We start from the raw sequence: 72089 nt of genomic DNA, 5'->3' as shown, positions 1-72089 counted from the left end.
CTGCCAACAGGTTGCCCTGAGACCATAAGCAGATTGCTCCCTTCTGAGGATCTCCAGTAGTCCCCTAATTGTAAAGGAGAAAGCTGAACTCAATAGAACCTCCATGAGTTCTGGAACTTAATTCACTGCTGTCTCTCTAGGGCCTAGAACCATACACATAGTAAAGACTGACCACATACTTCTTTAATATGAAACGTCTTCAAAGTCACTAGTGTTCAGTAAACAGGGGTCCACAAAATCATTTCCAAAAATCTGTTTCTGTTTTTCCTCTCCCTTTCATTTGAGGCACGAACACCTCTCTACCTCCCTGTCTCTTAGCAACAATGTGGAAGAGTTGACTGTTCTGAAGCAATTCTCAAGTTGCATGACCTGGCAGCTGTGAATTATTCTGTGTACTCTAATATTATCATTTCAGCATCACTCCCCCTCTGCTGTCACTCCCTGGGCCTCCTGCTCAAAACCACCTGCTCAGCTCCCCTCCACACTTGTTGCTGAAAACACACCCTGGTTCCACCTACCTTCATGAGCTTGCTTGTGCAATTGTTCAGCAAACTAGAAGACTGGACAGAGTCATGTATTTCATCAGGAGCACAAGGGTGCAGTGAGGTGAGGTAGATACTTTGCAATACTTGTAAATCCCAAATCTGAAATTTGTAAATATTTCCTAGGGTCTTCCGTGGATTGTGCAATGGATTAAACAAATTAAAAAAACACACAACAAATAATAATAATACAACCATTTATTAAGCATCTACTGTGTGTCAAGCAGCTTCACATACTCTGCTTAATCTTCTCAACAATCCTGGGAACACTGCTTTTATAGATGAGAGAACTGAGGCTCAGGAATATTGATGAATCTCTCAAGGTCATACAACTAGTATATGCTGTAACCATGACTGGATCTGAGTCTTCTATCTGATTCTAACATCCTAAGTTTTAAAATTTAGAAGAATCTGGGAAGTGCTCTAAAAGGCACAAACTCAACGTAATGAAAAGGGAACAGAATGGCAATTACGGACCATCCAGTTTTTTCTCCATTCACTTTATTTCCACTTCTAAAACTGAAATAACTTATTTTCTGTTGCTTCAAAATACAGAGCTGACACTAGCATTTGAAAGTTATAAGGGATTAGACCAGAGACAGATGAGTTCGGAATTGACTTTTTATCCCATTCAGTCTAGCCCTAATGTTTTACAGAGAACTTAAGAAGGTTACCCAAGGTTGATACTATTACTAGCTTGATTTTGGAGATGAAAAACTAAGACACTGGAAGATTAGGTTATTTGCCCACGGTCAAACAACTTAAAAATGGAGCTAGCACTCGAATCCAGGCCATCTATCTTCCAGATGAGTATTCTTAACCATCATACCACATCCTTTCTGTTGTAGGAAGCAAAGTAATAAAGATTAAATTCAAATCCTCATTTGTCTGACTTCAAAGGCCATACTTTGCTCATTATGCCAAGGGAGGAGGCTGTGTAAAGGCAAATCAATCTTTAGAGTTCAATATTTTGTACCAAGATCCAGTTTAAATGCCTGAAGACAAGAAACAAAAACCTGAGTACCCCACAAACTTCCTCCAATTTCTCATTGACTAAAACTGAGTGACAAACACCGTAACAACTGAGAGACTTCTATAGTGGGAGCAGGCAGGTTGGGAAGATTAAAAATGTTATATAACTTTATTTAACCACTCAACAGTGTCTGCCACATCTATGCAGGGCGACAGGTGCTGTACCTAAGTCTTCATTTGTTCATTCATTCATCCATAAATAATTTATTGACTATCGATTCTGCCCAGCACTGTGCCAGCACAAGGCATACAGAAGTGAAAGCCCACGGTTCTTGCTCTTTAAGGAGCTTACAGATTCATAAGCAGAGAAGTCCATTGCAATGTATGGCAACATCCTATAGTGAGGCACAAAGGAATGCTGTGTCTGTCTAAAGGAGGAACTGAGGGGAAGGCTTCACGGAGGAGAAGTTACCTTTAAGAAAAGAAGCTTGTCGGATAGAAAAAAAAAAAAGGGGGGGAAGCTGTGTGATTCAGGCAGAGGGGACACGTGTGCAAGGTCAGGGACGCATGGAGAAGTATGGCAAGTTCTGGGGAACTGATAGTAAGTAGTTCAAATGGCCACAGCAGAGATGCCAGCTTTGGGGGTGGGAGATGAAGCTGGAGAGGTAGGTAGGGGCCAGATCATCCTGCGTACGCCACATGTAAGAATTTAGTCTCGAATCCTTACTACTACCCTGGAAAGCTGTTCGATTACTATTTCCAATTTACAGGTAAGAAAATGGAGGGTCAGAAGAATTAACAAGCCCTCTATCCTCAGCTGATAAGAAGCACCGCCAGGGTTTGAACCCAGACTGGCCTGAATCCAAAACCCTACAGAATTTCTGCTATATTATAATGATTGCCTTGGCTAGGCCTCTAAAGCTATAGCACCCCATTATGTAATCCAAAAAAAAAAAAGTCTTCTTTTTTTCCTATGGTGGCAGTGGAGATGCCATTCCAGAAACTAAGATTTGTTGTTCCATTTACAAATAAAGGGCCAGTGCGTTTTTTGCCCTGCTCATTATAAAGGCCTGCTTCCTACCAGAATGAATAATGAGGCTGAAGCTGTCTGCATTCAGCCATAGGAAGACGGATAATTGTATTTCTTCTGTGATGGAAGAACCAGCTGTGGCACTAATAAAAATGACTGCTTTTCAATTCTTTCAACAGAGTAAATAAAACTCCCTGTGATTAGCAGCAAATTGGTTTCCTACAGAGTTGTCAGATCCGAAGGGGTGCAATGAAGGGGTGAGGGAGAAGATGGGGATGAGAGCGTGGTCATGGTTCTATTCTAGTGGTGTACTTTCTCCAAGTGTGCGTTCCAAAGGCACTTTGGGTAGCAAAGATATTTTTAACTCCTTTCAGGAAATTCCCCAGTCTGGCAAAATAACACTCCAGTATCCTGGCATGGAGACAAAAGAAAAAGAGGGGCTCACTTGCTAACAACTGCAGTCCCTGAGGCTTTCAAACCTGGGGCACTGACTCTTTCTCCATTCTTTTATTCTATGAATATTTATCAAGTGCTTACTGGCGACTTATTCATTAATTGAATATGTGCTGAGTGTCTTCGTATTCCAGGCACTGTGCTATGCTTTGGGGAAGAATGGTGAAAAAGACCCAATTCTGCCCTCAAGGAGTTCTCAGTCTAACAGAGATAGACACATAAATCATTTGTTAAATTCTTGTGATGAGATCTATGAACTGGAATTAAAAGTAGTGAATTTTTGTTTTTATTTTTTCATTCTCTTGACAAATAAGATGAAAGCTGTTTCACTTCCAGCTTTAAGTTAGAGTTACAAACCAAAGCCAATGGAAAGATCAATCAGGAATGAAGGTGACCTAGCTTTGAAATGGTAATATGAGGAAATGATTGTATTTGCAAAATATTGGTGGATCTGAGGGGGTCCTGGTAAGGAGCAAATAGGACATCCAAATTACGATAACTTGAGGAGAATTTATTTGCAAAGGGATTCTTTGTTTAAAAGTAGCAGTGGTGCTTTGACCACTCCAGTTCCAAAAGAATAAGGGAGGGAATTGGCTACAAAAACCTGGAAGGAAGAGTTGTGTTGAGAAATCACCTTGAAAGTAGTAGTGACTGACAGTTGAGGGTCATAGCCAGACCAAGGTGGCCATGAAGGAAGGTGTCAGGAAAATAAGCACCTAATCTCACTCTCCTCCATTCCAAGATCTTTTTTTTTTCTCATCTGAGGGGTCAGGGAAGGCTTCCTGTAGTAGCGATGGCACCTGAGCTGGACCTTGACAGATGAATGGGAGTCTGTTAGGAAGTCGAACATCTCCAGGCATAAAAAATAAAGCAAATGTAAGAAGGTGGGAGGTGGACTGAAAATAAATCTGAGGGACCTTTATGCTATGGATAGAAGTTTGTTCTTTGTACTCAAGGCACTGGGGAGTCATTGAATAATTTTAAACCAGGTAAATAGCATAATCATATTTGCATTTGTAAAAAATCCTATTGGCTGTAGTTTGGACAGGAGAGGTAGATATTAGGGGAGAAGAGACAGGCTAATGCAGTAAGCAGCAAATAAAAGGTGAGAGCCTGGACCAGAACCATACTAGGGAAGATACAAAGAAGGGGACAGTTTTGAAATAAATGTAGGAAGTAAAAATGATGACTGATTGAATGGGAGAAAGGTATGCCGGGAAGGGAGGCATCCAGGCTGGTTCTCGGGATTCTGGCTAAGGTATCAGTGGGTAGCACTGTTTCCTGGGATTAGAAACAAGAGTCAAGATAGGTTTGGAGGAGTAGAGGAGATGGTTCTTGTCTAAGGTATTCTGAGTTTCACATGCCTTCAGGACATCTCGGTGGAGATGCCCAGTGACGTGGCTGTGACTCTCAAGTTCAGGAGAGGGAGAGAAAGCTGTGCCAAGAGAGAGACACAGGACACAAGACCACTGTGGTGATTAGGCCATGGTAGTACACAAGAAGAACCAGGAAGAGCATGGAGATAAAGAAGGGAGAGCTGGGTGACCTTCATACTCTTATCTATCAGATGGAAATGAAAGCGCCTCCTTTGCTGGGTTGCTGTGAGCATTAAGAAAGGAGATATATGTGAAAGTGCCTTGTGCACTGCAGACACTAAAACTATTTGCAGAGATATAGAAAAGGTACAAATGCTAAAAACTTTGTATTTATGCTGTGTTCACAGAATGAACCAGCAGCTGCTTTACGCATAACGAACATCACAATATTATCTCTGTGCTGATTTCCTTACATATTTGTCTCTCCTTGCTGCTTGGACTGTAAGGGGATGGGAGCTCAACCCCAGAGTTGTTTGTATTTCACATTCTCCTAAATACTCGTAAAATAATTAGCACATAATAGATACCCATTAAATATATAAATATGGCTTATCGATTGTCCAATGTCGGGGGTGGATTAGAAAGACTCCAAACTGGACATAGTCGCAATAACCCTAGCATTTCTCTGTAACCAACAAACCACTCACTCTCTCTGGGTCCTGTCCTTCCCCCACTGGAGAGACATGATTGATGTTCTTTCTCTGAGAGTGGTGGTTCAAAGATTAATGAAGTCAGAATTCCTTGGAGATGTTAGAGTAAAAAATGCACTGTATTGTTGTCCTGTTTTAATTAATTTGAAAATTATCCTATGTTGTTCAAATGGCAACTGACTCATCAAAAGTAGGTGTTTGGATGTGATAAATGGAAAGTCTGAGGATTTTCTCATTAATTAATTTGGCTATGAAAATAAGCACTGGTCCACACTCAACAGTGACATAAAAACAGACCAAAAAGTAACCAAGAAGCTAGGCTAGTATGGAATGGCATAAATCCTTCCCTGGGGCATAGAGTCACACTTTTGGCAATCAAGCAATAATCTTATATATGTAATATGTAATATAGGATTTTCTATATTTTCCAAATTTTAAAAAACATTGAAGTAGAATATATTCATTATGCATATATAATATGGAATAAATATAGTATATACAATAAGTAAAATAATATAAATTTTATATTTATTTTTCTCCTTATCTGTGTCTTGAGACTTTTTTTTATTAATACTCCATAATGTTATTTTTCCCTTTATTCTGTTAAAAAGTAAACAAGGAGTCTTTACCTGTAAGCAACAGAAACTGCATCTCTTTAACACCTACTAAAAAGGGATATGCCAGGAGACTATGAAGGAATGCGGTTTCAAAAGAAAAGCTGGTAGCCAGGCATAGAAAGACAAGAGGAAGCAAGCTGCTCCAAGGATTTTGCAGGAGCTCCCATGACAACCAGCAAACTCAAACCACTCATGTGACCAATCAGGAAGGGAAGATCTGGTCAACCCAGAGAGGGTCATGTTTCTGCTCAAGGCAAAGGGAGAATAGGGCATCTTGCTAACTGTCTGAGTCAGATTTTTCCCAAAGGATCTTAATAATCTCCCAAGTGAATTTTAATCCTAGCCCCAAAGGAGACAGAATGGATGTTGGACAAACAAAAACAGTAAAAGCACACTATAATTTACACACAAGCCATAATGTTTCAGATTGACTACTGATCCTTTGCTGAATAGCTCTGATTATTAGACAATCCTTCCATAAGTGGGTCCTTATATCAAAAGAGGGCTCAAGATAGTGGTGGAACGAGAAACTCTATTATTTGAGGATCCGTGGAGAAAGTTGGAGGAAGGAATAGCTTAGAAGTGAGAAAAAAAAGACTCAGGGATGAAATAAGGCATCATTACCATATCTCATATTTCCAAAGGCCTGTCTTCCATGAAGCAAAAGAACGAGAATTGTTCTCTCTTTCCTTGATACTACATATATAACCAATGGGCAGAAGTTCAAAGGAGGCAAATGTCATCTTGACAAATGGAATTTCTTAAGAATTAGAAATGCCCCACTCTGGAAAGTAGGAAGTCCCCTATCTCCATGGGTAGGCAAGTAGGAATTCCAGCCGGAGGTGGAATTGAGTTATATGATCTCCAAAGAAATCTTCAAACCTTGAGAGTCTGTGACCTTATTATGTATGATCCTTTGTTATTTGCAAACCTAATAAGTGTCCTGCTCAAAGGGGTTCCTCATCTTTCACAGCTATTCAGCCATATCATTGCCTAGTTCGGCTTCTCTTTTTCATTTGGTTTGCTTGCAAACCTGTGTTTGTATAAGAACTCCCCATGCACTACTCACTGCAGGAGAATGATGGGATGTCCTCAGTTGAGCAAGGCAAGCAGGAGAAGAGAGGAAAAGCACAAGCTGTAGATTAGTAGTAAGAATTCTTATGTTTAAACCCCAGCCCTACCACTTTTACACTGAAGGATCTTAGGCAAGTCAATGGGCTTCATGATTCTAATTTTATTCATATGTAAGAAATGGATGATGATAACAACAATAATAACCTGTTTTACAGAGTTGATTTAAAAAATATGTAATGCCTGTTTTTTTGTAGAGTCCTAATGTGCTGGATTATTTCCATGCATTATTTCATTTAACCTTTCCAACAATCCCATGGTGTGTAGATTCTGTTATTTCCATTTCACAGATGAGAAAATTGAGATGAGAGAATTTAAAGCATTTGCCTCAATGTTTAAGCTAAAAGTAAACTCAACAGATCTAACTCCATAGGCTGAGCGCTATATAATGCCAGACCACAATTGTCAGAATTACGTGAGCCAGCGCATATCAGGCTGGAGTTAATAGAAGATTTGGAACATGATAAGGACTCAGTATTGTTAGTTTTCTACTCATCGCCCTTGTAACTTAGTTTTCTAAAAACTCCAGTTAATCAAAATTTATCTTTAAATGGTGTACCTGTGCTGCCTTCACCCTCAGGCTTGGTCGCGAGATGGCAGCAGCAATTCCAAGCGTCAAATCAAGTGCCCTTCTTTTTCTTTTATTTTTTTCACTCGGCTATATTTTAATGATAACTCTCTGGTTTTAAAAAATAACATGTTGATGGAAAATACCTAATAACTTCTCCCATCGAGAGGTGATAAAAAATTTTGAAACAAACCCTCCAGCATTCTCATTTCCGTCGGTCCAGCCCTTTGGTCTCTCTTCTTCAGGTCACCCTCCTCCAGCTGAACATGTCATCTTTTTTTTTCTTTTTTTTGAGTTTTTTAAAAATTACATTTAACATACCATATTATGTTAGTTCAGATATACAACATAGTGATTGCATATGTATATATACCTTATGAAGTGATCATCCTGAGAAATCTAGTACCCATCTGACACCATACATACAATATTCTTGATCTAAACTCTTTATGCTGCACTTTACATCCCTGTGACACACAGTGCCCATCTTGTTTTTTCACAGGAGAAGGAAAACTTTCCCTGAAAGCCTCCTCTCACGTCTTATTTAACAAAGTTAGGTCCACAGTCTCATTTCTAAACCAATCACTGGCAAAAAGAGATTGAATAACCCCTGGACCAACCATGCCTATCCCTGTAGCTGGTCAGCTTCCAAAATCAGCCTTCTGCTTGGAAAGTAAAAGGAGGTAACGGATGTTTGTAGGCTACTAACTATCTCCCCTACTCCCCGTTGTCCTGATAAGAAAACCAAGGCTCAGAGGGGTTTAAGTAATCTGTTAAGAGTCCAAGAGCAGGGATAGGGCTGTAAGAAGGGAAGTGCATTTTTAGGGTAGTTCTTGGGTAAGGAAGAGTCTTGGGGCTGTGGCAGGATAAAGAGAGGATTTGGACAGTAGTTCTCACCTATGCCGCACAATGAAGTGACATGGGCTGCTTTAAACAGCACTGATGACTGGACCCATCGCTAAGGATTCTGATTGACTTGGTCTGGGAGGTAGCCTGGGAATTAAGATTTATAAAACACCGCCAGGATATGTTAATGTGCAGCCAAGGTGAAAACTACTGGTTTAGGAAGAGAGCTATTGGTAAGTGGCAAGGTTGAGGCCAAAGGCATAGGGTCTGAACTGGTTAACAAAGATCCTGTCTCTCCTGTTTCTCCTCAATAATTGCTGCCATTTACTGAGGACTCCCTATGTTCCAGGCGTAGCTGTGCCTTCAGCACTTGACATCTAGTAGGCAGTCAATAATTGAATCTGTCACAGGTGCTTTACTCACAGAATGAATAATTTTCATACAACCTCCACAAAGGAATAGTGCTTCCACTTTACAGATGAAGAAACAAAGCTCCAGAAATTTTAAGGAACCTAGTCTCTCTGACTCCATGCTCTTCAAGTCCTGTTCATCTGCAGAAGAAAGCAGGAGTCTGAGAAGTAAAACTAGGCCTCTCAACTCTCTCTCTCTGTCCTCCTGACATCTTATTCTATCTGGGACATCCCTATGGTCCCTCCCACCTGCTGAGGAACATCAGCTTCCCGAGAGAGAGGAAGACTAAGTCACAGGGCAGGAGTCAGGACCAAATTTCATTTTTGAGAAACCCTTTAACCCTGTGAGTTGGGAGGCCTGGAATCTAGCCTGGTCTCAGAGCCTCACTTGTGGTATGACCTTGAGCAAGCCCCTTCCTATTCCTGGGCTCTGTTTTCCTCATCTGTAACATGAAGAAGTTGAACTCAATTCTGCAGGTCACAAACTCAAGTACTTTTGCGTTGAAGTAGATGATGTACACCAAAGGGTCAAGCTGGATGGGGACTGTGGGGAAGGGGAAAGCATATGCCCTAACCAAAAGGACTAGAATCTATTGAACTCCAGCCAATTGTCATCATGGTGGCATGCAGGCTCAGTGTTGTGAGATCTTCTGATCTGTTTTTAAAGAAATGCTAAGAAATCTTTATTTTATGTGCAATCTCTTGCTTACCTAACGTTAATCTAATATAATAGTAATAGTAATAATAAAAGAACAACAATTGTGCAGGGAAACGTAGGCTGACTGTGGACTGAAATTGGCCCACAGACTGATTCATTGAGACCCGTGGGCTAATGGTCTACAAAGCTGTCACATTTTGTGATTTCTAAATAAGGGGACCTGACCCAATACTGTGGAACACAAAAATTGGCATTTCTGTACTAACTGAAAATTCTCTTTGGGAAGTAAACCCAAATGGCATCTTCCCTATTATTAATTCTTACTGCTTTGGTATATGCATTTACTTCTGAGATCCCTGGGAAATTGTAACCCCTCCAAAATCTGAGGATCCTTGTTGAAAGAGGACCGCACACTATATAGAGAAACAGTGCCCTCTGCTGGAAGAGTAACGCAGAATGACGCCTTTGGCGCTGAGATCATTGAATACTTAGAAGTGGGCTTGTTTGTTTTCACTTGAAATAGATTTAATGAAGAATAATAAATAAAATATAAATGCATATTTATGGATGGTTTAATGTATGTTAGGCAGAAATTGAGCTTTCATGTATCCATTTGGGAGTAATTACTTTTAATCTATAAAAAAGCGTCCGGGATTAAAGAAAGGAAGAAAACATTTGTTACATCAACTGACAGCAATCTGGAATGCACAGACAAGGAGAGGAAATTGAAGTCTAGGTCTCCAGACTGTGTTGTGGAAAATCAGAGCTTTTATACTAATATATTGCAAATTTATAGGTTTTAATAGTTACTTTCGCTGCATCCTTTTAATAAATCCTCCCAATAACTCTGCAAGGCAGATAGTATTATCTCCACTCAACAGATAAGGAAAATGAAGCACAGAGATTTTGAGTAACCAGCCTGAAATTCCTTGGCAATTAGATGATAGAGACAAGCTTAGGCAAGTTGTTTAACCTCTCTAAGCCTCAATTTCCCTATTTGTAAAGCATGGATAAAAAATAATATGTTTGCAACAAAGATTAAATACAAACACATGTGTGAGGCACTTAACACAATACTTGGCCTGGAGTGAGGCTGGTACCTAGTGTTTGCTACCACCACTGCGATGATCAGAACCCTGAACTTGTAACTCCTAGTCCTGTGCCTTTTCCACTACATTGTATAATGTCTTGAATGGTCAAAATAGGGACCATAGTGCTACTGGGATTAATTACTGTGGCTCCAACCCCTAAAAACATAGCCTAGGTTTTTTTTTTGTTTTTTTTTTTTTTTAACAGAAGTGGCTTTGTCAAGCTATTAAGATCTCGAGTTATACCATAAAGATCAATTATTCTAAATGAGGGAAGCTATGGTTTCTGTGAATTGTGCACCACTCACACCATCCTAGGACTATTGTGTAGATTCCTGAGCTCTGTATTTGAATAGGAACACTGCCGTGTTGCATGATACCCAAAAGAAAGTGGTGAGGGGTCCAGGAACTACATCAGAGAAGACTTGCTGAAGGAACTGGGGATATTTTGACTGGAGAAGACAAGAGTTAAGGAGCATGCTTATTCATTCAGTCATTCACTTGTTCTTTCATTGTACATATTTACTGAGGGCTTGTCGTGTGTCACATGCCGAGGATACGGCGGGAGCAAAACAGACATAGTCTCTGGTGTCATGAACCTGAATCTAGAGAGCATTCATATGGTCAAAGAGTAGTGGAGGATGTCATTTGGAGAATTAGCTTTGTTCTGGGTAAGTCCACACAGCAGGACCAAGGCCAGCAAAGAAATAGATTTGGGCAGAACTCTTCAACTGGTGAAAGCAGGGACAGGTGGGCTAGTTCAAATGTGTGAACTCCTTACTACAAGGGTCATACAAAACAAGTCTACAGGGCTACTGGAAGGTTTTAGATGGGATTCAAGCTTGGGTTGTGTTGGGGCAGGGTTTGGCTGCCTTAGTTCACTTCAAGCTTAAGGCATCAAGGATTTGTGCTCTGGGCAGGCCCTCAGGAACTGCCATTTACCCTGTGCTCTGGAGTAGGGGAGAAAAACAAGGACCTAAAGCCCTTTGGTCTTTGGCTTCCTTTTCTAAGTCTTCACCTTCTCAGTGCTTCAGTGATACTCTGGCCCTTTCTCCTCTGGTCACAGAGAATTCTGGACAGAACATAAGGGGATTGGGAGCAAAAATCTTTATTACAGGACATATATTCAAAAGCCAATTAAAAAACAAATTCATTTTTAATTGTAGCTAATTCTGAAGCAAAATATAAGCAACAAGAGTAGGAGAGGGGGAGTCACCCAACCATAACCACAGCTAAATATAGTTCTTTCCATTTTTCCTTGTTTGGGATTTTTATTTTTAAGAACATATGATCACACCAAATCCTGCTTTTTCACTTAGGATTATTCAAAATTTCTTTAGATTATGTTTAGTCTCACCATGTAACCTCTTTTACCTTAATGACCTCTTTAAAAGCGCCCATCTCCAAACACAGCCAAGTTCAGAGGTACTGGGGGGGTTAGGACTTCAGCATACAGATTTGGGGGAGGTCACATTTCAGCACAAAACACAGAGTCAGGGGTAGAGGCATATGTGCAGTATTGGAGAGATAGAAGAGTAGCAAAAGCCTTTGTTTTGGTCTTTGGCAGGTGGTTGTCATAAGGTTTTTTTCAGTGTCTGCAACTTCCAGGCATCCTCTTAAATCATCCATTTTGCCACTGCAGACAGCCTAACTTATTAGTGGTAGTTTCCTATAATTCCTCCACTTCCTGCTTTCCTGAACACTGGCAGTGGTTTCCCTAACCTTTGTTCTCCTGCATCTTCTAACAGCTTTGTAAGCATCTAATTTCCTGTTTAAAATTCATTCTTGTTTGAGGTAACTACAGTGCTTTTTGTTTTTTGACTGAATCCTGAAGGCTGCAGTAGCTATTATTTTAAATGGTGTTGGTGAGTCAAGTTTCAAGGGAGCCATTAAAGAAAAGAGGGTGACAAGCCAAGCGTAAATAGATTGTGGAGAAATCGAGGATAGGATACTTGGAATTTATCCTGTGGTCTAGAACATTATAGACTTTTCTCACTGAAACATCTCTATTGACAGAAAAGAATAAACTGATACTCCCACAGGTTCTGACAGCAACTTCTACAGTAAGAAAATTCTTTGAAATCTTTTTAAAGTCACCCCAAGTTTTCATCTTGATCTATAATATATCCATTTGTTTTAATGTAAAATGATATTTTTATTTACTATCTATCAAGTAAAATGGGCATCCTAGAGTGATGTTGTTTACTCTGTGGTTTTGAATACTGTCTGGACTCGGTCACAAACCACAGTTTGAAAAGCACAGCACAAGGCAATCTGGAAATACTGAATAGTTTTGAGGAACAAAGCAAAATACAGCAGTCATTTTTCTAAATGATCTTTGTGCTGCTGCGTAGAGAGTGGAAAAAAAGAGGCAAGAATGGAGGCAGGGAGATCTGTTAGAAGACTACTGTAATAATAGTGATAATAGTGTATTAATAAAGGTGAAAAATAATGAGACTCTGAAGTAAGACCCTGGCATTGAATATGAAAAGAAAGGAGCCAATACAGGTAACCATAAGAGCTTGTGCAGGTCATTTTCACCTCCAGACTTTAGTAGAATAAACAAGTTGAATCATATGATAGTCAAAACTCCTTCCCAGTCCAAAGATATTGTGATTTCTTTCTGCTTATCTTTACCTTGTGCTTGCTTCATAGTCTATTATAAATATTTATAATTTTTTCTCTCAAAGGCCAGCTACAAGGACTTTTGCTGCAAGTTTGTCAAAGATTCAAAATTTTGTACGCTTGTTTGCTTTCAAGGAAAAGAGGAAGTTCCAGGTATATGGAAGTGATATTTTGACAGATATCTAGTAATTTGTGATTCTAATTTGACATGTTACCTGGCATACAAGAGGCACACAATAAGTATCAGCTGAATTATCAAATGAATGAATAAATGACAAGTTACATATTTCAATGCATTCAAACACTTCTTATGGCAAATCTTCCTTTACATTATCTGTGTAACTTTACGTTTTCTAAGCACTTCAGCTTACAATTCAGGGCTTTGTTCATGTATGTGCCGTTCTCTCTGTTTATAATGCTTTTTGCCTCTTAATCCATCTGGAAAATGTCTACTCCCTTGTCGCAACTCAACTTAAATGTCATATTGTCAGAGAAGAGTGTAGCAGCATTAGACAAACATAGGTATTTAGAGTCACACAGACCTGGGTTCAAATGCAGGCTCTCACGCATACAGTGGGAGAATGTCTCAAGAGTCTTTTCTCATAAACTTTTATTAGATGATATGTAAAACAAGAAAGAAAAATTATTTTACCAAATCTAGCCATTGTCTTCCATAGCTATGAACCATATTTCTGCAGGCAGTTCACCCTGGTAGTAGCACCAAGCCTCATGTTTGGCTTTCCTTGGTGTCTCAAATTGTTGTTCACATGGAAACATAATCAAAGGTTGGACAGCAAACATATCTGATGGCGTAAAATCTCAACTATATACTGGATGCACGAGAACTTTAACTCTATACATACTTCCTGGCTTTTGTCTGGGTCAAACATGTTCATGAAGCTTGTACAACCTTGTGCTTAGCAGTCCATACTTTGGGATGACCAAAGCTGGGCAGTGAGGCTCAGAACACTTGAAAACTCTCACTATTCACACTATTATTCAGAGATCAGTGAGGAATTCATGGCGAAGCTGTGAGGAATCAGCTGAAAGTGTAGAATCCCTCATAATTCCATCCAACCCACATCATCACCTTAGTGGCTAAGTCGATCTGGTCAATCCACCGTATGTGGTGGCTTCTGCTTCTTTTTAGCCATTGTCACCCTCTTGGCCTTCAAGTTCACAGATGTGTTCAGCTGCCACCTTTACTCTCAAACCTTTTTTCCAGAAGAAACCCAGAAATACTTGAATTGTACTTTTGTCATTACACATTTGGAGGCCCAAACAAAATAAAATGTATGTTAAGAGCAAGGAATTATGGGAACCATGAAACAAACTTCAAGATGACACCAAACCTCTTTATATTCAACTTGACTTTCATATTGCAAACTCAGCATCAATAAAATCATTCTTTACTACAAAATAATTTTTGAGACACATTAGATTTCAGTCTTTAGACAAGTTTCCCAAACTCTCTTAATTTTCTCATTGCAAATTGATGAATAATAAATCCTACCGTGAAACATCAATAGAATGTTGATATACAGTAGCTGCTCAGTAAACAGTGTCTATAATTATGCTTCCAAAAACTTTACCTTTCACAGAATGAGTTTCCTTCCTTAGTATCATGCATACAGAATGCCCTTAAATATTAAGTGAGCAAAATAATACCTAATTCATAGGATTATTAGTACTAAATTAGATATGACACATAAAATGTACAAACTCATCACAATTTTCATTCGAAGTATCCTAAAATCTAATATGTTTCCATTAGAGTTCTAATCACTTTGTAAGTGTTCATTACGTGTCTCTCTTGACATACAACTATATATTTTTTGTGTTCTTCATGTGTGTCTTGGGGAAAAATGAGTGAATAACATGTGTTGGGTATTGACCACAGTACTTTTCATATATTATCTCCTTGGCTCTTTCACCAGATGAAAATACTGATGCTATGAAAGGTCAAGGACCTGAGTTCAGTTGTGACAACATGCTCTTTGCATGAGTCTAACCTAACTAAGGCCAAAGCTTGTGTTCAATCAGTGTTGAAGAATGCCCCCATGGATGATGAGGCCCCTACCCTGACAATAAATGTTTGCTAAGCACTTGAAAGCAAGCATTCTGAAGCCAATATGCCTTGGTTCTTCCACTTTCCAGTTGTCTGACTTTTACAAAGTTCTTAACTACTCTGTTCCTCACTTTAAATCAATTATAAAATGGAAATCATAATAGCGTATACTTCGTTTTATTATTTGTTTTGAAAATGAAATAAGATAGTATATGTAGATTATTTTTTATAGTGCCTGGCATATAGTAAGTGCTCAAAAACTATCTCTCCTAAATGATTAACTCTCAGAGCCCTTGAGTTTCACTGCTGGAAAGACTTAGGAAGCTCCCATAAGCTGTGGTAGGTCTGGACCTCGGGAACCACAGAAAATTGGATGCTGTTGCTGATGGATAGTGAGGCCCATTTTCCAGCTGTAACAGCCTCTCCATTGACAAAGAGATTGTGTTCATTTCTTTCAAAAGTTATTTTTCTCTCTCTCCAAGGCTTTAGGACAACTGCTGTTTCAATAGGAAACTCTCCAAAGCCTTGAGTCAACAGTCACTCATTCTAGGAGGTGATTCACACACCAAAGTGTGCGGTCCACAAATGGTGTGGGGGTGGTACCTCTTGAGGAGAGATGGACGTGCCCCTAAATGAGTTGTTTGTGATCACAGGCTGCTCACGAACAGACAGGAGAACAGATGCACCAATTAATTTCTTGTCATGTCCCCTCCACACTTCTTCAGGAGGGGCACAAATGTTGCTCTAAAAGATGTTAAACTCAGGAATGAGAAGCGTCATTTCTCATGTCCCCCAGGCCTTTTCAAAATGAGGGCTGGTTAAGAGTCAGAATAAAGAACTAAAGATTTGGTTGGTTCTGAGGTTTGTGCTGTTCATATTGAGGTAAAGCAAGAATTCCTGAAAAGCTGACTGAAGAGGGATTTTGAAGCCAAAGGCAATTTCATTAAGGTCATAGTTTTGCCCCTAAATTTTTACTTGATGGTAAAAATTTTATCAAGATAAAAAATAATTAACCTGTTATCCATTTGTTTTTTCCAATAGATCACACCAGGGGGTACTAAATCCCATTCCATATCTGTAATAGCCAGGACGGTAGTGTCCTGCACTGGCTGTGTGTCAAAACACCTGGGTCTGAATCTGAGCTCTGGGTAAATTACTTAACCCCTTAGTACCTCAATCTCCTCACTTGTAAAATGGGGACCCTGAACAATATCTACCTGATAGAGTTGTGAACATTAATTGATCTAATGCAGTACTACTGAAAATGAGATCCACAGAGGAGAGCTCGTCTACAAACTGTTACCAATCCTTTTTTGGTTATGTACAAAATGTGAGAGTCACCTTTTGGGAACCTTTACAGCGATTGAACATTACAGCAACAGTTTTATTATATTTTACAAAAGTATCAGTCTGTATTAGATAATTTAAAAAAGAACTGTCCTTAATCACTTTGAGAACCACTTATAGTGTGCATCTTATAAAGCAGATGTGTTCAAGCATCTACTTATTAAAATACATATCCTTGTATTATAGATATCTTCCTTTTGTTTCTCCTTTATGGTTGTTTTTGAGCTTTATGGGTCAGTGGTATGATTTCTATTTCAGAATTTTTAAAGAGGTTTTTAAATTGCTTATTATTAAAAGTATTATAGAGTTAAGAACCACTGATGTAAAACTTTATTAAACACAAGGACTTTGAATTTGATTCTAGGATGGAGTGTGAGAGACTTATGGTTCTAAGTGGAAACCCTGGGAACATAGTGAAATCCCATCCTCCAGCAATGTGTATGTGGTGAGCACTTCTCCTTGGTTCTGCTGTTGGAAAAGCCCTCTTATACGCTCTTGCCTGAAAGCAGTCTTTCCCACCTTATAGCGCATTCCAAAAAGTAGAGTATGGGTTTTTCTCAATACTAACTCATTAAATATTAAACAAGAGCAAATATTGGGCCAGTGAAACTGTCATAAAAGTGATTATTTTAAAATTGGCCTGTTCACAGACATGTAAGTTGCCCTTAATTTTCTCCTCCATAAAATGAGAGTCATCATAGATGAATGATAGTGTAGCATAGCAGAAAGAAGGAAAACTTTGGATTCAGGAATAATTGAGTCTAATTTTTAATTCTGCCATATATTGACCAGCAAGTCACTTAATCTCTGGGCCTCAGCTTCCCCACTAGTAAAATGAGGATAATAACACCTATACCTCGTAAGATCTGTTTGAGAATCAGCAGTGATATTTGTGGCCTTGACATAAAGTAGTTCAATAATTATTAACTGCTATCTCCCCCTCATCATGTTTCCATGAAGGAATCTCTGCGCAGTAAATTAAAGATGGCCACAAATCTTTTGCTGTTCCTTTCACTGAGAGGTCGAGTCTAATTCTCTTCCCTTTGAATATGAGCTGAGCTTAGTCACTTTCTTGACCATAGATAATACCAGAAATCATGTTCTAGGAATTGCAAAGGTAGGTCCTAAGAAACCTTGCAGGTTTCACCTGGGCCTCTTGGAAAGCTTACAGTGGGGGAAGCCATCTGCCAAGTAAGTATCTAATTACTCTACATCTTCCACACCGTGAGGAAACCCAAGCTAGAAAAGGTGAGAAGACATGGGAGAAGAGATGCTCAGCCAGTCCCCAGCTGGATCAGTCATCCCAGCCCCTGTCAGACATGAGTGAAGAAGTCTTCGGATGACTCCAGTGCCACCTATCAACTCTGATGATAACCACCTGAATGGCCTGAGCAAAAACACCCAGCTAAACCTGCTAAAAGACAGAACTGTAAGAGAAAATACTATAGTGTTCCGTTAGCCACTCCATTTTGGTGCCGTTAAGCAGCAGTGGATAACCAGAACATTCTTCTAGAGTAAAATTTCTGGTCTACTCCTCACTAAATTATTAATGATTGGTTGGTTGTCAATAGTTTAACCTCCATTAGTCTACAATCCTGTACTGTCGAGAGTTAGGGTATTCCAGATTGCTATTCCTGCATGGCCTGTCCTTTTTTCCCATTTTGTGACCTGTGAGCATTCTCCTCCTTCTGTCTTCTGAGGTGAGTGGTTGTTCCTTGAAGGGAAGGGCTGATCGTCTCACTGATCTTGCCTGTGACTTGGATGGGCAGAGAGAAAAAACCAATTTGGCTTCAGGTTGAGGCTACTTTCTCTAATCCAGATATAATATTTTGATCTCCTTCTTTGATTCAACTGGTTAGAACCAATAGTGGGGAGCTTTGGGCCTGGCACCTCAGAGAAACCCCAAGCTCCCTTTCAGCTCTGACCTTCGGTAGGGTAAATGATTAGGAATGAGGCAGGTTTCTGATGTGTCCTGTACCCTTGCTGCTATGGAACTCTTGTCCATATTGCTAATAACGTGTTTAATTTCTTTTAACTTACAAACAAGCTAAAGCAATTATAATTATGTTGATAAGTTGCTAGTTTTCTCTTGACACTTCTGATGGTTTCCTCATATTACTTCTTAAAAAGATCAAGACAAAAACTTTATACCACAGCCAGGCTGGTAAACCAAGCCCCAGAGACAGCCGTCATATCCTGTACACGACTCAAATATGACTTCTAATTTCCTCAGCCCCTGGGAAACCAACAGTATGCATCTGCTTTATTGAATTCTGTTGGGCCTTTATTATTATTTTAGTTACTGTTGTATTGCTTCCAATCATTCTTGCTGCTCAGGGCATAGAAAGAGAATGGAAATTCTATTAAAATGACAGATAAGGCAGTTATCTCCCTCTTCATAATTATTTGAATTCATTCATTCATCCATCCATCCATCCATCCATCCATCTAGTCATTCATTCAGCATGTCTTTATTAGGAGTATTCTCTGAACTAGGACCTGCGCTAGGTCCTGGACATAAATTAATTACTCTCAAGTCTGTTCCAGAACTGTGAAAAATAAATGTCTACTGTTTAAACCACACAGTCTATGGTATTTTGTTATAGCAGCCCAAGTGGACTAAGACAGTGACAAAATTCAACACAATCAGAACTACTTAATACCAAGGTACAGAAAAAAAAAATACATATGTTTTAAAGAAGTACTATTTTAAACAATACTTCTTTTCTCTCTAAATGATGAAAATACTTTTCCAAACTTTTATATATTTTCTATAAAATAGCTTATACACACTCCAAGTAATCGTAGGCAAACACTTACTGAACACTTACTCTATGCCAAGATTCATGATTTCAGTCAGTCTTCACAACACTCCTATAGGGCAGGAACTATAAAGTCCTCTGTTTTGCGTACGGGAAAAATGAAGCACAGAGAAGTTAAGTAATTTGTTAAAGATCACACAGCTGGCACATGACAGAGTAGGTATTCAAATTTCAATCTGTCTGTCTTTAGGACTCTTACTTTTAAGTTCCAAACTTCATATTCTTCCTTGCCCTCATCCTTAGTTTAGAATCTAAATATGCTATACTGCTGCAAAACTTTAACCCTCATTTGCATATTCACATTTTGACACTGGGAAGACAATAAGCCTACATAGGTGGCTTGAAAAACCAAACCAAGTTGCCTGAAGGAATAAATTCCTTATTTTGAGGACATAAACGAATTCTCAGGGATTACTTAGTAATACTTCTCATCCTGGGGTTCTCCTCCACCCTTCCCAGCTTCAGCTTTCTGTTATCTTTCTCATTGGCTGAATCGCAGAACCCGAAAATTGGAAGGACCACAAAGATTATCTACTCCAATTCCCATGTGATACTGGAGGCATTTCTTTAACCTCCCCAGTAAAGGGGTACACTAACCACTCCCTGAATACACCTCCAAGGGCAATCGCTGACCTCCACACCATGATCCCACATGACACAACTCGCTGTTAGCTGGGGCCATGTTCTCACTTTGAGGGAGTTTGCTACAACCACATTATCTGTAGAGAAAATAGAGCAAATACAGTGCTGTCCTTTTCTCTCACAGAAAAGAAATTTTAATATGCCGCAATAAATTATTTGTCCAACATATTCAAGATATATCAATGCCTAACTATGGTAGAAAATGTCGCCAATACTCTGCCAAGAAGCTTCTTGGAGCAGGCCGAGCTGCCTCTGACTACGGCCTTCTTCCTCAGTCTGCTCCTGCACCAGTCTTCCACACCTCCGCAAAAAGCACTTGCATCCCTTGCATTGCTCAAGCCAAAAACTTAGAAGTTATTCTTGTTGCCTCCTCTGTCTCACCCCCACAGCCAATCTGTCACCAAATCCTGTTGATTATATCTCCAAAATAGATCTCCATTTCATCTACTTTTCTATTGCCACTACTCATGTCTAAACAACTATCATTTCCCATCTGGATCCCTGATCTCTCCCACTCTCACAAGACTCCCCCCACAACACGCGCACATGCACGCGTGCACACACACACACACACATACACACCACAATCCATTAACCATCCAATACTCAAAGCGATCTGTTAGAAAAATATGCTAGATCATGCCACTTTCCTACTTAAAACCCATAAACAGCTTTCCATTGTTCTCAAATATCATCAGAAACCCTCCCTGACCCTTCCAAGGCCCCTGTGATCTGGCCACAGTCCACATCTTGGCTTCTTCACATGCCGTTGTCCACAGCATTCATCATATTTCAGTCTCAACAGACAGCTTTCATTTCCTGCCTGCCTTGGGGCTCCCATCACTTACCATCCTGGAATACTCTCCCTGTGATGCCCGTTCCCTTCCCTGATCTCAGGTTGGCCAGTTCCTACTCATTCTTCAAGAGTTGGCTTATATGCCACTTCTTCAGGGAGGTCGTCTATGATTTCTCGATCTGTATTAGCTTCCTATGGAGGCCAGGGCTCTTTCATGCAAATAACAAAAAACCAGTTCTGACTGATTTAGTCAAATAAACAGTTTTTATTAAGTAAAAAAGCAAAAAGGAATTTATTGACCTGTGGAACTGTAAGGTTTAGATTTGGTTTTACTTCAGGCACAAGGGATCCAGTACTCAAACAGTGTCATCAGAACTGGATGAAACTCTATCTCTTTATTTAAGCTTATATTTGACAAATGTTTATTGAATATCGATTAGGTACTAGGCACTGTTCTAGGTGCTGGGATGTATCAGTTAAGGAAAAATAAAAGATTAACATCCTTGCCTTCATGGAGCTGCCATGGAGCAAAGGAAGATACACGAACAGTAAAGATAGTAAATATGTATACCATATGGTAGAGAAATGTAGCTGATATGAAAAATGCAGAACAGTAAGATGCAGATTATAGAAGAAGGGAATGGGGTTTGCAATTTTAAATAGGGTAGCCACGGTAGACCTCATGAGAGTGAAATTCCAGCAAAGATTTGAAAAAGATGAGGGAATAAGGCATGGGACTTAGCTAAGCATGGGGGGCCTTCCAGGGTGAGACAATGGCCAGGAAAAAAGCCCCACACAAGACTGTGTCTGGAATCTTGAGGACCATTAAGGGAGCAAGTGTGGCTAAGGCGAAGGGGAGGAAGTCCCAGGTAGCAGGAGTCCCATTCGGGAGAGCACCCACAGGCCATTGGAGGGTTTTGAGTAGAAGAGTTAAAAATCCGACATCTAAAAGAATCGTTCTGTGCTGAGTGAAGATTTTGGAGGAGGACAAAAGGAGAAGCAGAGAAACCATATAGGCAGCTACTGCCAGTCATCCAAAGGAGAGTGATGGTGGTTTGGACCATAGTGAAAGCAGTGGAACAATGAGAAGGGGATAGATTCCGGACATATTTGATAAATTTGACATGGAGTATGACAGATGCCCAGCATAAATCCTTCATTTGCCAGCCTCCCCTGAAGGTAGGGGGAGTCGTCGAATTCTAAATATTGGCTCATAAGCAGAAGGAAGTAGGCAACTTCTCAGAGGAAAGGAGTGTGCCCTCCACTTAACTTCTTACCTCTGCCTTGCTGGCTGACATTCAACTGCAATGCTGGCAGCAACCTTGATCATCCCAAGGAGGGCAACAGTTTAGGGACCTACTGCCACCACCCCTGAGCAAGCTAGGGAGGAGCTGTCACACAAGTCCTGGTCTGCCAATGTATGGCTCCTTACATGAGAAAGAGAGACACTTCTGCCATGTTTAAGCCATTTAGTTCTCTGCAGAAGTCAATGTCTGTTATACTTAAGATAATGGCCATGTGGTGAGCATCTCAGGAGTTCCCATAAGATTTTATTTTATAATCTGAAAGTCTAGGTCAGCCCAAGAGAGCTATTTCAATGGCAGCAATTAAGCCTTTTAGAAGATACTAACAGAAAGACAGAAATATTAATACCTTACTTTCCATAATGAAATATTTAACGCACAAAATACTTTAACTCATTATTTTAAATAAATAATTCTTGAAACAATTGAATAATTAAATAATTCTTGAAACAACACTATGAGATGAGTATTATTCTCTGCTCCACCATGATTACTCAGCAGGTAGGGACCACACACTTTAATCACCCCTGTATCCACATCCCCTGTATCATCAGTCCAGGGCCTAGCAGTCAAAGATGTTTACTAGATATTTAATTAATAAATAAATTTACAAATCCTTTGATAAGTGAAAACCGTTTCCCCCATTTACTAGATATATAAAGCAAAAGATTCAAAGTTATTAAGTGACTCACTCCAGGTCACACAGCTCACAAGAGATGAAGACAGAAAGCGATGCCAAGTTGACACTGCTTCAGATTTTACCCAAAGAGTGAGGATGGAGAAAAGATGGAGAAAGGGTCAGAGAAAAAGCCGAGGGAAAAGTTAAAGAGATAGAAAACAAGGGGTATAAGCAGAGATCTAACTTTTTCTCTGGGATATATGGTCTAAAGGGAACAGAAAAAATACATGAAACTGATTTCCATGTTTCCAAGTCCTCCGATGGAGCATGGCCCATATAGCAAAGGCACCTCAAAAGCCTGGGCCTCTCTCGGGAGGCAGGCATACATTAGAGCAGGCATTCGAGCTCTCAGCTGTCTGAACTCCAGAGCTGCTGCCAGTCACTCTCCCAATGCACATTCCGGACACAGATACTCTCTCTGGGTAATGGATCCTTCTCTAAGTAAAGATTTTTTTCAAGAAAGCCAGACTAGCAAAACATTAGCTGCTTGTGTTTGCTGGGAATAGAAATGAGTGTGTTTTTTCTCTTAAATCTTGTGTGATTGCACAACCTGAAGGGAAATTCTTAGACCCCAGATTTTTTTTTTTTAAACCATTCTGCAGCTTTAAGTCAGTCTGTCTTACTCATTAAGTGGAGAGGATGTAGGCACGGTCACATGATCTCCGCTATAACGTGAGCAGCAAGACCATGGTATTTATCTGAGGCTGTACCTGACAGCAAAGGGCCATGATGACCATGAGTCATAGAACTCTCCCCCTAGACGGCAGCAAAGGCCTGGTCCCCAGTGTCATTCTTAGCCACACCTTGCAGGGCTCCAGTTTATTTGAGGGAGGGGCTGTTTTGAACAAAGACCTATAGCAGGTGTTATGGTCAAAACCAGATGGGGTGTGTGTGGAGTGCAGAGTAGCCAAGAATAACTATTGCCTGAGGCAGTAATATGTGTTAGGTACCTACCATGAGCCAGACCGTGCGCTGGGCCTTTCCACTTTATTTCGTTTTATATCATTTCATCCTTCCAAAAGCCTTGTGAGGTAGGGATCCTTACCCATCATTACAGATAAGAAAACTGAGACTCAGTGAGGACAAGGACCCTTCACACATATCCTGCTAGTTAATGCAAAACCAGAATTTCTTCCTGTTCATCTTCCACTCCACCCTTCACTATTACTCCAGCAAATACCACCTATTCCATTCATAGACTCCACCTAAGCTCTTAAATTAGGATAAGCTGTGAGCAGACAAAATAAAAATAAAAATGGAACTCCTACAGCAGGAGAGAGTGTGTGTGCACACACCTGTGTGTGTGTGCGCGTCTACTCTCCTGGGAAGCTCCTCAGTGACTCTGTGTTGCCATTCAGAGGCGCAGGCAGTCTAGGTTCCAGGCCAGGATGGGAGGTGTAGACTAAAAGGGGAAGGGGGAAGGGAGTCCTTGCTCTGGAGCTAATGAAGTGTAACCACTGCATCCCAGGCATCTGAGCCTTCCAAGGTCTCTGGCTCCTTTTATGCCAGGTCCAGACTAAGGCTGAAAAATCCTAGTGGTCATAGTATATTTTCAAAAGCTTAGTCGGATTAGTCAGAAGAATGCCCCGGAATCTTTGCTAATGCAGTGAGGTCTGTGTTCCAAGACATGAGGCTTAGAGGCCAAGAATCGTACTGAATATCATCTGGGCTGCTTAACAGAGGAAAATCACAGCAAGTTCAAGGTGTCGGTGACTGTGATGGAAATGGGCTCCAGTGAGCATGAAATTAAATCAAATGAAAGCGTGGAAAGCCTTCAAAAATCCCTTCCTGTCTTAAATAAAAACCACAGAAAATGTATATAAATAATTCCTGATGTCCAATTTTTTTCTTTCAAAGTAAATCCTTTCAAAGGGTTCGAAGAGTTTGGGACATCATGTGACCTCGCAAATATACCCTCGTAAGTAAATAATTAACACAATAGCTGTACTTTCAAAATTATTTTTACTATCACATTTACTTAAACAAAGATTTGTTTTAAGAGGTCCTTGGCTTTCTTATAAATGTGAGAGAATATGATTCGTGGCATGGAGACAAACATACATAAAACAGATTGTGGAAAATCTTCATACATTTAAGTTCTTGAGTTGGTGTAAACAAAAAGATGGTAATATGATATTTTTTTGATGCCGAATAGTAGTAGGTCTGTTTCATTGTACTCTGCAGGTTTCTGAGATGGATGATGAAATTCTCATCCTATGAAATGTCCTGTTCGAAGTAGGCTTTTATTTTATTTTATATTATTTTACTATAGTTTGTATATAATATTATATTAGTTATATTAGTTTCAGGTGTACGGTAGAGTGATTTAACATTTTTATACCTTATAATGTCATCACTCCACTAATTCTAGTAACCGTCAGTCACTGTGCAAACTTATCACAATATTATTGACAACATTTCCCTTCACCTTTTCACCCATCTTCTCACTGCCCTCCCCTCCAGCAACCATCCCTTTGGTCTCTGAAGTAGGTTATTAAAGCTATGTCAAAATGGGTCTTAGACTGGGCTTTCCCAGGAAAGAAGGGATTAAGACAAGGTCTTGAATACAGAGATTTTGGGGGGAAGTAGAACCGAGGATTATGAAGAATGACTGGAAAGATTATAACAGTGAAGGAAAGTCAATATAAGAGTAAGTTATTGCTTTGTTCCCTTCTTGTGGCCAACTGTGACTCCATCCTACAGGGATCCTTTGAGGATCTATGTAAGGATCCAATTCAGAGTTGTTAGCTGTGAGTTGGAAGACAGGGGCATTTATTCATCAGTTCTTGCTTCCCACTGATCATCAGTTACCTTATGGGGAAGCCCTGGTGCAGACAGAGAGAGCCGCATGGTGCTGTCAGGTTACACTACTGGGAAGCTGGTTGCCATTGCAATAGCTGCTGTAAAAGGTGAGTTGAGAGGATGAGAGGCAGTCCACAAGACTTGGCTTTCCTAACATGCACAGAATTAGCTTTGCCCTATCAGACCCGCATGGTACCAGGCACAGATCTCTGACTAATGGCATTTTTTCCTGCTGTTTTGTAATTATCAGTTTGCATATTGAGTATAAATTTCTTATTGGTGGTAAAAAGATCTTGTTCACTTCAATGGCTACTGAAGCAAGCAGAGTAACATGTATATAGCATGTAGATGAAGGACCCCTTAATGGGATAAAAACACACAATTTTAATTAATGGAAAATGACTATTTCCCAAACAGTTGATATAACCGTTCTAATGAGACCTTATGATGCAATGCAAAAAAAAGGAGAAATAAGTCAGGTGGACTGAAAATAAATCAGCTTAGACATGGAGGAAAGGAATTATTTAAAAAATATACCAGTTATATTTGGTAAGGGTTTTTCCCTAAGAAACCTGACCAAAAAAAAAAAAAAAAAAATCACATGATCGACTACTTGTTATAAAATTCCAAGCAAATTTCAGTGAATTCATATTGATAAAATTTATCTTTAATCTCACTAGATTCCTGCAATGACTTCCTGATTCACTCAGAATAAAAACTGATGTCTTTACAATGACACCTAAAGCTCTGCAAAATGTGGTCCTGCCTGGCCTCCTCTCCTAATGATCTCCTCTTTGCTCCCTTCCCTCCACCACACTGGCCTCCACCAGGCACAGTCTTGCCTGGAGCCTTTCCACTGGCCATTTCTTCCTCCTGAACACTTTCTCCTGACATCAGCTTTGCAACGCCCTCAACTTTGCAAGATTCTACTCAGACGCCACCTTTCCAACAAGAGCTCCCCTAAGCCTTCTATTTAATATCTGCAGCCCTCCACTATTCTGAACTCTTGGGCTCCTTATTCTGCTCTACTTTTTTTCCCCATAACACTCAATCACCTCTAACAAATATAAAATTAATTTATTATGTCTATTGTTTATTTTCTCTCCCCATCTACTAGGATGTGAGTTTCCACCAGAGTAGGTAATTGTTTTTGTTATTCATTGATGTATTACAAGAACAATGTCTGGCATATAGTTGTTAAGTTGAACTGACTATCCTGAAGCTCAGGAGATAACAATATGCTTCATAACATAGAGGACATGTCATTCATCCATTCTGCAAACATTGAGTTTACTAAGTGCTGGGCATGGATAACTTAGATAGGATTCCATTCTCAAGGAGGTCCCAGTTTGGTGTAGACACAGGCAGGCCAGGGTGATGGGCACTCTAACACAAGCACGCACAGTGGCTATATAGTCACCAAGGAGGGGGTGTGTGTGGATGGTCAGGAAGATGTTAAACACGAAATTGACAGTAAAGCTCTGTAGAAAGCAAGCTACTAGACGATGAAGGGAAGGACATTGGACTGGATTTATGTGTACACATTTCATCATATGTGAGCTATAGAAATGAGTCAGCACAGGTTTACATTTGATCTTAAGCAGTCCTTCAGAATCAGTATTGAATAAACTTTTTCCTCAACTTATTTACTTCCTGCCTCCCCTTATTTTCCCCTGAAAGTTTAGACTCTAAATAAGCAGGCAGCAGAACTTCATGTGTTTCTCTCACAGTAATGGAAAGGGTCTTTGGGAATCTATTTAGGTTTATAAATTTTCCCTTTTCTATTGGGTTTGTATTTTTTTGGTCAGGATTATAATTCAATTGCTTTATAAATATCTCTCTATGTATACTTTTCTCATTTAAATATCCATTGAAAAAATATATCCATCGATTATGTGTTTATAAAGTATATTTTCTGTTTTCAATTTTTAAAAATTCTGGCCTTATTCTTTGCAGATCATTATTTTATTCATTTAACAAGTAATAACTAAGTGCTTGTTATATAGCAGACATTGTGTTAGATGCTGTGGATAAAAAGAAGGACAGAAGCATGTTCCCTGTTCTTACGAAAATTTTAGTAGTGGGATAGAAAGGCATGTGAAATAATTAAAAGACCGAAGCATTCCATTAGATACAAGAGAAGGATTTAGGGCAACAGTTACAAATGTTAGGTCAGATGTAGCTCATGTAAGTATTTGTTTGGTCCAATTGTATTCTTTAAAACACTTGAATTTGTAGTTTTCACAAATTAAATCTTGATTTCTGGCTTCTCGTAAAAGAAAAATTAGAAGATCTGGCAACTCCAAGCCAGAGTTCCAAAATGGCAACAGTAGGTTAGAGCTGAATCAGAACCAGCTCTTTCAGAGGGAGGTTAGGAGGGTGGGAGGAAGGCACAGTGGCCCTGAGAATGCAGATGGGCTGAGAAATAGGAGATGGGGTATGGACTCCAGGCAGAGGGAATATTTTGTTTGTGGTTTATACTTAACTAACCAGCCAACCATATAAAAGTCCATGCAAATTCCAACACTCTTATCGCCCTGTTTTTACCCATAACAATGTTTATTAAATATCTGTGAGATGAATAAGAACATGATCAAAGAATTTCACCCCTGGAAAAAATTATTTCATGTGTCATTTTACAAATGAAGAAGTGGGAGTCTAGAGAGGTTGAGTTAATTTGCCCAATGCAATGTTAACGTGAGCTTGTAGTGGTTAACAGATTGTACTAAAGGCTGCCGGGAACCGAGGGGAATTGCAACACAGAACAGTATGGTGGGCATCTGTTGTTTTGCCTACTCAGCATTTATTCTCCTCTCTCTGGAAGCAGTGCCCTTATTTTGTTTGGGGAGTCACCAATCCTCCCTACTCCATGTGGTCCTGGTGGATCTGAATCCACCTGGCTCCTGGAATAGCATGTGACCCAAGCCTGCCCAACCACACTCGTCCTCCTAGAGCTATTGAGAAAAAGGCATAATCCTTCCACTGGGCGTTGCTGAGAAAAAGAGATGCAATTCTGAATGATGCTTAGTACCCCACCTAAGATAGCATGATGTAATGAAAGATGATAAGCTACATTTCCTTGGGTAAATTGTTTAAGTATTCTGGACCTTGGTTACTACATCTGTAAATGGAAATAACAATTCCTTACCTCAAAGGGCCATAAAGAAATAATGTATGTAAAATGCCTGGCACACAGTAGGAGCTCATTAACGTTGGCATCTTTTCTTCCCCTTCCAAATAGTGTCAGATGGATGTAGCATTACTGTAATTAAAATGTAAGAAGTGTATTGGCAGACTTGCCTTACAACATATTGAGAACAGCTTTTCAGTAGCTACCTTATGTGATTTCAGGGAATTGGGGAGGGAAAATAAAATAAAATGCAGCTTGCTTTCCTGGAACAATTCAAGCCATATCCAACGCCTGCCAAGCATAGCCTATAAGTCGATGTCTGTATTCATCTATTATCTCACCTCTATGTAGATAAAGTGGTTTTCCTCCCCGCTCACTGGCCATTTTATTTTTAAAATGGGAACTCTTTTGAGTCCTTGGCAATCATTTAGCTGACAGTTTGGATCATAACGTAGTAATAACATTAGTGAACAGTTGTATGACACTTCCCGCTCTAAAAGCATTTTGCAAATCTGAGCTAATTAGCATGAATGCTAACATGCCAGTTTTTTATGGATTACTATTGCAATTATACTTTGCCTTTTCAAAAAAAAAGAAATGCAGTGATTTTTTTTTCACCAGAAATGGGAGAAAACAAAATGAATAAGCTGCCTCTCCAATGGATTCAAACACAAAATAGTTGAAATGTGAGACAGATGCTTTATTGACTGAACGTTCTTTTAACAACGTTCATGAGAATTTATAGGTATGGCACTACCTGCTAATTCTGTTTTAGGATCAACAAAGAAAATAAACTATATTCATTGGACAAAAGGAATTTGTAAACCTAAGACAAGTTTCCAACCTTCAAAATGCACTTTCTACTCATTTCTAGACTTAATCACTACAAAGAAATGAGAAAATTATTTTTCCTGTGATTCACTATGATTGTGATTCATAAACCAAATGAGAAAATACCAGTTCACATGGTACTGAAAAATGCCCTGTTCTTTCTGTTGTAATATGAAAATGGAATAGAGTAAGTATGGAGTCAGAAAGACGGGTTGGAGTCTCAGGTTTGGTACTCAATTCTGTGACTGAAACTCCCTGAATCTTGGTTTTCTTACCTCTAAAATGGGGATGATAATACTTACTTAGCAGGATTCCTTGGAGGAATTCCCTGTGCTCTTACTTCTTTTATGCAAATCCAGATTTCCATCTGATATCATTTTCTTCCTTCTGCAAGATGTCTTTTAACATTTCTTATAGTAAATATAGGTTAATCCAAAAGAGATCCTGCCTTCCACAACATCTAGGATATGATAGGTGATCATATTACCCTGATCCACCCTGTCTGTAAAACATCTTCCTCCTCTTCTCATCTAAAATTACTCTGATGCTCAGCCATAAAAAAGAATGAAATCTTGTCATCTGCAACAACATGGACAGACCTGGAGGGTATTGTGCTGAATAAAGTAAGTCAAATAGAAAAGACAAATGCTATATGATTTCACTTATATGTGGAACCTAAAGAACAAAACAAACAAAACAGAAACAAACTCATAGATGCAGAGAACATTTTGATGACTGCCAGATAGGAGGGGGGTTGGAAGAATAGGTAAAAAGGGGAAGAGATTAAGAAATACAAATTGGTAGTTAGAAAATTGTCATGGGGACATAAAGTACGGCATAAGAAATATGGCTGATGGTATTGTAATAACTACTACGTATGACATCAGATGGGTACTACATTTATCGGGGCGGTCACTTTGTAAATTACATAAATGGTGAACCACCATGTTGTACACCTAAAACTAATATAATGATGTATGTCAATTATAATTGAAAAATAAAAAACAATTTTAAAGGTTTAGATGTAGAACACATGTAGCACCAAAAAGTCTCCCTATCCACCTGTCTCACACTTAATAACCCCTCCCCCAAAAGTAACCAGTATTCTGACCTTTAATCCAACATCTTAGTTTTACCTGTTTTTGAATTTCATATGAATAGTACCATAAGACACGTAAAAAAAATAAAATAACATAAAATAACTCTGATGTTCATTCAGTTTATAGGAAAGCTGAGCACCATAACAAATTAAAATCTTCTTCCCTATATTAGATTTATGTTTTTAAAGATCTAATTACATTTTAAAAGGATTATAAATATAAAAGTTCATTTTGATGGGAAAAATATAATCACCTGAAAACTTTCCTTTTAACATACCATGAAATTGTAGAGTTATCTCAGTTAAACTTGGTCATTTTGTTCTCTGTTATTTATACAAAATTAGCAAAAGTGATGTGAGGAGATATGACTCTGGGAAGACTGCCTGGAGCACACTTAAACTGGCTTATATCCTCTTAATTTGCAGAGTGGTCAGAACCCAAGAACTTGAAACTCACGCTACCTGAAAGGCTTGCAAGACTAATGTGGCCACCAGTCTGTCAAATTGTTCCTTGCGTTGAGAATTGTGACTGCCTCATGTCTATAAAACTCACATCAATATGGTCAGTCCACTCTCTTGTTTCTGTGGGAATATAATTCACAAAATCTGAAGATTGCTTTCTGACTGCAGAGTCAGAACAAGGAGAGTTAAGTATGTTTCCAAGGTAACAGTTTCATGCCGTTAGTCATGGTCTTTCACGACCATTTATTCAACAAATATTTGTTGAGTTCCTGATATGCAGCCAACACTGTTATGAGCCATAGGAATAAAGCAATGAACAAAAAAAGAGTCCCATGGCACTTACATTATCATGGTATAGGTGGTCTGGCTAACAGGATGGAAAAATATTAGAATCTTTCTCTATCCATACTAAAACAGAAAACCTGTAATACTCCAGCTTCCTTCTTCTTAGACATTGCTTGAAAAAGTACTGACAGCATTTACTACCATGAATTTAGATGTGTGAATTCATTCAGGCCTGAATGTCTTTCCATTGCTTTGTTTATTTAAATATCTGCTCTGATGAGGTGATCTCACCATTTTATTTACAATCCTTAAGGATCAACTATCTATAGCCCCAAGAACTGAAAACATTTGTATTTGATACTTATATAAACCAGAGAGAGTCTGGTGTGGAGGAAATAATACCAGCTTTGAAGCTGGCTTTGTTTTGAATTCTTGCTGCACTAATACCTAGTTCCCAATTCTATGTCCTTTAGCAAGTTAGCAACCCTCCCTTAATAGCTTTTTAAAAAAAAATAGTACGAGCAATATATGAATAAATTTTCATTGTTAGTATTCAAACTGTTTTATTATTTTAGTAATTACATTAGTTGATATTATACATCTTTAATATATCACAGTGATAACATATTCATGTCTAGAAGTTACACTACTTCATGATCTGACAATATACTTGCATTCTTCCACTTTTGGACTTTATGTTATTGTTGTTATACATTTAACTTATGTACATGTTATAAAGCTCACATTATGTTGCTATTATTTTTTGCTTAAAGTCAATTCTCTTTTAATGAGATTTAAATACTAAGAAATTTTTTTTTATAATTTATCATAATTACTTGTGTTCTTCCTTTTCTTATGCAGATCCAGATTCCCATCTGGTATCACCTCCTTCTGCACAAAGGAAATCCTTTAACATTTCTTGTAGTAAAAACAAATTGATGATGATTTCCTTCAGATTTCATATCTTAAAAATATAATTTGGCCTTCATTTTTGAGATATATTTTTACTAGGTACACAAGTTTCTAACCTCACTGATTTTTTTTCCTTTTAGTCATGTAAAGATGTTGATTTAACACCTTCTTGTTTCCATTGTTTCCAACTAGAGAAGTTTGTTGTCACTTTTATTTTTTCCCTATGTAGGTAACATGCCTTTATTCTTTGGAAAGTTTCCCTCTTTATCGCAGTGATTATGATGGGACTTAGTGTAGTTGTATTTATGCTTCTTCTTTCTGGGATGCCTTGAGTTTCTCGGATCTATGAGTTTCTCATTTTCCTGAAAGTTGGAAAATTTTTCAATCATTATTTTTTCAAATATTATTCCTGACCCCTACTGCCTACTTTTCAGAACTCCAGTTGCACGTATATTAGAAAGCCTGAAGTTGTCCTACAGCTCATTGTCTGTTTATTTCTTAATTTTTAAAATTTCTCTGTGTGTTTCATTTTGGATAGTTCTTTTGTTGTTCATTTAAGTTCACAAATCCTTCCTTCTTCAATGCTTAATCTTTCATTAATCCAACCCAGTGTATTTTTCATTTCAGGCATTGTAGTTTTTATCTCTGGAAATTCAGTTTCATTCTTTTTATATTTTTCATGCCTCTACTTAACTTTTTCAATACATAAAATAGTCATAATAACTGTTTTAGTGTGCTAAGTTTAACAACAATGTCAGTACTAGGTGGGTTTCAATTGATTGATTTTTCTTATTATGGATCATATTTCCCTACTTCTTTGCACGCCTGGTAATCGGATGTCAAACACTGTGAATTTTGTCCTGTTGAGTGCAGGATATTTTTGTATTCCTATAAATATTTGGAGGACATTTATATATTCCTGGAGTGGGGAGAGTGGGGATACATTTACATTTACCTGGAAACAGTTTTATCATTTCACATCTTATATTTAAGATTTGGTAGGCAGTAACCAGAGCAGTGCTCTACCTAGAGTGAATTATTCTCAATTGCTTTCACAATACTCATCTGAGTTATTTATCAAATGCCCCATGAATCATGAGTTTCTTCCAATCTAGCCAGTGGGAACAGGCACTATTCCTGGCTCTGCGTGAGTATGAGGCACTGCACTATTCCTTCCAATGTTTTTCCATTGGTTGTTTCTTTCATTTAGTGAAGAGGGTCTTCTATTTTGTATTCCCCAGAGTCTAGAGCATTGCTCTCAAATTTTGACTGATCAATATCATCCTCATAAATGTGGTGCAGGAGAAGGTTCATCCTGGGATGAGTGCCCCTCTTTGTGGTCCCACAACAGCCTGCAACTCCTCTGTAGCAGAAATTATAATATCATTGAAATTGCATGTTTGATAGACTTCATGAGGGCAGAGACTGAGTTTGTCTTGTTCAGTGCCATTTCTCCAGTTCTGAGCACAGTAGGAGTGCAACAAGTAATTATGAAACAAATTCTGAATTCTTTATTCTGTTTCCAAACTGCTTGGTGAGAAAATTGGTCTTTAAACAAGTCACAGAGTGCAGACCTCTAGAACAGGAAATTTTAAATAGACCAGCTCTGACTTTGAGGTTATAATCCTAACCTGGCAGGATTATAAGCCTAGACCCTTACAAACCTGTTTCACATAAAACCAACTAACAAGGAGCATTGTATGGAGTATATAGGGGGAGACTTCAGACTAGTCTAAAGATCTTAGGGAGCATATTTGAATTCTGTGCAGGCCTTTCCTTCCTTACAATTATATTTTAATGCCTGCTGATGCTGACATTGGGCCAGAAAGCCTTCAGTACAGCATTGTGGGAGACACTGTTCACAGGTATTTTGTTTATGATCTAGGAGGCATTTGATACCATGCATATGTAACCAGTACTACCAGGGTTCCCATCCCAGCCTGCTATGTAAAGACCAATGGAAAGCATCTCTAGTCTATATTTTCTTTTGAATATCTGGCCATTTATATCTTTCTAACTTTAAACCTTTTTAAGTTTTAAACCAAATTCAACAAACATCTTAGAATTCCTACTCCGTGTCAGGCATTCCAGTTACCACTAGAACTGGTCACTGGATAAGCCCGTTAACAACAGAAACAGCACCCCCAAGGTGGACTAAGGATGGGACAATATTCAAATTCTGAGCACTGAATCTCCCTCTTTACAAATCTTTTTCTCTGTCTTTTGCCATCACATTCGTAATACAGCTCATCTTATATCCTGAGCAAAAACAAAAGTGATATTGAACAGACTGAGAAGTGTAGGGAGTGAATTCATTCCACTGACTCATTCGTTCATTCATTCATCAGTTCAATATTTATTGAGCACCTACTATGTGTCAGACACCATGCTGAATGTTGATTGTATAAGGACTAACAGACATAGCCTTTGTCCTTAAAGAATTCACAGTTCTGTGGTAGAGGAAGACAAGTGAAGAACAGTTACAATAATGTGAGTGAGGGGTGTTTAGGTAGAATACATAAAGCTAATATCTAATTTCTTGAAAGGACATACATTCTTTGAGAGAAATTGTGTTTATCTTTCAAAGTTCCTAACAACATAATTTGCAGAAGGTGAGCACTCCTTAAAGAGCCAAGAACCCTGGATTCTTGTCCCACCTTCGTCTTTGACTAGCTGTATATCCTTTGACAGTCATTTTGGCTTTCTGAGCCTGTTTCCTATCTGTAAATTCTAACTGATGATACCAGTTCTGTCTACCTCACCAGGTTATTGTAAAGATCAATGGTCATGAGACTTTTTAATTAATTATAAAGACCTCTAAAAAATAAAATATGCAATCGTGTGTTATATTCTTAAATGTCTTTTGAATTTTAAAACAGAAGTTGTTCAGCACTTCACATAAGTGCTGAATGATCTTGAAAGAAAAAAAGGAAGAAAGGAAAGTAGAGAAATTAAAGAAAAAACATATAGGTGAGGGTTCTTCATTGTACTCACTTTCACAGTTCAAAGCAGGTCTGGCTTGACCTTTTCCGCGTTCCAGATATTTACTAATATTTACTATCATCTCCATTTTACAGATGAGAAAGGATTTTTCCCAGAGCATAATGTCTTGGACAAGCCTTGGCCACTTCCCAAGGTCTTTAAACGTCAACAAAAGTCAAAAGGACCAAGCCCCAGAAGACTGTAGGTAACTTTCCCTCTGAAAGCTTCGCGTCCCTGGAATAGGGGCTGAACGAGGCTTCGACTCTGCCCTGTGACGCATAGGCCCCGCCTCCTGACTCTTCACCTCTCGCGGGATCTCTCGGGAGGACGGATGGGGTCAGGTCCCATCATGGCGGCTGAGGAGGCGGATGTGGACATCGAAGGAGACGTGGTGGCAGCGGCGGCAGGGTGAGTCGTAGGGACTGGGTCTCGCTGGGACGCGGAGGGGCGCGGATGCGAGGAGAGTACCCCAGAAAAGCCGCGGTTCTGTCAAGGGGCAGGGGAGCGTAAGAACATCCGCTGGTTCAGGGTCTTTTGGCGGCCGGAGAGGGGCCGCGCCCATCCCGCCTGTCACCTATTTCTGAGCCCAGCGGGCGGGTACCTGAGGCTAGTGTCGGACAGCTCTTTCACCTTTTACCGGGAGGCTCCAACTTCGCCTCCGACAATTAGATTCCTTCTTTCACTACCTTCTCCCGAGAATCTCGCCAGAATCCGCCCTCTTGCCCCCGCCCGACTATAACTCGAACACGGGTGGCCTCTGGACCAGACCTCAGTTCGAGGATCCTTGTTTCATTACTTGCAAGTCATGTGACCTTGGGAGTGTCGTTTCATTTCTGCTGGCCGCAGGTTTTCTCTTCCACATAGGGGTAGTTGTGAAAAACTTCCTGAGAGGCAGCTTGACTTAAACGGAAAGGGTAAGGAATTCAGAGTTGGACAGCTCTCGGTTTTCCTTCTTCATTGGTTGGCCCTGCTAGTTACTAGCAGTGTGACCTTGGGCCAGACGTTTAACTTGTCTCAGCCTCATACAGCTCGTGTAAACTGACGACCATGTACCTCATAAGATTATTGTGAGGTTCGAATGAAGTTACTGTTGGATGTATTTTAGTATATGGCAGGTGCTCTGTAAATGTTGTGGGTTTTTTGTTTGTTTGTTTGTTTGTTTTTACCGTTTTGTTGCCTTCAGGGATGGTATTGTGAAGACACAGTGAGGGAATCACAATTTATTTAATCCCAATTCCTGTGTAGCAGGCCATTGTGATTTTAAACAACAACATCCAGCTTTAGAGATCTAGCCCTTTAGCTCCTTGCTTTCCAAATAAGAAATTGATACATACCAGAATCTCCTTTAGTAATGGAAGAGGCCTAGACTGATAAGGAATCGAAAAACTTTGGTACTAAACTCACATACATTGCTCGTAATTAGGAACAACTTTATTAGGTTAAATCATGTGAAATTGCCAATCTTAGACCATTTTTGACCTATAAAAAGGCAATTTCATATAGTCCAACCTTGTTTTAGGGCCTCTGTAATTGCAGAGAAGAGTACAAACCCTGGACTAAGATAGGAGGTTTAAAATTCTTTTGAACTACAAAGTACAGTAAAAATGTGAGGAATGATTAAATTCATATATAGTTATTCTCCCCCAAATCTTAGGCACACCAGTCCAAGCTATACAGATGACTAGGGAGCCTTTAATAACAATCACTGTTTACATTTATGTAGATGAAGTTAATCTTGACCCAGTGCTTTTGCATGCATAATTTACTGCTCATAAGAGTGTGTAAGATAAGTAGACAGGGATACTTATCTACAGTCCAGAGAGAAATGAGTTGGCTTTGGAAACGCTAAAGATTATCTGAGAGTATTGGCTTTACCCCATTTCCATAGGTTCTTTATTTTTCTGATTGTACTTGATTTTTCTCTTTTCTCTTTCGTCCTATTCTTTTTGAGCCTTAGGTCTAATGGTGGCATGGATGATCATTTTACTCTTATGCAAGGAGGATTTCAGCTTCACAGTGGTGCAAAAACAGCACGCATTCAGTAGAAATCATACTTCAAAATTTGAATTTTTACCTTTTCTCGGCCTAGTGATATGAGTGTATGATACTCTCTTATGATGCTGGACATTGGCAGCAAGCCGCAACTCCCAGACAGACACTCAAATCACAAAAGTAAACTACTGATACTTTACAGTGAACTGTGTTGCCAGTGTTTTTTGGGTATTGTGTTTTGAGCATGTTTAAGACAGACTAGGCTAAGCAATGATGTTTGTTAGATTAGGTATATTAAATACATGTTGACTTAGGAGTTAAGGAATATTTGTGCATGCTAAGTGCTAGGTACTAAAATTAGAAGATGGCATTGAAACTTTTTGGTTTCCCTTCTACTTCTACCATTCCCTCTCCTCCTTTTCCTCTGCTTCTCCTTTAAATCAGTGTTCCAAGGGGTTCTGTTCATAAGATTTCCACTCAGTAACCCCACAGTCCCTGGCGATACCACTTCTCAAGAATGAAATTTCTGTCTGTTGTGTGGGACCACATGAAATGTTGCCAATGTTTGCCCATTTTTGACCTACAAAAATTGTAGTTTCCTAAATTCATCTAATAAACATCTAATGCTGATGTTTCCCAAATCTGTTGGCAACTCAGATCTATCTCCTAAGCTTCAGATTGTTTATCCAACTCTGGATCTATTTGCACTTGAATGTTCTACAAGCACCTCAGTCTCAGCTTACAAACTTTCTCAACCAAACCTGTCTCTATTAGTACCCTAGTTCAATAAATGGCACCATCCATACGGTCACCCAAAGCACAAACCTACATATACCCTTTTTTAACCTCTTTCCTGCCACTCTTTCTGTTCTATTACTAAGGGTCTGTTGATTCTAAGTATCCTCTCAAGTCTATTTCCTTCTTCCTATTCACACTGCTTGTTCCCTTGGTCTAAATTACTGTCACCTTTTTCTGGTATTTTATATCATCACTCTTTCTTAACTGTATTTTGTCTTTTTGGCTCCTTCTGTTTTTGTTGTTGTTTCTTTGTTTTTTGAAGTAAGAGTAATAATCTTTCTTACAAGCAATCCATGTTATTATCCCTTTCAATTCTCAATTGGCTTTATAAAATATCCATTCCTTAACTCCTAGGGACCTGTGTGATTCATGCCTCACCTACTTTAGTCATTCAGTCACTCAACAAATATTGATTGAGCATTTTTTGTATATGAAGCCCTGGGTATACAGCAGATACCAAAACTTAAGTCCTTGCTTTAGTAGAACTAACATTCCTATTAGATAAGACAGACAGTAAACATTATATTTTTGTCAGATAGAGATAAATGGAAAAAGATAAAGGTGTGAAGGTGGATGTCTTGTCAGCTTTATCCCTCTACTCACCCAGGGAAATTATAAGGTCTGAAACTACAGGACCTCAGGTCGGTGTGGATATTATTTAAGAACTGAATTTGAAAAAGGGAGAAGCAACAGAATTAGAAATAAAATGAATGTGCACTGTGAGGAAATAAGGGCAGGCTCAGATTTCTGGCTTGGGCCTCTAAGGTGGTGGAGATGCCATAGACTGAGATAGGGAACAATGGAAGAGTAGCATATTTGAGAGAAAAGGTGAGCTCAGGTTTAAACATGGTAATTTGTTGTACCTTTGGAGATTCAGGTGGGTGTCCAGATGCATACACCAGATGTATGGGTGTGGCTAATCTTTGAAGAACACTATGTAAAAATATTTCTTAAGTAGACTTAAAGTGATAGCAGTCCCACCACTTGCACCACTGGTTAAGCAAAGATTTCTTTCTATGAGAAAGAAACAAGTCTCAGAATCCTTTATATCATTTTCCTGGTAGCCTCTACCAAATCAGAGTTGACACTTGAGTTAAAATCTTTTTGCAATCAAATAGTCCCACAGTGGAGTTAACAGATTACCTACAATAAATTAAATGCAATTAACAGTTGCATTTAATTTATTGTAGGTAATCTGTTAACTCCACTGTGGGACTATTGAAGATTCAAAAATGTAAACCTGTGTATAGGTTTTTGTAGGCTAAGAAGTACAAAATTCTTACCATTAGAATAGGTCTGAGAAAAGTTAATAACTTAGCTAGGAAACTTTTTAACTTCGGGACATACAAAAGTAAATATTAAATTTAATTATATCATCGTTTTGGCCTCCTAAAACTTAACTATTTAACTATGCAGCCTTTTTGCATATGATATGAATAGTATGACTTAGAGAGTTCTTATTACTTCACTGAAAGGAGTGAATTAACAAAATGTAATCCCTCATGGACATAGAAAAGACCCCAAGTTAATTTTTAAAATTTTATGAGTTATTAGAACATTGTCACACTTTCTTATTTCTTCACCGTACTCTTCTGAGTATTATATTTTGGTTCTTCCACCTATTATTGGTTTTGTTTTTGTCATTTTGAGTGTGATGCAATTTATTGTGGGTTTTATGCTTAGATATAGCTAAAAAAATTAATCGTGAAGTTGAATTCCTATATTTATATATGGGTGCTCCTCAAAAGAAACATGAAGTGTTGGTTCATGGCCACAGAACATGTGTGGCTGCTACTTTGGTGTATTTTTTTGCCTTGTGAAGTTGTTTATTCTTGGGAAACAAAAGAAGTTAACAGACTTGATGTTTAGCAGTTGAGGTAGGGTGGCTTAAAACCACTATATATGTCATAAGCTAAAGAGATAGAGTAAGCACTTCTGTAATGCTAAATCTGTTTGTTAAGAGGAGAAGGGAACTAAATATTTGCTTAACATTTCAACCCGCCAGTCACTGTTTGGTGTAACTTATGTCCTTTAACTGGTATAATATGCCTTTATTATGTATATTCTTAATTATTACAGAAGCGATGACAATACAGCATCTGTTTTACAAGAGCACTATCTTGATTCATCATGGAGAACTGAGAATGGCCTTATTGTAAGTATTTAATGACTCTATATGGTACATTAACCTATTACTCATTACTCAGAGTACCTCCTTTTTTTACTTGGTCCTAGTACTCAGCAATCACAGGTAATATATTGAATACTTTTCTTAATTTAAAAATAGGAAAAATTATTTCTTTTGATTTTGAAAAATGGCCTGGATGAGTACAAATCATTGCTCTACCACTTAGCAGATTTGTGAACCTCAGTTTCATCATCTAAATAATGGGATTATTGCACAGTTCATTTCCTCATTTAACAGTTGTTTATTGAGTACTTACTATGTGCCAGACACTAAATCAGATTTGGGGATACAACTATGATCAAGAGAGAGGAGCTTATATTCTAAAGGAGAGTCAGGTGATAAACAGGTAGACAAACTAATTATAAATTATAAAGGACATAAGCAAGATGCCAACTAAGAATGACAGGGTGGGGAACCTACTTTAGAGAAAGTTGTCAGGGAAACCCAGGAGGCAACATTTAAGTTGAAATGTAGTAGAAAGAGAGGAGTAGATATGTGAAGAGTTGAGGGAAAACACCGTAGGCAGAAAAGATAGCATGAAGTCTCTGGTTGGAAGCAAGTGTCTAGAATATAGTGGGTCATGGGGAGAGTGATAGCTGTGACAGATTAGAAAGGCAAATGAGAGCTCTATCGTATTTATAGGAAGGAAGACTAGAATCAAAGAAACCAGTTAGGAAATATTTGCAGTAATCTAAGCAAGGTTTGGTGATGGTGTGGCCTGAGATTGTGGCAGAAATAGAAATGGACAGATTTGATTTCTATTTCGGAGGTAGAATTGCTTGGTAGATTGGATATGGGATTGAAAGAAAAGGAAAGAATCCAGGGCGATTCTTGGGTTTCTAGCTGGAATAACTTGATGGCTATTTACAAAGTTAGAAAGTCAGGGAAGAAGCTGGTGTTATGTTTTAAATATGTTAAGTGTGAGAAGCCTGCTAGATATCCAAGTGGAAATTTTGAGTGGGCCATTGGAAATGACAGTTTGGACAGAACTTGGAAAGGAGACCTGAGCTAAAAATTTTTGTTTTGAGAGTTGTAAATGATTGTGATCATTCAAGGGGAGATTGTGGCTTGAGGGAAAAAGAATTGTGAATTTTGGAAATAGGCAAAGTATCTAGCAAAATGCTTATACCTAGTAGTTCTTCATACATCATAAAGAACTATGATGCAAAGTCATAATGACTTTATTATGACTTTATTATGGGTAGGAACTTAAGACTTGGAATCCAGCAGACTTGTGTGCAAAGTCTCTGTTCTTCTACTTGAAATGTTAGCAGTGCTATGGATGCATTTGTGAAGTAATAATGCCCATCCGATAGCATTATGGGAATCAAAGATACATCTTGTGTGCTTAGTAAATGGTATTATTTGTTGTTATTTGTAACCATATCATGTATTTTCATTTACTAAATATAAAAGATAATTCCAAAAAGTAGTAAATAAGAAAAATATATTCTCTTAATAGCCTTGGACTCTGGATAGCACCATCAGTGAAGAGAACAGAGCTGTCATTGAGAAAATGTTGTTGGAAGAAGAGTATCCTTTAATGATTATGGGGAAAAAAGAGATTTAAGGGTTAAAAATCTCTAAATGCAAACTTACAAAAGAAACCACTGTTAATTACTAGATGAGTTCATTATATTTAGCCCCAGATGACTACTATATAATGTCACCTACTTAGGCAAAACTGTTTTTTATTCCTCTGGTTCTGTTTTACTGCTAAGTCTGAGATATAACTCAGTATTTTTGAATTTCTATTATTAGCCATTTCTTTATACTGTCTGAATATTGAGTTGAAATTATAGAATGTTTTAAGTTAGCCAGAACCTTTAGTCCAAGTACAAGTTTATTTAGTTCAATCCTGCATTTTCAGTTGTATAAGTTGAAATCCCAAGATGTTGATTTGTCCAAGGACACAACTGGAATACACAAAGGTTCTTCTCACTTTCTTCGCTGCCAGTTGACAGGTGTTACACACAGGACGAGTCTAAGTAAAAAGCACAAATACAATAGGATGAAGATTCCCCCCTCGAAATTGTGAATTCTTATCCCATGGTCCAGCCACTGGCTTCTTGTCCTCATTTCTTTCATCTACCTGTGATGTTGGCAGCTTAACTCCTTTGAAACTCAATTTTCTTATATGTAAAATGAAAGAACTGAACAAAATGATTTCTGATTTTTATGATTTATAAAGACTATCAATACTAGTCTGTTAAGTAGTGGTTTGTTTTTAACTCTTTCATCTATATTTCATGGATTTCTACCTCCTTTTTAAGCCAGTATTTTTCTATTCCCTTTATTTCTAGTCATTGCTATGTTGATGTCAGAGTGCTTGTGTACCTTTAATTATTATAGGTTAACCTCTTTTAGACTTTCTTACTCTCTAATTCTTCCCAAACATTACAGTTATAGCCTATATCCGTGCTTTTCAATAGAAAAATAGAGTCAACATATAACATTTAAAATTTTTAGTAGCCTCATTTAAAACTGGTGAAATTAATTTTAAACTTTACTTTAAGCCAGTATATTTAAAATGTTATTTCAGCATTTAGTCAATATAAAAACATTATTGAGATCTTTTACAGTCTTTGTTTGATACTCTTTGAAATTCTCTGTATATTTTATACTTAGAGTACATGTCAGTTCATGCTAGCCACATTTCAAATATTCAGTGTTTACACAATGGGGCTATTAGCTAATGTATTGAACAGTGCAGTTCTAGGTTAATGAATATGTTAAGTAGTCACTGGTTCATTTCCAAATCTAGAAACAAAGAGTAAAAGCTGTGTGAGCTCTTGGAGGACAGGGATAATGTTTCCTTGTATCTTTGTCCTTGTACCTGGTACTTAGTATAGTGCCTGACATCCACAATATATAGTTAATATTTGTTGAGTGAGGACTGTCTCAGATTAATCTTAAGAGTAGTGCAGTAAGCCAATTTTAAGAAGTTTGAGAGGAAGGCTTTCTGGTAGATTTGACTTAAGTGTTTGTTATTTTTATTAGGATAGAGAATAACCCTGAACTCTTCTCTGTTACTTTGAGAAATATGAAAACAAATACTCCTAAATTACCCTCAACAATCAATCAAATTTGTCTATTATATTCTCCGTACGTTTTAGGAAAAAATTAAATAAAATATTGAAGCTGTTTCGTAGCCACTTTTAAAAGGAAAGAGAAACTAACATGTAGCACACATTTTTCTGCAGGTACTATGTTGTGTGATTTCATATTTAATATTTTAATCCATATAACAACACTGTAGGTTGTAAATAATTTTATCGTTTTTGCATACCTGAAAAGAGCTTTGAGAGGAATTCATTTAGCTAGGATTTAGGTGGCTCTCATGCATATATGAGTGCCTACTTTATATACATTACATAAAAATTATAACTTTATTATTATTTTACAAGCTTCCTTAATAATTACACAGGTATTATTTATCTAAAAAGTCACTTCCGGAAAAATACTGGCTTGATCAAAAGGAAGATGATAAAAAATACATAAAGAGGTAAAATAAATTTATAATACTTTTAAGAGTCTGAATTGTATTTTTAAAAACTTCTTCACATACTTCTTTATTTTCTTTTTTTCATGTATTGCAGTCTGCAGAAAACAGCAAAAATCATGTATGTACTTATGTTTTATATTTTAAAACCTTTTTTATTAGTTAAAACATGGGAAAATTGAACAAAAATTATAATTGTCCTGTGGAAAAGCCCTCTCGATTTTGGGTTATTCAAAAATACAAAATGAAAATTTCTTGTACAAGTATTGAAATATGCCCCAAAGTAATTTTATGATTTGTTTATTTGCCAGAATTTCTCTTTTGGTTGGTTCTATCACATTATGGGAAAGATGATTTCCTAGGGATTTGTGGGGAGGTTTTTAAAATCTATTTAATATATTAGGAATCGACTTAATTTCTATTGCTCTATTAGTTAATTTTCAATCAAGTCAAACAAAAATTTAATTTGAATTTGTAGCTTTCAAAAATTAGAGAAACTTAACTATTTAATGTTTATGAACTTGCAGGTTTATGATCCCTTAAAGGGTAAGGCTTACAAATTTGTATTGGCCAGAAGTTTGAGTACTGAACAGACTTTGACTTTCGCATTTTGCTAAATTAACAACAACAAAAAAATAAAGTTAACGAAAAGATTAATAGTTTGCTTGAATTAAATTAGTGAGCCTCATCACTACTTTAATTTCTTAAGATACTGCAATATCAAAATCAATAAATGTAATGTATAGTTTTTTGACTTTTCTGGCTCTACTTACATGGAAGAATCAAAGAGAGAATATTTCTGGAGCCATTTAAAAATTTTACATGCCTTTCAGGATTTGGAAATGTATTAACATCTGCTATTTTGTGTCCAATCTACCGAAGCCTATTTGCTTGTTATCACAATGACTTCCTTTGATGTCTTTTAGTGTTATCTTCACTCAGACCCAGGATTATGTCTTTTGAGGCTCCTAAAATCCTAAACTAGAGAAGTATATAAAACAGGGTAAATTTGTCCCTCCAGATAGAGGCTGCAGCTTTCTTCTTCTCCTTTTTTCTTTTTTTTTAATTCTTGAGACTCAACATATTGAATTTAGCCCATGGCTATCTATAACCTTAGCTGCATAAATATGGAATGTTCCATTTCAGAAATTTTTTTGCAATTCCTTTTTTTCCCTTCAGGGTACAATCTCCTACAAAACCAGCCAGTTTCTCAGTAAAGTGGACGATAGAAGAAAAAGAGCTGTTTGAACAAGGGCTGGTAAATAGAGCAATTTTTGATTTATAGTAAAATAATTTTAGAAGCAAATATTGATAGAATTAAAAGGTTAAATTAATCTGTAGAGTCCAGGAATTTCTTTTTAAGTACAATGATTACATCTATAGTTTTTCTGTAATGAGACCAATGACGGTGATAGTGTAGGACAAAAGACTTCAACTCATATTTAAGTTACAAAAATGTTAAAATAGACTTGGATTAATATTTTGAATAGTTTTCACCCTTCTTTTATTTTAATAAAACCCAAGAAATTGAAGTATCTCTCTATACATGACACCAGCTACCTGAATTTAAAGGCAAAATTATTTAGTCATCTGATGTTTTCTCTTGGAAAAAAAACTTGTATAATTAGAGCTGTCTGGATGATCAGCTGAGTTCTTTTTTATTCAGATATTTGGCATTGTGCATGCAGTCTAAATATTTTAGTAGATATAATTGAAGACTAAAACATTTCTTTTGCATGAATTTTTCACTGATATTTGTATAAATGTCTGTAAGTTACATAATGGAAAAATATGCACATGATTTTCTAGTTCTGAAAATACTCCCTAATATGAAGAAACTTTTAATAATATATTCAGAATTTTTTTTTAACTATTAAGAATAGGTTATATCTTTTCCTTTAAGGTACACACTACCCAGTATTATACTAATTAATTTTGGAATTATATGTATTTATATATTACATATATAGAATCGAAATATTATCAATAACATTTCTGCAGATAATGGGAAATAAAATGTGTTTGTATTTTTATATTTAGTCGTCACCATGATATATATTCTGTGATTTTTTTTGAAATACCTAAACTATCTTGAAGGTTTTATCTCTTCCCAAGGTTTTTCTTTTGTGCTGTTGATGTTTTTTATATTGGTCTTTCAGTCTGTTGTATAATTATCATTTACATTACCTAACTTTAACCATTAATTTAAGATTGCTGACAACTTTGGTGTTTTGCCCCGTACCAAAGACCATATACACACATACAAGTGGGTTGTGAATTTTTAGGTTATTACTGTTGATATTGATGGTACTTATGGGGGCTTCATCTGTATGGTTGAAAATTTAAAAGGTACCTAAAGTTATAAGGTATTAAGTCTAATGCCTGTCTCAACCTTCAGTTCTCTATGTGTGAGGTAACCATGTTCATCTGTTCTTTGTGTATCCTTTCAGAAGTATTTGTTCGTAAATAAGCAAAAGTGTATTTGTGTATATACATATGTAGATAATCTATTTATATACATTAACAGATATTTTAAACTTAGAATGTTTTCCTATAAAAATACATGGAATTATTAGTTGCATTTCGGCCTTTTTAATCTGTTCATATAGTTTGCTTGTAGACTGAATGCTCTCAGGTTTGAGAGAAGAGAATTGTGTGGTGAAGATTTTTCCTTCCTTTTCTTAGGCATAGGGTTCTCTCTTTGCTCTATTTTGAAACTGGTGAATATTTTCTTTGCTTCTCTTGTTAGTGTCCTCTCCTTAATTCTCATAGTGCCTAAGCCTCTACAGTCATACTTTATCAGGATCTTTCCTGTCTCCTAACGTGCTCCATGCTACCAAGTCACCTATTTGACTTTATCACACAATAAAGATAACTAATTCTTCAGTAAAGTTTTAGTTAACAGCAAAATAAATAAATAATTTATACTTACTAGTAATTTTCCCAGAAGAACTTTTCAGTTTTAAGAACTGACACATTCATTAGACACATTGTCTAATGAATACCAGAAATAGTGTATAAATTAAGATTTATTAATTGAGTCAGATATTTGAAGATGACTTGCTACCAAAAGTCAGGACTGCCTGGCCAATAAATGTGCCCTGGGATCAACTTCTTAGGTTGTGGCTGTTTTTTTGTTTGTCTGATTTTCGTAGCTACTTTGGGAAGTAGAGAGAGAGTATATTTTGTTAGAGCTTTTACAAAGGAGGTTTATGTATGTAGCAAATGATGGACTTGATACCTAAAAATCCCTTTTAGATTACAATCATATGCATTCCTTTCTTCAGAACACACCAGAGCTCCCTTCGATTCTCAGTTTTTTCTCACCACAGCTTTAATGTTAAGCAGACAGACAGCCTTTGGCAATAGAGTTGTGTAGGGAAGTGTTGGTTGCAGGTCACATCATCTGTGATTCTTGTAAGTCAATTCACTGTGATATATTTTTAGAGTTATAGTATCTACTATGGAACATGTAATGGATGTTGTAACAGATCGAATCTGGGCAAAAAAGGTATTTTGAAATTAGTGTCAGAACATATTCGGTTGATTCTATAAATGGAAAATATAACCTACCTCCCTTTCACGTACTGGTTTTTTTTTTTTTTAGTTATCTTAAAATTTAGAACATCGTAATGTGCAATATGAATACATACAATTAGGAATACATAAAAGTGATGGAACGTTGTTTAGATAGTTATGAAAATAAAACTAATTTCTAAATGATTTTGGTCAGTTTTCATACATCCAGATTCCAAATGAGGAATGTGGGCTTTGATTTTTAAGTCTTAGCTGTATATGAGGCTTTATTGTATTCTTTAGAAAATAAAGATGGGTTGTTCTTTTAGTTAGTTTTTTTTTTTTTTTTAAAAAAATGGCAATTGCTTGGAATCCTAACAAGTAAGTTCAACAAAAGCAACTTCTTTTCCATTTTGATAATCTAGGCTAAATTTGGCCGAAGGTGGACTAAAATTGCAAAGCTGATTGGAAGTCGCACTGTATTACAAGTAAAGAGTTATGCCAGACAGTACTTTAAAAATAAGGTAAGGAAAATATAAATATTTTAGTTAATAATGATAACATTTTAAATAATAAAATTAGTAAGCAAAAATAGTTTTTAATTCAGGCATTAAAGTCTTAATGTTCAAAAATTTTAGAGTGCAAGTATTTTATACTCATTGAGTATTCTACAAATGTTTACATTCAAAAATCTGAAAGTTTATCTTCAGTGCTTTGATTATTCCTGTTAAATTGGTATTATGTTATTCTACTCAATTTCATATAGTTAAATAGAATAAAATATTAATTACTCAATATGCAGTTGAAAACTTATTAAAGAAAAGCACAATATATGTACACTATAACAGTAGCATGTACTCAGTTTAATAGCTTGTATTTATCCTATTTTTTTGTGCCAGTGATTAAATTTTAAAATCTTAATATGATGGTTTTATCTTGATTTTTAATAAGGGAAAATTGGATGGTCCAGAGAAGGAAACAGCAAATCAGAAGAATAGCAGTTATATTCAGATTAAAAATGAAGATGAAGGCATAAAGGCATGGACACCATCAAGTTTAAGGGGGCGTGCCGATCCCAATTTGAATGCTATAAAAATTGAAAAGTTATCTGATGATGAAGAAGTAGATATCACAGATGAGGCAGATGAGTTGACTTCTCAAGCACCCCAAGAGAATCCTAGCAGTGATATCTTGTTAGACATTTCAAGTAGTAAAAGTCATGAAACCTGTCAAGGAGAATTTATTGCTTCTGATGGCCAGGAAGATCCCATTTCTAAATCTTCCAGAGAATATCTTCAGAATATAAAGCAAGGTGAAATGGAAACACGTTCAAGCTCAAGGATTACATTTTGGACTGAAAAACAAAACCCCATTGACAAAAAATCAGTTGAATTAACTGATCAGAAATGTAATAAACTGATGAAAAGCTATGATAAGCATGATGGAAATGGAGTAGTAGGTGATACCGGGCAGTTGCCTTCTCCAGAGCCTTGTGAGGTTCAGAAAGATTTGAGTGATAATGAAGTGCTTTTTCATTCTTCCTGCCAAATGGAGGAGAGCCATGAGGAAGAAGAGCTTAAGCCACCAGAGCAAGAAGTTGAAATAGATAGAAATATTATTCAAGAAGAAGAAAAACAAGCAATTCCTGAATTTTTTGAGGGACGCCAAGCTAAGACACCAGAACGCTATTTGAAAATTAGGAATTACATTTTGGATCAGTGGTAAGGAAGAATTATATTTTAGATGCCGTTTAAAATGATACTATAGAGTATTTTAATTAGGCTTATGCAGAGTTTCGTATTTTACACTGCTAATGATCCAGAGAGCTTAAACATGTTAATATATTTCAATAGGCAAGACTTAAAATTTCTCATAGTGAAACTTTTTTTGTTAAGCTTTCGTAAACATTGTCATTTATAGCTATCTTAACTCGTCTGTTCATTAAGAGTGTTTGGACCTAGAAAAAAAAAGAGAGAGATGATTGCCTTAAGCAGTTTCTTAGGACAATGTAGGAAGACACAGAAAATGCTGCTGCCCTGGAAAAGAGAGATAATGTCTTTCTTGATTTATCATGTACTTTAAAGGACAAAGAAAGGAAACTTTGGTGACAATAGTATCATTAAATGAGGCCAGATTGCAGAAGCCAGTCTCCTAATTAGCTGCCTTAAATGCTTTCAATTTGGAACCTGTGGCATAATGTGTTGACAATTCTTTTATCTAGCTTCATTGGGATACAGGAATTTTCTGATATATGAAGTTTACCCACTAAATTGTCAGTACTTTTTACTTAAATCATTTAGTGAGGGATGGAGAACAAACCAAAAAAACTCCCCACGTTATTAAAATGCTCTGAAAGTAATTTGAATTTTTTATAATTGTTTAAGATATCATTAAACATTCATAACTTTTATTGCTTCAGCATTGTGTAGGGCCATCTTTATAGAGGGCTTCTGCTATAACCTAGGAAGATTATCAAGGAAAACAAATAACCAGCTTATTAAATCACCAACCTTCATTTTATGCACACAATGTTAAGTACATTGGCTCTTAAAGATACCCATATTTTAAAAGAAAGATTTTCTTGTTCTTGACTCATGGTTATCTTGAAGATAAATTAAGACTGCTTAAAGTATGAGTTCTGGGTAGGAGTGGTATCAAAGTAAAGAATACTTAGAAGGAACAATTCCTGACATTTGCATAGTGCTTTACAGTTTACAGAAAGCTTTTCTGTATCACCTCTTTCCTCACAACAATCCTGTAAAGTAGGCAGGTAGTATTATCTCCATTTGATAGAACAATTCTGAATTCAGGAGAGGTGTAGGGACCTGCTTTGATTATACAGCCAGCCACCGACAGGAAGGACTTCAGTGCAAGTCTTGACTCTATAAGTCACTCTTTCCATTATTCCACATTGTCTAAGTCACACTATTAAAAAAGATCTCTCTTGGTATTTAATTTTGATTTTGCAAATAAGATGATTGGCCAAAATTGAAGGACTTCAAAATAACTAAAAAATGTCTATATAAATCATCAGTGAATATTTACTATTATTTTAATCAAATTTCAGTTGTTACTTTGAATTTTGGATTCTGAGAGATTAAATTATATAGCTGTTTTAAATTATATAGCAGTAGTTTCCTGATGTTACTTACCTTGGTTTATGAAACCAGTTAAATGTTTCTGTTTCAGTAGGTGTGAAAGCAAAACAATGTTTTGAATAGGAACTCAAATGTTCTCTTCAGAAATAGAAAAGAGTGGTTAGAGGCTGGAGGTGGTGGTAAAAAAAATAGAAGGAAAAAATATTTTAAAAATAAAAAGTCCTGCTAGATTCGTTTGTAGCCAAAAGATCCTATTCATAAAAGCACAGGCAGTGGACTCCCTGTTTAGGAGAATGTAATAAAAATAGTCACCAAGACCATTACTGTAATGCCTGCCAGATGCTGTACTTGTATTTAAATGACCTCAATCCTCTTGACAACCTGTCCTCATGTTACAGATGAGTAAAAGAACTTGTTAATAGGTCATATTAGATGATGGTGATTTCCTGAGTCTGTGGTGTTAACTCACTTTCTTCCAGTTCAGAGCCTTTTCATTCTACCTTGGATGCTTTCACCTCCAAATCTTGGTGAATATTGCTTCCTCATCTCATTCAGGTCTGCTCAAGGGAAATTGGAAGCCTTCTGTGACTACCTGATCTACAATAGCTAACATATCCCTTACTCTCATTTCTTACTGTTTTTATTTATCTTCATAGAACTTATTACCACTGAAAATGTGATATTTTTATTTGTGAATTGTCTCCTCCTCGTCATCTCCCCATGATAATGCAGGCTCCATGAGGGCAAATTTTTTTCTGTTCGTCATTGTTAAATTTCTAATGTTTGGAATACAGAAGGCACTATTTGTTAGTGGGGAAAGCTTGAATGAATGACTCATCATTGTATCATGAACAGATATTTTTAGAGGTCTTACCATTTGTTCAGCACTGTACCTAGATTACTAAATTCTGCCTAAAGCCCTTTGACTTATTGTTAATTAACATGAATCCAGTTTTTAGACGTCTACAGTTTTTTTGGTAGCCAGTTATATCATGCTCATTCCTGTTTTCTGGCCTTCATTCATGCAATTTGTTTCCTTTTCTTTCAAGACACTCTGAAATCTCAGCTTTTCAATGGAACTTTTGATACCCTTCTACATCACGAAGTACTTTTTACCTTCCCTGAAGGATTATAGAATTTATTTTAAATTTGTTTTCTGCTTAGGCCTTTTCTAAACACCTTATCTAAAATAGTCTGTGCCTGTTTGTCTCATTGTATCCATTTATCCTCTTCCTAGCACTTACTGCTATCTGACAATCAAATAGATTTTATTAATTTATTGACTGTCTCCACCATTAGAATATAAGGTTAGGAACTTTATTCATCTCTGTATCCTTAGTGCCTAGAATAATGCCTCATGTAAAGAATATGAAGTATTTGTAGGATAAAATCAAGATTGAATAGGAAATGCCTAGGTTATATGATTTATCTGAATACTTGGTGTATAATGTCTGTCTGAATACTGTCCCTTCCTACTAAAGTAAGTGCTTTAATTTCTCTGCCCTTTTTTTGTTTCCTCATCTCTAAAATGAGAAACTTGTAGAGGAGTTGTGAGGATTAAGGATGTTAACTCTTGGTACAACATCTGGCATAAGCACTCAGTAATTGTTTGCTGCTGTTATTAAGTTCTGTATTACTCTTAAACTTTATTGTACTATCTAGCATGGTATGTTAAGTATATTCAGTAAATATGTGTTCGATTATATAAACCTCATTTCTTTCATAGTCTTTGGGAGTTTCTTGATTCCTTTGATATAAAAAATAGATATAAAGTTTGTAATATCTATTTCTGTTTTCCACTGGGAGTAAGCACTTAAATGTATTTATTGGCTTAATGATTAATAACTAGTATAAAACTTTTAAGCATTTTAAGGTAGTTGATAATTAAAAGATACTGTCCAGCAAAGTAAAAGTAGATGAATTTAAGTAACATTAAAAATTGGAAAAGTCTAATACTAAATACTTCCAATATATTATCAAAGTGCCCTTTTTATTCAAAGATTCAGGCTTGAATTTGGAACTCTATATAAACAAACTTCTAAGTTAAAAGTCATTGGATAATGGAATCTATTGACTTTAATATCAAGGAAAAAATAATGCTTGTAAAAATCACACTATACTTATTATTGTATCATTTAAAGATATTTTATTTCAGAAAAAAGTACACTTGGGTATTATTTATTAGCATTGTATTTACTACACATTTACATATTGAGAGGGGATAAATTTTTAAGATATTTCAGGTATTAAAAGTTTTCCCCAGAAATCTTTTTTCATGTTTTTATTTATCCAAAATATTTTTACTTCCATCTCTTAATTAGGGAGATATGCAAACCGAAATACTTAAATAAGACCTCAGTACGTCCTGGACTGAAGAACTGTGGGGATGTTAATTGTATTGGACGGATTCATACGTACCTCGAGTTGATAGGAGCAATCAATTTTGGATGTGGTAAAAATAAAACCCCCAAAATATCTTTTATTTAACATTTTTATCCTTATGGCACCTTTTAATTTCTTTGATGGTTAGAATTCAAGTTGATTTAGGTGTAGATATAGAATCAGAGAGCTACTATAACATTATGGCATAAATGTATTGAGATTTTGCTGTAAAACAGATTTCTGTTGATTAAATTATATTTCCCTTTGCCCTATAGTGAAAATTAGTGGTGTAATTTTAAAGAAAATATATGCAGTCTAAGTGGTAGAAAAAATTTAAGAATGCAGTTCTTTGTCAAATAAAAGTAAAATTATTTTATAAAAAGTCTAATAGCTCATTTAATTTGCAAATACTGTATTTATGCTAGAAACCCTGTCTAGCAATTTTTAAATAAAGGAAATAATTTATGAGCCTCTACACTTAAATGTAATAAAAGTGCCAAAATATTTTTCATAGAAGAAAGTTTTTTTACACTAGTTTTTTCTATTATAAAAGTTGTTGAATATGCATATTTTAAGTGTATTATATTCTTTTATTAACATGACACAAGCTTTTTGAAAAAAAAATAATAACCATAGTTGCAAAGTGATAGAGTAATTAGAACCTATGTCTGTGAAAAGACAACTAACCAGAAAACTTCCTGTCAGAGATGGTTTTATTTTATATAGATAGAATTTACAGTCTGCTGTGGGGTCTCTCCATTTTAATGTCTTTGTTGAAAGCAGTGTACATTGGGACTGGCTTTCAGGAAAACTAAGGTGTCATATGACACTTCCTAAGCCACTAAAAGAAAAAAAAAATCATGTTTTCTGTATTAGACTTCCGGAGTTGCAAAGTGGACTTAGCACTTATTTAATCAGAAATTAAACAGATTACCCATTTCCTAAGTATCACATTTTATTGAGGTTTCCTTATAATAATAGCATTACTTTTATGTGAGAGAACTAAGTGGCACATAAAATGTGTGATTGTTGAATAAGATAGAATTACAGAAGCTCAGGTATAAAGAAACTTAGAAATTAGTGTGTACAGTCAGTGTAGATGTGTCTTCTTATTTAACAAATGAGTTTCATAAAAAAAATAGATTGTTTTATTTTTCCTGAATTCCAATAGAACAGGCTGTTTATAACAGGCCACAACCAGTTGATAAGATACGAATCAGAGACAGAAAAGATACAGTAGAAGCTTACCAACTTGCCCAGCGTTTGCAGTCCATGGTAAGCAGTCACCTTTCTCACTAAATGATTTCTCCAAATTGCTTCTTACCCTGTTAAGTAATGTATGCCTGCTTCTCAACTGTTTAACAAATGGCCATTTAATGGAAGAATATGTTATCTCTTGTATTTCACTTTAGCCGTTCACTTTTCTGGTTTCCATTCAATTTCATAGAGGTTTATAAGGCACAAACCAAATAAACCTCAGAATTCACTGGCAAACTTTACACAGAAGCGTACTGTTTTGCTAAAATGGTCTTAGCTTAGTTTTGATTTCTAAACCTAACATTTTAAAAAACTATACAGTTAAGCTCTTTCAGTTATTTTTGTTTGAAATTCTTACTATAAGATTCAACTTTTTGGAATAGCAATATAAAATATGTTAGCCTTTATTTTTTAATTTTTGGTATTAGTGAGTTTTACAATATTTAAAAATTGGTGAATCTTATTTAAAAAATAAGTGATCCAACAAGTGTCTTAAACGGCAGAGTCATATCATGAACCAATAAGATAGATTAAGTTGGTAATAGGTAAAGTATAGATGATAGAACAGATATCTTTCTCAGAGTATTTAGGGTGAGAGTATTTAAACTCTTTCTGCCTAGATTTACTTTAAGAAAGGATGCTTCCAAATACAGTTTTTGGAATTGGTGCTAGTTGGACAACAGCCTCTGGCAGCTAGTCCATTTTTAAAGGCTTCATTATTGAAGTTTGCAAACTTAAATGTTAGAATCCAGTCATCCAACCTTGTAAGTTTTGCTATTTGTATTAACTAAGCAGTCGTTTTCTAAGGCTGAGATGTAATGATTGTGCTTCTGATTTTCAGTATTTTACCTCTTGCTATATGTTCTTGCAAGTTTTCTACCATAAATAATTGAACAGGAAGTCATTTTGTTGGTGGTTCTTTTTAGTCTTAAAAGTACTTTTTATCTGAGTATTTTAACTTCCAGAAAATTAAAGAAGAAACCCAAGTAGAATACAGAAGGTAATCACTGATTAGTGAGCAGAGTACTAACTGTTGAATATAAATTAATAAAGTAAAATTGCTGATCAGGGATTACAATATTTTAATGGATAAGTTATTTTTTAGAAAATTATTTTAATTTTGCATATTAATATGCTGCGATTTTCCAAGTTAATCTTACTACCTTTTTCTTTATTTTAATTTCATCACAGCGCACAAGGAGACGTAGGGTCCGAGACCCATGGGGAAATTGGTGTGATGCAAAAGACTTAGGAGGACAGACATTTGAGGTAACTTTGACCTTTTCAAATGGCTCATTAGCGAAAGTTATTTTGTCAGTATATATTTGTATATCTTAAAGTCACATATATTAGACTTTTTTAATATGTATATATTATCTTAATTTGTCTAGAATTCACTAATAAACAACAAAATAGAAGGCACTGGGGGCGCAATTAACTAGGAGTTTGACTCATTTTTTTGTACTTTTATTATCTATTTCTACATCCCATTTTCAAGCTCAAGAATCTCTCCCAGGGTGATGGGAAGGGAAGTTGGTATAAACAGTTGATTTCAGTAAATATTGACTGAATGATGTTCTGATATATCAATTAAAATATTGTCCTAAACATTAGACATAGCTTGAATTATAAATATTAAAGTATTATTTTTGATAAAAACTATGTCCTACAAAGAAACTAGGCAATAAATGTGCACATACACCCATACACGTTCTGCACATATAATTTGTTTGTGAACAACCAGTGCAGTAGAATGGAGAGTATGAGAGTGTGGATAACATTTCCCTCAAAGGAGTTGTTATGAGAATTAAGTGAAATAAATGCAACAAGATGTGTGAAGATCATAGTACTAGGTTCTCAATAAGACTTGCATGTACCAGGTTCTCGTAAATGTTGGTTCTCTTCTTTCTCTTTTCCCCACTTCCTGCTCCCAACCTCACACCTGAGCACTGTTGTGGGCACAACAATTCATATTATGTGGTTCCTGCCTAGAAGGAACTTAGATTTCTAGCAAGAAAGATGAAACCTGTGGTAAATTCTATAACATTGGTCCCAAGATATATAAGGTCCTCCCAGAGTATATGATCAGGGAAGGTTTCACAGAAGATATGATATTTCATCTGTGATGTGAAGGACAAAAAGGGGAAACTCAAAATTTAGAAAAGTAGATGAGGGCATTTCAGGTAGAGGGAGCGGCATAGGCAAAAATATAGACATGGGGAAATACTAGACATTTTCTAGAAAAAAGTACATAGTTCATTTGAGCTAGAGTGTAAGGTTGGTAGTAGAAAAGGAATGAAAAAGATTTATATTTACATAGAACTTACTATGTATCAACCACTGTCGTCAGTATTTTATAAACATTAATTCGTTTAATCTCCACAGTGACACATTGAAATTGTTATTATCACTATTATTGTTCCCATTTAAAATGAGGCAACTAGATCATTAAAAGCTTTAGTACCTTGCCTAGAGTCACCTAGCTCTAATAAGAAGCAGAGCCAGGAATTTTACCTCTAGAATCTGTGCTCTTTCTCTCTCAGTTGTGAAAGAAAACTCAATATAGTAGGACTTGGTGACTAAAAATAGAAAATAAGAAAGAGAAAAGATTCAAGTGGTCCTGGGGTTTTTGATTCTGGGTACCATTAATTGAAATGAGTAAGTCAAGAGAAGGAGTAAATTTTAAGTTTGGTATGGTTATGTATTTTGGAACAATTTTTTAACATCTAGCATTTCTCTTTGTCAATAGCAAAAGGACTCGCATCTATATAAACTTTGTCTTATTCTCACGTGCCCTTAATTTGGTTTTAAAGGAGTATTTTTATTCTACCTGTCTGTGGTTGATGGACTCTTTGATCAACTAGTGTTTTATGTTTTAGCATCTCTCTGCTGAGGAGTTGGCAAGAAGAAGAGTAGAGGAAAAATGCAAGCTTCTTAAATCTTCAAAAGTGCAAAGGCCCACAAAAAGGTATGTTATATAAATTATTAGAAAGTGTATGGGAAAAGTATTGTTTTTAGTCACCTCTTCACTTGCTAAAGGCTCACTAATCAGCTGTTTAAAAATCTTTTCTAGAATTTTTTCAGTATTCAACATCCGATTCATTCTAACATCGGCTTTTTTGTGTGTTTTGAAACAAGCCCAATAACTACCTATTCCTAGGCCTCCAATAATTTTCCCATTCTCTGCAGCTCTTCAGAAAACATTGACAGTGGTTTCACATCATGGTTCTTCAGTGCTTAGGGATGCATATGCTCTCTCGCTATTTTCTCTTCTAGCTTAGCCTTTAGTTTCTTTTTATTTGCATTGATTAAGCACTTTCTAGTTTAAATGTCTTTCTTCTTTATTCAGCAATTGATTTTTGAATACCTGCTATATGTCAGGCCCTGTTCTAGGCCCTTGGAATACAGTATTCAGGAAAACCAAGTGTTCTGGAACTAACAGTCCCAGGTAGAATAGAAATCCTGCTTTTTTTCAGTTGTGTTAACATGAACATTTTTCTTGTTCTTTTTTTTCTTTCTTTCTCTAAACATAGCCTAAAAAACCTTTTTATTATTCTTATTCTTTCCCTCAAACCTCAATTCTTTACTGGTCAAAGCTTTTCTAACATTTCTCTTAGATTTACATAAGCTTTTGTGCCCCTCTCCCTATCTTTTTTTTAACTTTTTCATTTTAAATTTCCTTAGCATAACTGTCATTTATTCATTCACCAAATATTTATTGAGTCCCTACTCTATGCTGACCCCATTATTGTACTGACAGAAATGTTTTTGAGAAACTTCCTTTTTTCTTGAACTTTCAGGTCTTATGTCAGGAAATTGGTTACATCTTCATTGAACTTCTTGAAATCTGCTTTCAGTGCAGGACACATATCTGACCATTTACAATGTTCTCCTCATTGGGTATTAAAAGAAATTAAGACAACAGAATTATTTTTTCCCAAAGGTCTTAGCATTTCTTTCTTTTTTTTTTTTTTTAACAAGTCCAAAAGAACAGTGCTGCTTTCAAAAGAGTTGTATAGAATGTTCTAAGAAATTCCCATTTAATATTTTTCTCTCTCAGATAGAATTTCAGTTTAGATTATTGATACAGACTTTCTTCAACTTTATGAATAAATGTTATTTTCCTAATCTCGTTGTTGAGATTATATTAGAAATAAATATTTATTTTTGTTTTCAGCTCATTTGATCCCTTCCAGCTGATACCTTGTAATTCTTTCAGTGAAGAAAAGCAGGTACTACTTTTGCATCATTGAATGCCCGTAAATAATATCCTCCTGTCAAACATGAAATATTTTTTTTCCTATGTGTGCAAGGCATATATATGTGAAATATTGGGTGAGACAGAGTATATTAAAGGTCAAATGAGTAATACAGATGGAAAATTAGAGGGAATTTCTTTATGCTTGGGTTTTAAATGGTAATTTTTATAAGTCCTGTTATCACTGAGGCCTTGATTGGTGGTGAGACCTTGGTATGATAGGTAAAGGATAAAAGGGAGGACATTCCAGTTAGGGAGAACAAAATCTCTATTTTTATGCTGCTCCTTTTTTTTTTTTTTATATTTCAGGAGCCATTTCAGGTGAAAGTGGCTTCAGAAGCACTTTTAATAATGGATTTGGTAAGGATAATCTATTGTGTTTACTTAGTCATTCTGATTTGTATTCTTGTTGTATTTTTATTGCAGGCATAAGAGTATGGAAGACCTGTATTTTGGATCTTAACTATCCTCTTTTACAAGGACTCTAAAAATAAGTCTTTTCTTTTGGAGAAAAGCCAAACAATTGCATGTTTCCATATTTTAGAGAAAATAAATTAATGTGAGTTTTTGCAGACTGTTTATCATCATTAACCCTATTTTCATTTCCTAGTATTCTTTGTCTGCTAGATAACTGCAACAAAACAGAACTTTTATAATTTGGAATTTCCTTGTTTGGATTAAACTACTAAGACCTCAGGTAGTTGTGTATTTGTGGTCTTTTCCTATAGGAAGACCCAGAGTGATTTTTACTTCATATCCTTATATCTTTCTTGAATAAATAGAGCAAATGGTATTTTTTATTTTGTAAGTGAAAAAGTGGGCTTAACCAGCCATGAAGATAGTTCTGAAATCTTAAGTCTCTGTGCACTGAAGCTAGCATCTAGTCCTTCTATTATGCTACTTTATATTGGAAAAGCACAGTTACCATATTTGTAAATGACTGTCCTATGATAAGTGAGTCGTATTCTGGTGTTTTCTGTCAGGTGATTGGTTTGTATGGGCTAAGTCCGTCTTGTTTGTCTTTCAGCATGCTCATGTTTCTATGGCAGAAGTGATTGGTCTATTAGGAGGAAGATACTCCGAAGCTGATAAGATAGTTGAAGTGAGTTCTCTATTGTAAAATTTTTAAACATATCTTGTCCTGCTGCCATATCAAATATTTTTCTAGATTTCAGTGGATGTAATTAAAATACAGACTTCACCTATGATACGAATGAGAATATGCAAATGTAGAAAGTTATATATTCCCAAAAGTGACTTAACATTCCCTAAATTGAGCAGCTGTTTACTTTCACCATGGAGAAAGAGATAACACCGTTAAGCTTTGGTTTCTTTTGCCTTTACCAGTAAAAAGCTACAACTACTATGAGACCAGGAAACGTGCTAACCTTATAGTTGAAACTTGGTATGCATGATTCTGTTAAAATTTTTATCATAAATAATAGGGGTCGTTGAAAGAATATGTTTGTACAGGTATTGTGTAGGCTAACCTAGAAAATAACAATTATTATGGCTTTTCTACTTGTAGAAAAGCACATTCTGAATTCGTAGCATACAATCACACTCTTGGAGTATAATTCATTTGTATGTTAAAGCCTGCCTAGGATACAGTCACATAAAAGGCTTGGCTTTAAGAAGTTTCTGTATCTATGTATGAAAGAACTAAAACATTAAAGTAATAGAATTAACAGAATTTCTGTGTAATCTTATTAGTATTAATCCTTTTTAGGTCTGTGCAGCAGAACCATGTAACAGTCTGAGTACAGGACTACAGTGTGAGATGGATCCTGTCTCACAAACACAGGCCTCAGAAACCTTGGCTGTAAGAGGCTATAGTGTTATTGGATGGTATCATTCTCATCCTGCCTTTGATCCTAATCCTTCCCTACGAGATATTGACACTCAAGCCAAATACCAGGTGTGTTTATAAGTCTTAAACATTTGGAAAACCAGCTGTTTTGTTTAATACAGACAAACCATCAAAGTAACAGTGATAATTACTCTCAGAGCCTTTAAAAATTGATGGGAACAATTAGGACAGGAGCTGGGAATAATTGAAATAATAAAACATTATATATTTGGCACATCTGAGAAAAACAAAGTTTTGTTTTATTTTGCAATTTTATGTTTGATGTGTTAATGTTTTTTGTATAGGCAGCTATTTGTAAATTATTACCATAATGATAAAGATAATCAACGATGGGTAGCGAGCCAATTAGTAAATACATTCTTGGCAAATAATAGATTTTGCAGGCCAGGTGATTTTTTTAAGGTTGGGTTGAACGCATTTTGGCCTAAAAAATTTGGCATGCAGAATGAATATATATAAGACATTTTATTTAGTTGCTTATTTGGATGTGAAGATTTTAACACCCCTTTATGTTCCCTTTTCCTCCGTTAGTTGTGTAAAATGTTGGTGTGCATAGATACTGACTTTTAAATTTAAGTACTTGAAACTAATTTTACTTTACTTTTTATTGTAGAGTTACTTCTCCAGAGGTGGTGCAAAGTTCATTGGAATGATTGTTAGTCCCTATAATCGAAACAATCCTTTACCTTATTCCCAGATTACCTGCTTGGTTATAAGTGATGAAATTAGCCCAGATGGCTCTTATCGTAAGTTTTCAACAAAAACAATTTTATCCTATTTCTGTCTTTTACTCTTACAAATCAAAGACTTTACATCTAAGCAAAACTATTTGAATGGAAAGTTTGTGCCCTCACCTGGGGGATTACTATTTGCATACCACGTAGTACAGCTGCCCTCTTCCCTTTTAAGATATCCTTCTAGATTCAAGTCCCCACTATATTACCATGACCACTGGGCAGAATGATTGCAACATGGAGAAAAGTTATGGGCAAGCAATGTGTGTTAGGTACTGGAGACACTGCAGTAAGCAAAATAAATGCAGACTGGTTTTCTCTGTGATGGCATACAGATGGAAAAAAAAAAGGAAAAAGAAAAAAACGACCACCCACTACCAGCTTTCCATTACCTCTTGGTGTGGCTTAATAATGCTGAACTCTGTATAACCCTTAGTTTCCATTCTACTTCAAGAAAGAATTTGGTTGGTTTAGCCCATCATATGAGTTGATTCCTTTGGGATTTATATCTACTTGCAGTCCAACCAACTATTGACTGAGAATTAGTGTAGCGTACTATGGGACAGAAGTGTGAATGGAAAGGAAGTGATTGGAGGAAACAGTTGACATCCCTAGGATATTTATTCTTCATTCTTATTACCACTACTCTCATTTTCTGTTCTCTCTGGATACTGTCACTGCACATTGTACTTTTCCCCATTAGCTCATGAACTCCTTGAACGTTGATATTATATTATACTCATTTTACTATCCTTAGTTTCTAGCACAAGGCCTGGCATAAAGTAGAATGTTTGTTTATTAATTTCTCTTCATTCTTAGTGATGCTTTCCCAGCACTATCTCCATGTCATTTACTTTAGTTGCTCTGGTTGCTTAGTTCTTTATGTATCTGCTCCATTTCCTGTCTTCATGGTCACTTTGTCTTGGTAAATGATAGTTCACTACTTAGTATGTCTCACTAAACTGTGAGCCCCAAAGACCTGGAATTGTCTTCTTTGTCTCTGTATCTCCAGCAGCACTTAATCAATTTCCCTGCACCTAGGAAATGGTCTGTGCTCTATACGTTTTTACTGAATGAATAGTATTGATACTAACTTTTTCCAGAATGCCCATAGCACACATGTACATTATTCTTTAGCCAGTATAATTTTACAGAGTTGCAAAAGGAGGAGTCACAATGAACTTGTTCTCAATTTAAAGAATTTCTTAATTTCATAATCTGCTAGTTTTTGATAGTGAACCTCTACTCTGATGCTGTTCAGTACAATAGCTACTAGCCACATGTGATTATTTAAATTAATTAGAATTAAATGTAATTTAAAACTCAGTTTCTAAAATTTCACTTCTAGCCAAAATGAGGTAACAAGGACTTGTCTGAAACAACCAAAAACTGGACAAAATAATGAACCCCAAATTACCCTAGCTTACTAACTTAAAAGAATTGCCAGGCATGGCACAAGGAGAAGAAACCTACCTAGAGCCAGGCAAACTGAGTTGAGGTGATAAGAGGTAAGACTGAGGAAACCAAGACAGCTAAATTTACAGAACAGAGGACCGCAGAGCAAAAAGCCATGTAGAGCAAACTCTGGATATTTGTAGAAGGTCAAATTTAGTATTTATCAAGATACAGAGCAGTGCAAGTGTGCAAAGAAACTACACTAGACAGGGGAAAGAATTACTTGAAAGGATTAAAGGAAACTCTACCAGTATTCACATCAGCTACCATTGGATAGGAACAGGTGTCAGTATTAATCATCGTGGTCAATGACTTGACCATTATTAACAAACACTGTTTGTTACATCTTATGTTTTTAATTTTACTCCTCTTGGAAACCCTCAGGTTCAAGAATTAAGATTTTCTAGAAGCCAAGGGATACCTCGTATATTACAGTACTTTTAACTTGAGTCCTTCCTTCCTTCTTCCCTCCCTCCCTACTTTCCTCCTTCGCTTTTTCCCTTCTTTCCTTCTCTCTGTGTCTCTGTCTCTCTCTCTGTCTCCCTTAAGTATATACCCAAATCCTATCCTTAAAAGGTCTCTAATAATTAAGCATTTTCTCTACTAGTAATAGCCAGGAAATATACATAGTGATTAGGTTTCTTCTGATATTTTAGTGACTAAAAATATTCAGCGCAAAAGGAAATCCTTAGTGGTTTTAGTGCCATTTTTTAATTGGAAAAATATAATTAATACTAAATAGAGCTGTCTATCTCTCTCGCACACACTGTGTGTGTGTGTGTGTGTGTGTGTGTGTGTGTGTGTGTTTTCTCATGGTTTTCCATTAGCACAGACTGAAAATACATTTATTTTCTTCTCTTTATTCTCATTTTGACTTTCATTAGGAGTTTCTCACTTGAATTCATATCTTAGCTCTGGCATTTATTGGTTATTTTACCTCAGATGGATTAGTTTACCTCTCTCACATTCTTCTTTGCCACATCTGTAAAATGAGAAAAAATTATTTACAGGGGGTTGTAACAATTGTCAATAATATGTATATAGTGTTAGCAAATAATAGGATCTTCAGGAGTTGTGATTATTGCTGGTGTCTGTGCTTACTAGGTAATCAAAGTATATCAAGTAAATGATTATCACTAAAAGGAGTTTGCTTAATACCTATAATGTGTCACTCTTAAGTTTTTTAGGGGAGAAATGAAATGAACGGGAGAAATGAAATGGAGGAGAATTGAGAACTAAAAAAAATCAATTATAATCAGGGTGGCTGTTCCCTCCTTCCACAAACCTGAACGAGATGGGCTGGGAATGTTTTTTTAGAGCATGTTAACAAGCTCTGTTTTATTGGAAGGAAGTATAGTCATATTTTTTTAATGCTTTCTGATTTGATACGCTGGCATTTTATGTACTTGAAAAGCCTTATGGTGGCGTAAACCCAGTTAAGAGGCAGTATAATGGAAAGGTTAAGAATATAAACTCAACACAGACTAGACTACCTGAGTTCAGATTCTGGCTCTACCTCTTACTAGTTGTATATGCTCATGAACAGGTTATTTAACCTCTCTGTGGCTCAGTGTCCTCACTCAAAAAAAAAAAAAAAAATGGGGACAATACTGGTAGATGGTTCATTTAAGTGGCTATATATATATATATATATATATATATATATAGTGCTTTAAGTTTGGCACATAGTAAGCATTATATAAGTGTTATTATTATGGTATTGGCCTTTGGTAATGAATCAGTTGAGCTCTTAATACACTACAAATATGTACCGTTACTTGAGGACTTTGAGAAATATGTGAGAAATATCTAAGTAGGCTCATCCTTTGGTATTTTTTTCCTTTCTAGTTGTGTACATGATGTCCACCCTGAGGCTGCTTTCTAGAATTTAGCATGACAGCTTTGACTCAAGTACGGAATTATTCTTATTCCCTGTCTAGTCTTAGATTAGCACCTATCAGAGAGGTGGAATGAGTGTGGGCTCAGAGTCAGGCAGGCCTGCTAGGATTTAAAATTCAACCTCTTTCTCTTTACTAGTCTTAATCTCAGTTTTCTTATTTGTTAAATAGGAGTAATGCTACCTAATTTATAGGATTGTTATAAGCTTAATAACCTGTGTTTTAAAAAAAAGTCACTGGAATGAAATATGTCTTGGTTTGTTTAGGTCAGTCTCAGTTTAAGTCTGTGGTTCTGATACAATTATTAATAGTGCCCTCTTTTACTCAAAAAGTGTTTTGGTTTGGATAATAAATTGTGTGATTATTTTATGTCAGTTTCGTAAATGGAAATGTCATGCAAAGGGCACTTTTACTTTTTTTTATTGTTAATTGCTTGACATTACTATCTGGTGGACCAAGTGAAGATAGGCAATAAATGTTTAATGAATGCTCACTGTAATGTAAAGTTTTGTTCAGCTGGTCTGCCAAATTTATGGTTGTGGAAACAGTGAAGGGAATTTTAAGTAATTAAAAGGAGATTGGAGATTTAAGAAATAGTTGATGTGCTTCTTTATACTTTTTTAGGTTTACCTTACAAATTTGAAGTACAACAGATGTTAGAAGAACCCCGGTGGGGATTAGTGTTTGAAAAGACAAGATGGATAATAGAAAAATACAAGCTATCCCATAGGTATGTGCTTTGGTTTGAGATGGTTTCGCATCTGCAATGTTTCTCATTAAATTATGTTTTAGAGAAAACCCAAGTTAAATGTAAAATTGTGATATATGGCATCAGTGATAGTTTAATCACAGAATTGATTAATTTATGGTATTTGTCTTATATCAGTTTGTTTTCCTGTTTCTTCTAATAGCAGTGTCCCCATGGATAAAATCTTTCGCCGGGATTCTGACCTAACTTATTTGCAGAAAGTAAGCTGCCTTCATTTTAATTGATTCTATTGTTCACAGATTCTCAAGCTATTCATCTTGATGTGTTTTCCCATGATGCCTAATGCTTTATGGATACATTTTCTGTGTATTTCCTTTATTTCTTTTTTCTTTCTAAAATTAATTTCTAGGAGATAATTAGTAATGTGTTTTGTTGCCCACACTTGCATAGAAATAATCCTATTTTAGATTAAATTTGTCAGTGTTGGCTGATAAATTTCTTAGCAGATTATTATTATACACAAGAGAGAACATTTTTCTCATTAAATTCAAAAGCGTTATATTTCCATTTAGCATTAACAATTGATCATTTGTAAAGAATGGTAGTATAAATCTTACAATTAAATTTAAATGGTCATCTTACTTAACTTTCTGGTATACAATAAGAGTCTTGAATTCTTTTATTTCACATCTAGTGTTCTTTATGAGTATAGTGAGTTAAGATCAGTAGACTGGCAACATTGGTCTTTTTTATAGCAGTGTAGAAATAGAAAACTTAAACATATTTTCTTTTTAATATTTTATACTCCCTCCTGTTGTAGCCACTTTATTTTTGTTTTGTTGGAAGATTAATATGCACATTTCCCAGGAAATCCTCTAGCATTCTAATTTTGAAATGGTAGAGTCCTGTGTTTGTCTGGGCATAGATTTTTTTTTTTTTTATCCTACAGTATTATTTTTGCTTCGTAAATGTAACTTCAAAACAAACAAAAAAACAAAGTCAAAATTTGTCTAAAGTAGAAAGCATCACACCTGCACATCCAGTCTCAGGTTTGTTTCTTTATGTAAATCGTAAAGGAACTAACCTGCACACTGTTCAGCAGTGGCACCCTGCATGCCCGCTGCATGATTACTGCACACCAGTCTATCTTTAACCACATTTAAGGAGAATGTTTCTAATTTGAGCATTAGAAAATGTGTGACTTGGAAAATGTGAGCTTTATCATTAAATAAAGATAGTAATGAAAACCCTCTTTTTATACTTTCTATGTGTTTAAATGTGAAACTTTTTTCTTCTACCAGCTTTTGGAATGTCTGAGGAAAACTCTGAGCAAAGTGACAAACTGTTTCATTGCTGAAGAATTCCTGACTCAAATAGAAAATTTATTCCTTTCAAATTATAAAAGCAAGGAAGAGAATGGAGTGGCTAAAGAGAACTGTACTGTGGGTCCAAAGGAATTGTTAATGTAATTATTTTAAAGTAAGACATTTTACTCTTGACATAATAGATCCTTTCAGTTACAACCTTGAAAATATTGTAATTTAATTAGCAGTGGCACAGGTTTTGATATTTTTTTCTCTAGTTCATATAATCCAAACTTTGCCACCTACATCATGTGATGAAAAAGAGAGATGGACTTGTTTTCATGTAGCATTCGTAGAGAGTTGTGTATACTAGGGCCAGCCACAATGCTTCCGTCCTACCGCGGCTGGTAAGCAGTGCCATAGGCTTGAAGGGGTGTCTGCGTTTCTTTTGTATTCAGGTTAATACGTGGAACGTCGCTGTAATGTTTATTTCTCCCCAAACTAGCCATTCCATTTTTTGTATCTCATGCCTCATCAGGAGCACTTTCATACTTTCCATGTGTTTTGGACAGATTTGTTTATGGTGCAAATGAGCTCTAGATGGGTAGTCACTGAGATAATTAACATGGTTGAGCACTACTCAACAACATGCTATGGGAGGCCAGGGGAAGCGTAAGGAGAAAATCTTAGAGAAGAGACTCAAAAGGACAGAATCAAATTACCAATCTTATAATTACAGATATTTGCTTCCATTTTTATTTATAACAACAATACTATAGGATATGTCATCTTCTCAGTTATCTGAGATATTATATGTAGATTTCAGGTACATACAATAATTAGTTTCACTATATATCCACTTACATTAGTGTGTGTGCGATAAAACCTCGTTTAACTGGAATATAGGTGATCCTAACCCTCAAACTAGATTTTTTTTCCCTACTACTTGCTATCAGGAGAAAGAGGCAAACTACAGTAAAGTTTAAATAAATCAGAGATTAATTTTAAAAACAAAAAGGCCTTCCAGGACATATTTCGTATGCAGCTCAGTTTCATATACTTCTGAATCTAAAACAGAGGTAAGCAAACTTTTTATGTAAAGGGGCAGTTAGTAACTTAGGCCTTGCAGGCCACATTTTGTCTCTCTCTGACATTCTTCTTCATATATTTTTACAACCCTTAAAAAATGTAAAAGCATTCCTAGCTCATAAGCCTCACAAAAACAAAACAAAACAAAACACTTTGCTAGCCGTTATCTTCCAACCCCTGCTCTAGTGAATTGCAAACATTTAGAATTTATTTCCAGATGCATGAGCCTGAGACACTGAAAGGTCTTCCATCAGACAACACTTAAAACTGTGATTTATATTCAAGTACTATGAGGAACTCAAAGATGGCAACTTCAGAGTTTAGAGCTTTGAGAGCACAATTTTAAAAATAGTATTACTGTGTTTTTTTCTAATGATAGAGGACATTTATTTTATAAAATATTTTTTAAATAACAGAAACATAAATATCTCAATCCTGTTGTCTATGAAACCACAGTTAACATTTTTGTATTAGTCCTTTACCTTTTTTTTTTTCTGATCATGTAGTTTTAAAACATCAAAAGCTGTGATATTTTCCTCTCTTCCTCCCTATTTCCTTTTTTCTCTTATCATATTCTTAGAATGTTTTTTCAACTTTAGAGACATACCCACATTCTTGTCACTGCCAACCTTGGGCTGCTGAGGGTGGTAGAAGCCAGGGCCCAGGACAAGTGCAGAGGACATCTGGAACTGGGTGGCGGTGGAGTCAGTAGGGCCATTTGGAAGTCAGGGTCTCAGAGGGGAGCCTGCCTCTGGCAGTGTCGACAGGAGTGGAGCCAGGGCTTGGAGACATCCAAGTCTCTTCAGCTGGATTCAGTTCTTTCTATTGCACAGTGAGAATAAAGTAACAAACTTAATTTTTTTTTTCCAGCCTGGCTAGGAGAAATTGACACTAGTACTTTGCCAGTGTTAAACTTAGCTCTCTTTAAAAATCTAATCCCAAAGCAACATTCGAAAAGAAAAATCAATGGAACAAGATCAGTAAGATCAGATTCCTTTCCCCTCCATTATTCTAGCCTTGTCCCACTGGCCCTATATTCAAAGCTGCATTATAACTTTCATGGGCCGTAGACACTTTTGACTTCTTAGACCTCTTCTTCTATAAAAAAAAATTAAAATATTACAATTGCATTTGTATAAAAATGAATGTAATATATATAAACATGTCTGTCATTCTAAAAGTTTTTTCTTCTGAATTTAAAAGAAATTAAAACATTTTCATAGGCCTCTCAGAGTACTGTAGGCCTGAGGCATGTTGCCTAATAGAGAAGTTGCCCCTGAAGGATGTCATTAGAAAGATGGCAGTCACTGTCCCTCCTTTGTAAAACCCACCTCAGAAACCCTAGGGTAGCTTTGCCAAGAACGTTGCAATTCCCACAGCTTTAGATCTATAAACTTGAACTTCATTCTTAAAACTCAGTATTGCTGGGACCATTAATCCTCAAAAAACAAAACAAAACAAACTGGTTAGTTTTAGTTTTCAGTTAGGTATTTTCATTTGATCCCTAATTTATAGTTTTGCAACTCATGCCACATATCCTATCCTCTTTTCTCTTTTCATTTCCCTCTAGCCCTTTTCTTCACCCCTGCTCCCTCTACTTAACTCTCGGCATATAAGTACAAGGTCATCTCATTCTATCATTTGTGAAAAGCAAGACTTGAAGAATAGAGATGAACTGACCCATTCAGATTTTGGAGAAGTGGCAGATTAATGCTTCCCCAGCCTTCTGTATAACTTTTCTCTCACACAGGAGTGGGATGAGGTCTGTGATGTGCAAACTGTACGCAGGGTCAGACCCTTGCAGCTCTCTGGGCAGCATAGAAGACTGTGGCCTCAGGTGCCAACCTGAGCAGGCCTCCTGCTCCTCAGTTTACCTTCTTGGTTATCTTGCTGGGTCTTAACCAGGTGACTATAGGACCTGATATGGTCAGGAAGCCCTAGGATTAATGCTTTGTCCTTTACCAAAATAAGCCATATGACACCTGAACACCTGAAATGTAGCTACCTAGCCTCAGGTCATCAGCAGATATCCAATTGATGGATTTCTCAGTAGAAATTAAATCAAGGTACCCCCCTCCCTATTTTTTTAAATTCTGTACCCATAGCTTGAGACTAAATCTAGAGTCACACATACGGCAATTAGGAAAACTTACTTCACCTGAGCACAAAGAAAAAAGCACATTTTATCATTATCTGCTCTATCGAGGTTAATACAAATTTAACAAATTTGATTAGGGTTTCAGTTTACCAGTAGTTTAATAATTTTCTTATAAATTAATGCCACATTTTGCAGTATTTCCTGAAAAATCACTGGAGAATAATGTAACATACTTTAGCTTACTTCCGTACCTTTTTTACATTGTTCTATGTGTGCTATTTCCCCCAGCTGTTTTCTGTTTTTTCATTTAATCTGTAATTTGTACTTTCTGGTATTTTTTTTTTGACTCTTTTAAGCGTAGCTTAAATGCATTCTGGAACAAGACAATAAATATTATATCCCCCTAATTAACTCATTATATGTTACTGTTTTATTCCTTTAAATATGTTAATGAATATATTCATAAGGACTTTAATTTCAGGGGAAAATGCCTGATTTTTATCTTTGAGGTTTCCTAAAGTAGTCTCTTTGGAATTAAGAAGGATTTTTAAATATGATTTCATAGTTTGTTTTCCTGTTTCATAGGGTACAATAAAACATTAATTTCAACCTATGCATTATAAAATAGTATTTAGATTCTAGCATGATTTAAGTAGATTGGTCATATATCTTTAAATTTGTGGATTTGACATGTAAATTATGTATTATATTATTGATAAACCTGTTGCTGTTTTCTCTAAATATTATCAGTGTTTATGGATTTCTTTTATTTGTATTTTGAAATGCCCTGTAGTTAACAATGATTTAAACTGTTTTGTACATTTAAATATAATGCCATGTTGTCTGTATATTAAAGAATATTGTACATGTTAATGTTTATACAATTATGCAAGCTTTTTCTCAAAATGATTGAACTCTCTTCCCGATACTTAATTGTGACATATTATAAAATATCTGATTTTAATCTTTGGGATTTTGTCTAGACAAAATTAAAGGGAAATATTCTGAAGATCCTATATAAATAAAGTTTTGAAAATAAAGTGGTGCCTCATTTGGTCTCTTTCTAAATTATTGGCAGCATATACATTGAATTGCATAAAATTTATTTCCCATTATTCAGCAGACATTGGTTGAGCATCTGTTACATTGAGTATTATAGGGGACACAAAGATGAGTAAATCTCGGTTTCTTCTCAGGAGCCTATTACCTAGTAAGCGGGAAACAAAAAACCTGACATGAAGAGGTAAAATTCTTAAGGAATTGATTATAAATGCCTGTAAAAGGCTTCAAGGGTAATAGATATTTAGACAAATGAGAATTCTCTAAAATGTGAGCATTGAGATCAATTTTTTTGAGGAGATCACCTTTAAACAGCCTAAATTGTTTGGTTAGATGACATTTGGGGGAAGATGTTTCAGAAAGAAGTGATCTGAGTTAACATGGGCATGGAGGTAAGGAATGAGAAATAGAGTCTGGCCAGAGGATAGAGTATATGAGGATGTTAATTATGAAGATAATTCATATTCAGTCAACTAAGGAATAAAGTATAAAGAAAAGAAAAATCTCACCTTAAAATCAGAATTAGCTCTTTAACTGATCTTTTAACTTTCCAGTCTTTTTTTCTAGCCATATCCAAAATCTATCAATTTAACAACAGGGAACAACAAGGTCATACTACATATATCTTTGAGGACTTCTCTTCACACTAGCACATAAACATCTGTCTGTGCAAGAGGTACATAGCATTCTGTAGTACAGATTTGCCATAATTACTTTAATCACTTGTCAATCGAACTTTAGGTTCTCATTTTTCTATGAAAAATTGACTTTTTCTGCATGGTGTTAATATTTCTCTGAATAGATTCCTGAAAGCTTAGTTGCTAGATCAACTAAGTTGCTAGATCCTTTAAATTGTTAGTATCTACAGGAAACTTTTTAATTTCTAAGCTAATTTTCCTCATAATAGTACAGTCACATTCATTATTTTGTTTACAGAACCAATTTGAACTCAGGCTCCTAAATGATAATTTAGGTGGCAAAGTATAATAAAATCCTAAGGTTGCTAATTTATTTCACTGCAAGTTCATTTCTCTGTATAGCTGATGGAGCATTTGCTATAATTTTCTGATCATGGCTAGCATCATACCTGGCTTATGGCTCCAGACCAGCATTGGCCCACAATCCTGTTTGTACTGTAATGAGTTTTACCTACTGTTGCCAATGATGTGTTTCTACATCACTGATTCTCAATTATCCTCCCATAGAATGCTAGCTTAAATAAAATATTGTCAGTATTTGCAGTGTAGCTATATATAAAAAAAATTGTTTTGTCTTCCATATTTTTCCTGCTATCAAAAATAATTATCAATCAATAACTTGGGTATAAGCAATTATTCTCACCTCCCCCATTAATAAGTGTCCACTTCAAAATGTAGAAGAGTGGGAATGTTTTAGAAAACAACTAAGTTAACTGCATAGTTCATTTTCTCTAGGTCAATGATTACGTGACTTTCTTTTATTCCAGAGTACCTGATAGCATCACTCACGGTAATTGTGGCATCTATACCCATCAATAACCAGATCGTCTGCATCAGACTCCCTTTGTGTAACAAATTACAATAGTTTAATGGAAATCTTGATAAGATCTTTTTTCAGAACACAACTATTTTCTTAAATCTCAGAAATAGTGCATGAACCAATCTCAACTCCAGGTTGGGGGCAGAGAGAATTTGCTCTTAGGAAATCAGTTTGCTTTTATGCATTGCCTCAAATTGGATTCCAGCATCATAGAGTTGGAGAGTATGCTAGAATAAT

General features: G+C 36.3%; 1 protein-coding gene across 5 annotated transcripts; it reads left to right on the top strand.

Moving 5' to 3' along the window:
- Positions 1-35448: 35448 nt before the first annotated feature.
- MYSM1 (Myb like, SWIRM and MPN domains 1) lies at positions 35449-66736 on the top strand. Of its 5 annotated transcripts, none has more exons than XM_016159921.2 (20): positions 35449-35535; positions 39997-40072; positions 41568-41638; positions 43533-43610; positions 43705-43728; positions 44787-44865; positions 47549-47647; positions 48075-48844; positions 52543-52673; positions 53775-53878; positions 55052-55129; positions 56740-56828; positions 58038-58092; positions 58428-58478; positions 59146-59220; positions 59848-60036; positions 60602-60734; positions 64700-64805; positions 64990-65044; positions 66086-66736. In XM_016159921.2, the coding sequence occupies exons 1-20, from the start codon at positions 35459-35461 to the stop codon at positions 66251-66253; spliced, it is 2508 nt and encodes an 835-aa protein (XP_016015407.2). In that variant the 5' UTR covers positions 35449-35458; the 3' UTR covers positions 66254-66736. The 5 variants fall into 5 exon arrangements, 4 of the variants coding, with proteins under 4 accessions (XP_016015407.2, XP_016015406.2, XP_016015411.2 ...); XM_016159920.2 differs by having other exon boundaries at positions 64987-65044; XM_016159925.2 differs by lacking the exons at positions 64990-65044; positions 66086-66736 and adding an exon at positions 64026-64088.
- Positions 66737-72089: the final 5353 nt, after the last annotated feature.

The sequence above is a fragment of the Rousettus aegyptiacus genome, unplaced genomic scaffold (assembly GCF_014176215.1).
Source record: "Rousettus aegyptiacus isolate mRouAeg1 unplaced genomic scaffold, mRouAeg1.p scaffold_m13_p_1, whole genome shotgun sequence".
NCBI classification, from domain to species: Eukaryota; Metazoa; Chordata; class Mammalia; order Chiroptera; family Pteropodidae; genus Rousettus; species Rousettus aegyptiacus.
The sequence above is the reverse complement of the archived record's forward strand: the minus strand, read 5'-3'. Positions and strand labels throughout refer to the sequence as shown.

Bases quoted from the DNA above. Each gene is read 5' to 3' on its own strand.
- MYSM1 (XM_016159920.2), top strand. From the start codon at position 35,459: ATGGGGTCAGGTCCCATCATGGCGGCTGAGGAGGCGGATGTGGACATC. The intron at 40,073-41,567 runs GTAAGTATTTAA...TTCTCTTAATAG, and splicing joins GAACTGAGAATGGCCTTATT to CCTTGGACTCTGGATAGCAC. The intron at 56,829-58,037 runs GTATGTTATATA...TTTTGTTTTCAG, and splicing joins GTGCAAAGGCCCACAAAAAG to CTCATTTGATCCCTTCCAGC.